This window comes from Pelecanus crispus, chromosome 2 (genome assembly GCF_030463565.1).
Source record: "Pelecanus crispus isolate bPelCri1 chromosome 2, bPelCri1.pri, whole genome shotgun sequence".
Classification (NCBI taxonomy): domain Eukaryota; kingdom Metazoa; phylum Chordata; class Aves; order Pelecaniformes; family Pelecanidae; genus Pelecanus; species Pelecanus crispus.
In genome coordinates this window covers 104,667,462-104,739,550 of record NC_134644.1, presented here as the reverse complement: position 1 = coordinate 104,739,550, position 72,089 = coordinate 104,667,462, and the positions used below count along the sequence as shown (strand labels likewise).

General features: G+C 42.2%; 1 protein-coding gene across 1 annotated transcript; it reads right to left on the bottom strand.

The window, feature by feature from the left end:
- Positions 1 to 47,998: 47,998 nt before the first annotated feature.
- On the bottom strand, positions 47,999 to 53,007 carry IRX1 (iroquois homeobox 1). Its single transcript, XM_075705971.1, has 4 exons — positions 52,744 to 53,007; positions 49,040 to 50,054; positions 48,438 to 48,510; positions 47,999 to 48,056 (listed from the first exon to the last, which is right to left on the bottom strand). Exons 1-4 carry the CDS (start codon positions 53,005 to 53,007, stop codon positions 47,999 to 48,001), a joined length of 1,410 nt encoding a protein of 469 aa, XP_075562086.1.
- Between the last annotated feature and the right edge of the window lie 19,082 nt (positions 53,008 to 72,089).

Genomic DNA, 72,089 nt, shown 5'->3' with positions numbered 1-72,089 from the left:
AAAAATCCCATTTTCCTCAGTTTTCTCTGTAGCTCCATTTACTTTCATTAAAGTTAAAATTCATATATTAATCTCTTTCAGATGGCTGCTTCATGTTTGGAGAGTTCAATTTGCAATGGGGTCTTATGTTTTTTCTGAACATTTTTGTCAACTATATTTCTCTTTCAAGAGCTTTCTTCACATTCTTTCACTTCTAGCATCAGGGAAGCTTTACAATTGGTGGTGAAGAATTGTTTCTCTGTCATAATTAAGTCCTTTGTACATTCAAAATAAGTTGCAAATATTTAGAAAATCTTAAAAAGGGAGAACAAGAGGTTTGTATGAATTGGTTCCTTAATGTCAGAATATCTCCAAGAACAAGCTAAACCAGAGCCAGTACTGTCATATTACAACACATACATACACATGGATATCCATATATCCAGCTTCCCCTGTGCACTTAATGGAGGTTGATGCCTTGGTGCTAGATACCAAGGCAGAGTTCAAATTCTAAAATACAAGGCCACCTCAGCTTTTTAGTTTTCTAACTGCCTTGTTAGTTCTGTGTCATAATGTATATGGATAGGAGCTGAACTAAGGTTGCTCAAGCAGCTCCAAATGTGGTAGTACCGGTAGTACCTAACTGTTCAGTGTTTGACTTCGCAACCTTGATAATCTTTTTCAGCGTAGTTTTGCCTGTACTTTTCTAGTTTTTCAAAATATGTAGTGACCTCCTCCTTCCCTGTTATTGCATGGTATTATTTTGATGCTTGAGTTGTCCCCATCCTGCTGATGAGCTGGCCTGGACTATGCATGGAACACTATCAAGGGAGCCCACAGGTATGCATGGAGACTCATGTCCCCCCATTCATAAATAAGAATGGGATGCTTTTCACAGATATTTGCCAGTAGCAGAGAATAGAAAATTTTAATTTTAAAGCAAGCTTAAAAGGATGGCCAAATCTGAGTAGATTTTAATGGGATTTGCAAAAGCATAATTCTGACACAATTATCTTCTTTTGCCAAACTTCAAGTCTTTGCTCCAAAGAAAGTGGACTCTAGATGAATAAATGGTCACAGAGAAGGTCATCACATTCATTTTTAACACCAAAAAAAAAAAAAAAAAAAAAAAAAGTCATTCATTTTTTAACAAGTGAAAAACATTGCTTCACTTTTAGGGGTGGCTAAATTCTCATTTCCATACCTGCCCTTGCTCCATCTTCCTATCTCACCTTTCCTTCCCCATACCAAACAATCAGACAAATTTGGACACTCAGAATGCAAAAATGTCAGACCAGGGGTTAAAGCTGTGGAGTCATAAGCACAGGAAACCAAGATCTTACTTAAAGTACAAAGAAATCTTTATAAGAAAACCTGTTACAGAACAATAACTTCTCCCTGTAATTTAACTTTGGCACTAAAACAGATAAGAAATTAAGACTATTAACACAGAGGGTTAATTGAAACCTATGAGCTGGATTCCTGTGTTTTTCATTAGGTCCTTTGCATTTCAATACTTTTTGTCATCTTTTCCAAATCTGAAACAACATTCTCTCCAGAGAGCAACATGCATAGTAATGTGTGAGTTTTCCTCAGAAAAGATATTATTTGGGAGTCTCAGTATAACTGGTTTCTAGTTTACTACTTTGGCCTAAGAATTTCCTTTCTGCACTATGGAGAAACATTGCATGGATGAGGGCCGAACACTTTTTTGATTGCCCTTTCATCTTGACAGATTCAATGCAGAGGCACGTAAGTGGCACCTACTGAGAACAGTAATGAACTTATTTCCTGGATTTTAAATCTTGACAGAGCATTTGGAATCTGGATTCAGATGAAGACCATGAAAAATGTACAAATCCAGACATCTCACTTGGTAAGGTAATAATAATAATAATAAAGAAATCACTTGCCAAGCATCTTTTGAATAGTTTACCTGCATTTCTCACTTCAAAGAATTAAGAGTCTTATTTTAATAATTCTAACTGACTGGAAAAAGGAAGCCTGCTGTTATTGCCAGGTGTAGTTGTTAGGCTAACATCTTGAAACTGGTTTTAGCCAGTATGTAATCATGAAATACATTTAAATTGGTCTATATATAATCACAAAGCCAATGATCTGAAGTCGTCCTGGTTTTGTATATCTGCAGTGTTAAACAGATGCCTATGATTTTGCAGTGCAAGTTTGTGCCTATATGGGTGGCTTTAATGAAAGAAAATTCACCTTCAAGTGATTGACTTCGTAGTGAAGTTCCCCATGAAAAGCATTCTCCTCAGTTCTGGAGAAAGATTGCCTGGATGAGGTAGTATCTGATGAGCTGAAGGCTGACAGGGAGAGGGAGCCCCTCATTCACAGACATTTCCACTCCGTATCCATCCCAAGCTTGAGAGGTTTTGTTTTGACACAAGATGATAATCACTATGAGAATGAGAGGTTCACAGGCAGAGCTGGGTAGTGTGGGAGAAATATGTGACATGAGGAGAGAGAGTGGAAGGATGATGTCTGGCATCAGAGTTGGTGGATAATTTGTTTAGAGATGGCACTATAGACAATCTTGGAGGCCCCTGTACTGAAGTTTTGATGTAACCCTTTGGTAGTCACCTCAGGATAGGTGATAGGAATGAAAGCAGCCTGTGTGCAGATGGGAGCAGATAATAGTGTTCAAGCCTTTGTCCTGAACACAGTCATGAACCATGGGCACACCTATATGTAGGGTCACATAGTAAATCCAGGTTTACAGCTGGGAAAAGACTTTTAGCTCACACATTACTCTTTTCTCCCATTCCTCCATGACTGGACCCACTATTCACATTTCTAAGCTAGCCCTCCATGGGCCTTAAATCTGGTGCATGAGTCAGTGAATCAGAAAAGCACTGTGGTACTGGGGTAGGAACACAGTCAATGATGGTGCCATGACAGAAAGTGAAGAGAAAGGGAACCAAAGGTCTCCTGAACCAACGGGAACAGGGAGGTCTCCCAGTAACCCTGTTCATGACCAAGACGGCAGAGCACAATGGTATTCCTGGAATATGTTGGCCTCGGTCCTGAAAGTGTCATCTATATAGTTCCTCAGTGCCCTGGTAGGGGCCAAGCAGAACTAAAAATTAGGTCCAGATAATTTCATTTCATTAAGTTGTTCCCACCTTTGATTATCTTTCAGCATAACAGATGTCATGATCTTTTTCCTACATTCTATGATTCAGTTTGACTGAGGAAGAAAATTTAGGTGTGCGCAGAGTCTACTCTTCTTAATTTAATTTATAATGTGTCCATAAGCAGGAATGCATAAATAAAGCCTGGGTTATGCAAAATTGTCAGGACTGTTTTGGTGCAGCCACTTAGTGAAATACTGGATGAAATTTTCCTTCTTCTGAGATAACAATGGTAGCACCTTGGCATGCTTAACATCCATGTAAATTACAGCTATTATTGTATCAACTTTCAAGATTTCCTTTATAACTATGAAATTTTCCTGTATCATTCTGCCTGAATTCAAGCAAATAAAGTAGCCTGGGTCTGGTGTGGGCAGAGACTAAAGGGAAAAGGAATTGGAGTTATGCTTTTGCGGTGGTCACAGCTGAAATTTAGCCAGCTGAACTTTTGAAAGATGGCAGACACACTGGTGCAAATTTCAGATGATATATCAGACTGAACAACCCTATGTTTTCCCACTTCTAACTTTAGTGATTTTGCTAAAACCAAACAACAAACAAACCAAAACAGCATATAAATAATGGATGCTCAGAGCACCAGTGACTCATGTAGAGTTCGGAGAATTATTCATAATAAATAAATTATAAGACAAATTTTTCCTTTTTTTTTTTGTTGGCAAATTGTCTATGAACAGTTCATAATTTTCTCAGATTTATTTATTTGAAATTAATAAATTAATTATTCATGTAAGTCATTCATGGCTGTATCTTATTCTGAAAGAATTAGTTGGAGATACGTAATAATAGGGAATTATGGGGTCATGATTGCCCAGATATTTTACTGAATTTATTTCTGCTCTAGGTCACTTGAGTGAAACTTCAGGTCCAGTTTCCAGATATTCATGCCTGTGAATTTTAAAATCATTTGACAGTAATATTCTTCAGTATTTGCTTGTAAATTCTATACATCAGTGAACATTCCTGTTAGTAAATCTCTCTATTAAACTATTTTTAGAAAACAAACAAAATAAGTAAAATAAAAAGACTAAGTATTGAAGGAATATTTTCCAGGAAATAATGCTGAGCTGGATTTTTAGTGACAGTGAATTTTTTAATAAGCTTTGTTCATTCCTGATACTCACATAAGCGTGCACTTACTAAATGGTATTAACATTTGGCAAGGCAGCAAATGTGCTGGTTATGTTGTGACTCCTGATGGGAAGAGGAATATTATGGAGCTAAGAGATCAACAGAATGAGGCTTCAATTCATTAGTGCATCGGTGATAATATCAGATGCTGAGTACCAGGACTCCCTGACTGACATTCAACATTCATTGAAAGGCAAGTTGAAGTCAAAAAAGGTACAAGAAAGGGCAACAAAAATGGCTACAAGAATAAAGCAGTTGCCTTGAGAGGGGGAAAAAAAAAAAAAAAAAGAGGTAAAAAAGGTGGAACCTCATTTTGGAGAGGAGAAGGTTCAGGGGAAATACAATTGAAGTTTATAAAAACATGACAATCACGGAGTAAGATCAGTGAGAATCATTATTTAGCAAATTCTTAAAAATCTAGAATTCCAGACCTCTCACTGAATCTCATAGGAGATAACCTAAAATGGAAGATTTTTTTTTTTTTTTTAACTGAACAGGTAGCAAAGTTTTGAAATTTGTTCTCACACGAGATTGTGCAGACAGTATCAGCATTTCAAAAAGAGATTAGACAAACTCAAAGACACGGTTCCATAAACAGACACTGGAGAGAATATGCAGGGTTGTATACTCTATCCCGTATCTATATGCATCACATATCCAATGGCTGTGAATCCCAGGAGAGCAAAAAGGCAGGTGGCCAAACTCACATGTTCTTGCTAAATATCTTCCCCCACTGCCAGTGTTAGAGGCAGGGTACAGTGTAGGCCACTGGTCTCACTCAGTAAGATGTTTATCATCTTCTTGTAGTATTTGAAGCTTTTCTAGTATGCCGACTTTCAGTTTGTACATTTCTGCTCAAAATTAACATTAGTTCCCTATGTAACATCAACCAGTTTCTTGTGATCAAGTAGCATGAGGCAGAGGTTATTAAAACCAGCACCTTCACAGAGCAGGGCAATCCCTTATATCTGCACACTTTCCTTACAGATCCTGTAGGGATTTACTGGGGCATATTCATTCCACATCCCCCTCCCCATACGAACTCTGTACAGTTTCACAGTCTCACAAGACTCTGGATCTCTAGTTGTTAAGCTTGCTGTTTGTGAAAGACGAAGTATTAATTTTGTTCAGTGAGCAATTTCTGTCTTCAGGAATTGTCTCATCCTGTGCTTTATTTGCTGGACATGGGAATTGCATATGAACAAGTCCTAACCAGTGTTCATGCACTGATGTAGCTCCACTTGAGGTAGCAATGAGAGCAGACTAGAACCACATTTTGCCAGAGAATATGGGTCTGTTGCTATTTAAATGTACCTTAAAAGCATGGTCAGCTCACTGGGAAGTTCCTTAGAAAAAAAACATGTGGATAAAAGCAATGGTACAAACTTTTTTTTAAGATCAAGGGTCAGAGCAAGCTTGGTTATACAAGCATGTTTAAGAAAAAAAGTCCTTCCAGACTCCATAGCTGTCATTCTCTCCCATGGCTGTCAGAAAGAGAGAAAAGAGACAGTTTTCCTTTCTTGCCCTATACTTTCTTCCTCATGACATAATCAGGAAAAATAGGGAATTCTAGACAATTTTCTGCCACCCATTTCTCTCATAGCAGAGGAGAATAAAAATGACTCTTGAAGTCTCACCCATCCCCAAATCTCTAACTTACCAAAGGAACACAAAATTCAAAAATTCACATACTTTTAAACAAAACAGTTAAAAAATATAATTTTCTACTTGTACATTTCAGTGTGGAGCTGACTACATTGTTCTGGTTTTTGCCTGTAAAAAGTACTAATGACTTTGCTACTCAAGCTGCAAGAAAAACAAAGTTCCTTTCCCTGCTTAGCCATGTGTAATACTATCAGGTCTCTGGTCATGAAGCCCTGAATGCAAGCCTGAAACAGTAACCCTTCAACACAATTCCTTCTATTACATAAATTTATTTTCTTGTCAGAGAGATGTTTTCAGTTTAAGGCATACATTTAAGCTATACAGCGACTGAGATGATCTCTATTTATATTTCTTCAGAGAGACACTGTAACAAACTTTCAATACAGAGGTCAAGCATCAAAGGCAGTTACAGGTTGGTGGTATTCATTTGTCTTCTGGGTACAAAAAAGAACACTTACTCACTTTGAACATGGAAGAGCTGAAGCAGAGGTTAAATCAGCATATGTTAGAGGTTAGTTCAAAGAGCATGGAGCACCACAGAACTGGTCTATAAATGGAGGGAAATACATAAGCACAGTGGAGAGAAAAAAAAAAGAACCCCAAAACACATAATGTCTGGAGAGATGCTGTTACGTGTGAGAAAAGAATAAATTTAAAAGGATGAAAATGTTTACTGAAACTGTAAGTAACAAAGTGCATATTAAATTGCTAGCTTGTGTCAAATATTAGCTGATTTAACACAAAACCCTTCTATAACCATGCTAACAGGAGAAGAAAAAGAATGATGAGAGACATACTTACTAGCAATGTCTTAGATTAGCAATTGAAAAATATAGAAATATACAGGGAGGAGGAGTGTTAATGATTTAAATAGCCTTTGAGAACACAGGATGAGATGTAGATCCCTTCTATGTGTCTTCCTCTCCAGGTACTTTGTTTACACATCACCATCAAGAGGGCTCCAAGCAGAGCAATAGAAGCAGGACTGTAGTTACCTGGGAAAGTAGTACGAAAATCCAAATGCCCTCTAGTATTTGGGTGCTTTTAGGGTTCAGTGAAAACTGAAGAGGCTTTTCAGCATGGCTGGACTTAATTTTAGAATTAGATTTCTAAATTCTGATTTAAGTCTTTCTAATTTGAGTCACCATCCCTGGAGGTATTTAAAAGATGTGTAGACATGGCGCTTAGGGGTATGGTTTAGTGGTTGGACTTGGTAGTATTAGGTTAATGGTTGAACTTGATGGTCTTAAGGGTCTTTTCCAACCTAAACGATTCTATGATTCTATGATTAGAATCCTAAATTCCATTTTGGGTATGGGACAAAAAGATTTCAGATGCTTCCTTTGTTTCTCTAGTGTTCTCTGTTCCTCACAAGTTGACATACAATGTACTTCTAGAACTAGAAGCTATGTACTTTGTTTGGAGGTTAACAAGGTGTTTGAATCTTTATTTCAAGGAAGTTTAGATAAATATTTTCTTCTGATCTTAAAGTCTAGTAATATCTATATATTTGTGGCTCTGCAGTTGTGCCTTGGAAATATCTATCTTTTTGAGGCCATAATCAAGTTCTTCTTTCAGAAATCTTGCAACTTGTTACAGAAAACTTAATGTCTAAGCTTTGCCAAGAAAATCTCAGTGTTAACAATTTATTCACTAATGATAGATTAAGCCTCATATAAAGAGTAAGGCCCTGTGTAGTACCTGCAGTTCATTTACACTTATTTTGAGAACTAAAGTGTTACTTTTAAGTGATACATCTTCTGTGAATACACCCTTTGCTCATGTTTGAATTCACTTTTGAAGAATATGAAAAGTTCTGTTATTAGACCAAATGTGACCATTCCTGTATGAATAGGCTCCGCTTTCACTTATCTCTCCCACAACACAGCACAGACAGTTGACTTATATGCAAACCTCATTTTTCCTAGTTTTCACTTTCAGCTAAGCAATGTATATAATTTTTTTGTGTCCTTACATGGGATTTTCATGCAATACCTCTTCCCATGCAGCAGGCATTCTTGTGTTAAAAAAAAAAACCAACCAAAAACCAACAAAACGACAAAACGACAAAACAACTTTTTATCCTGTAGACTCTACAACAGTAGAGCTTTAATTTAACCAGCTCAGGTACGATGAATGAAGTTTTGGTGACACTGAGACTAGCACTTTATTAAATAATTAAGTAAACCTTAAGCACCTCTCTCCTCTGCTGCCTATGCATAGCCACTTTCTCCAGATCTGAAGTTCATTGCCCCATTCTACCCAGCCAATGTAGCTAACCAACCTCACAGAAAAATTATGCAGGAGGGAAAAACCAGCTGGATACCATTTTCTGGGCTACAAAATACAACTACTTCACAAGCCAACAAATGCTACAGCCAGTTCAACATAGGAGGACTGTGACCATATGGCTAGAAGCAGGAGAGGTGTAAGGGAAGAATGAGAATTTGGAGGCCAAGAAGCAGAGGAAAGCTATGCAATTATCACCCTCTTCTGCCAGCAGCAAGGCTCAGCTACCTGTGAAACTACAACTTGGGTACAGGAATTGGACAGCCCCATGATGAATCCTGTGCTGCTGCAGTTTCACAGCTACCAGTCAAGTATGACAACATATGTTGCCATTACAGCTCCGATGGCCAATGTAGGTACTGTCTGAAATGGAACCTATAAGGTCTATTCTCAGTGAGTTAGCAGAGTGAATCTTTATTCACTGCAACCTTGTGATTTCATTAGTAATGGTCAGAACTTTTTCTAGGCATACAGCGTTCCTGTTTGTTGAACTAAAAACCATTTTCTCTGAGGAGTTAGCTAATATTTCCTGATTTTAGTAATGACTTTGGTTTGTTGCAATGCCTGCCACTGATATCAAGGTGATATGCATGACAACCAAGCACCTGCAGAGAGCAAGAAATCCTAGTTAACTGAAAATGCTGAAAATATTGGGTTTCACTCAATGTCAAGGATGAATGTGCCTCCATGATAAGAGGTAAGATGATGATTGGAGTCTTAGGTAAAACTTAAAGTGATTATCAGAAAACCAGCAATTGCCCCTCAGCCAAGCTACTGTACCTGAATTTGTTAAGTGGAGGAAATTCATCATCACAGTGTTCTTAGGTTATCCAATGGACCAAAATACCAAAAGGAAAGGTAATTGAGCCAGGAAGTTATCAAGACCTCAAAGCTGAAGGTCTGAAATCATAAAAGCAATTTCTTTTGTAAAGTTCAGCTCTGCAACTTTTGAAGTTTGGCACCCAGCTCTAGGAACGGAATTTAGAAGGTCAAATGAAGTACTTGAAATTCCTAAATACATAAATTAATTAGGCAAAGTGAAGTGAATGGATTGGGATTCACAGTAAACAGCTGTTGAGTACAAAGGTATTTAAACTAGCTAAGAAAGAACAAAGGAAGGATCTGTCTAAAACTCCACCTCTTTCATGGAAGCCTATATCACTGACATGTCACCCAGCCAATTTTTGCATAGCAGCTCACTGGCTCAAGGTCTTGCCTGTGAAATGGAAAACTTCCTCAGCCAAGTGAGAGGTTTTTACACATTTATCTACATTATGCATGTATATAGGTATAGCGTCACCACCAGCTAATCCAGTGTTATGGATAAAAATTTTCCCTAGTTAGTGAGATACCCCGCAATTCTTAATGCAAAATTCATAAGGGAAGAAAAACTGTGAGACAGAACAAGCATGACCTGGCTTAGCAAGCAGTAAGTTGGTTTGAAAAGCAAATTTTTAAGTATTATGAGATGTCTAACAAAATCAATTGCCTGCATTTAGAAACATTAAGCTCTGACATGCACCTGTACATTGGTTCACTCGGTCCTGTAGTCACATGAATAGTGACACAGTTTCTTCACAGGGCTATCATCTGCACTCAGCCTCAAAGCAAATGGAGTGCTTCTCACTGTTAAAGACGACAGTACAGCAGCCAACATAGTAGCAGAAACAACAATATAAACACTAAAAGAAAAGCCACAAGCAGGAGTATGTATGTATTTGAAACAAAGTGTCAATGGTGGAGAACTTATTTGCACAAAGAGAATATATAAAGTGTTTGGGTGAATAGAATTGAAACGGATTACAGTTTGCAAGGGTGCCAAGGGAAGAATATTAGATTGTGAAACATCTCAAGTCCTACAGGGCTAGGATCATAACAACAGAAGAGGATTTTAATGTCACGCTCCAGGGAATAAAGAAAGAGTAATTGCCACAAGATACATCCAGCTTATAGAGGAAACCATTCCATCCTATGATAGAGGATGGAAATGAAGTTTAAGAGGCTCACAGCTTTGGAAATTATAGCATAAGGAGAGAAACAAAGAGAATATGTCCATAAACTGGTCACCATAGGTGAAAAAACAGTTCTCGCATTAATACATAGACCTGAATTAAATAAAAGAAATATTTGTCATTGTCCTAAAGCAGGAAGGGAAAGGGAAACTGGTTGACATCACTTGTGTTTCTAAGCTTGATTAATCAGGGAGGTTCAACTGGAGTGGTTAAAAAATGGGACATCTGTTCAACACTGCTGTGAAAAACACCATTTCTTTAAATTCTTGATTGATCTATATACAGCACTTATGACATTTCACAGGAAAATATAGCAAACATTTGCCACTCTAGAACTTATGCTAAGGTCTACAGAAATGACATCTTGATTTGAGAAAAGTGGTAGAAGACTGTGACTGGTGGCTTAAGATAAGTTTGCAAAGAGCAAGAGCAGTTGAGTCAAGAAGTCTGAGTAAGCCTGAGAAGTAACATTTCAGGAAGAGAAGTGACCATAGTAACCTGTAAGGGCAGTTCACAACATAGTCTAAGCCAACCCCCAAATCTGTCCTCCAGAAATTATGAAAGGGTCTTGCAGGCTCATTGGAATCATGAACTACATACAAAAATGTATGTCCAACCTCCTCGACCCAGCAGCCAGAAAACTACAGTACAATGATGCTGGATAGCTTAAAATTCTTAATGATGTGTTAGATGAGCTGGAGGGATAATGAAATACCCTAATGCAGAGGTACTATGACAGTAAATGAAAATCAAGGCAGCCTATATGTAAGGAGAGTAGAGATATATCATAAATAAGTTTTCACTGTCTTACAATATGGTACCAGATCAAAAGAAGAAACCCATGGGCCCCTGGACTAGCTCAGGACACCTATAAACCTAATACTGAATTCCTTTGTTTAACAGTCTGGCTATACATATTTGAAACATTTGAGAATCCTAATGCAGCTTGTAAACTATTACTATTTTTGTACTTGATTAGGAATAGAAGATGTGAAAGACTGGACCTTTAAGAGGTTTTAGCAAGAAGTTGGAGCTGACTATTATCTCATGCTGAGACTCCTGGTATACAACATTGCTTGGTTAGAAAAAAAAAGAACCATCAGCCTCCTTGGCTAAGAATGATTTCTGAACAAACATAGCTTTCCCATATGAGGTGATGGTTTAAAAATAGGAATATATATTTACCACATGCAGTTTTCTACAAGTGAAACAGTGACATCAAACACAGTAGTTGCTGGCTTACTTAAAGTTGACTTCTTAACATGGACTCTCCACTCAGTATGACAAAAAACTGTTAAGAGCTGAGCAGTAAAATTCAAAAATTTTCCATGTATACAGAAAAAAAAAATAATGGCAGGTTGAACCATTCCCAAAATTAAACTCATAATAATTCTGAGCAAATGACTGCTTTTAACAGTTATTTACTATATTTTATAGCACAATGTTAACCTAAGCCATAAAACATAATGACTTGGACTGCAAAAGTGGCAGCACGTTTTAATTTTCATTCCAAAAATACTAATACTTACTGGTTTTAACTTTCGCTTTAATGCTCTGTATTTAATGTGTAGGAATTTGTTGTAAATTGCTATAAAAATTGGAATTAATTTCTAAAGCAAAATAAAAACAAATTATTTCCTTCTGACCCCCTCAACCATCTCCTGGCCCCATAACATAGTTTCTTTTATTGAACCACTCATGAAAAATGTAGTCTTTTTCCAAAGTAAAGTTCTCTGCAGTGATGTGCCAAGTGATCTGATCATAATGAGGGAACTGGGTAACCATGGAGTTTGTTTTCCATCTACTTCATAATTACATTGCTTATAGTTTATGTTTTTAGCCTGCAGCTACCATGAAACATTCTTCATTGTGTCTGACAGCCAAATCAGTTTTTCTGTCCTTGGTGTCCACAGCAGCAGTGGCTGGTTGTAGCCTTTCTGATGTGTATCTAAGTGGTCTCAGGCATAACACCTTGTGCGTAATTGAAGCTAAAGTATTGTACGAGGTGAAAATCAATGTGTGGAGGGGAGAGACAGCAGTAGAAGCTGTCAAATGCCATTTCTGACAAGCACTTTTGGCTGTAAAGGAAACACAGGCCTCTCATAAGATGGAAAATTGTGGTCCCAAGTCTTTGCTTATTAGGTGTTCTCATTCTCAACCCCTAGGAAAATTAAGTAATTGAGGCAGTTTGGGGTTTTTTAACAATGAGCAGAATCACCTGAAAGTTTGACAGTGACTGTGGCCTTTACTCAGAGAACTGCTGAGAAAAGGATAAAGCAAGAACTAAATGTCTCACAGCTTTTTGGAATACAAATAGTGAGGAGAACAAGAAGTAGGGAAGGAGGACTTTCTAGATTCACTTCTAACCAACAGGGAAGAACTAGATGAAAATCTGAAGATGAAAGGTAACTCTGATGAGACTGGCAACAAAACGACAAAATTTGTTATTTCTTAGGAAGAAAGAGAGGAAGAACAGAATATTAAGTGGAAAAAATGCGTGAAAGCAGACTCCAACAAACTCAGAGCCTTGTAAGTAAACTCTTACATAAAATAAATTAAATTAGGTAAAAACTGAGCTCTGAAAAGTTAGCTATTGTTTTAAAAATTATATCAAGGGCACAAGTGTAAATTACATTGTAGCAGATGAAGGACAGAGAGTGAATTAGTGATAATGAGTTTTTCAATCACTTAAAATTTAAGAATGAAGAATAGAGAAGTAGAAACTAGGTAATTTATGAAGGAGCTTAGAAGAATAGTTGGAGCATGAGGTAAAGAATGGAAGAGCCAGGGCTCAAAACAGACAACTGCTGGCAAGAGACTTAAGTAGTAAGAACACCAGCAAAAAGGCTGGTCACTTCTCAATGGAGCAGGAAGCTATCAAGACATGATATCAAGAAACTAAAAGTAAATTTATTGTCTTTTTTTGCTCCAGTCTTCACTAAAAAGGTCTTCAGTCAAACAGGCAATGCAGTTAATGGTCATGACAAAAGGATAAGAAGTAGGGCTACAGAAGGCTAGGAACAAGCCTGAGATTGCTAAAATTATTTACACGATTTTAAGTCAGCTGGACAAGCCCATTTTCACTCCAAGATATGTAAAGAAGTAATTTCACTAATGTCAGAGGCACTAGAAGTCATTGTGGAAAACTTGTGACAATAAGTGAAGTTCCAGAAGACTAATACAGAACAAATAATAGCCACCTTTAAAAGTGCAGGAGGAACATAGGAATTACAAGCAGTCAGTTTAACTTCACTCATACAAATTAATTACAAAATTTGTACAAAGAGGGAAGATAATACGGACAGAAACAAAAGCCAGCATAATAGCCAGATGTGTCTCATTTTCTTCTACAAGTTGAGGAGCCTTTGTGTCTGGATGAGATACAGTGTCTTGATGTCAATAAAATACAGAAAGTTCTAAGACAGCAAACCAGGGACCAAAGTGTGCTGAAATATTTTGGAAAATTGTATTTTCACTAGTGACTCAGAAGACAGATATCGTCAACTTCCAAAAGGCAACCAGCACACTGGGAGGGGTAAGTAGGTGTCCTTTCCCAGAACATGCAAGGCCTCAGCCAGAGTGGTCTCTCATCTCCAGTGTGGGGCATTGATCAAACAAGGCATATAAGGAGAAGGCAAAGAAGAACAGAAACAGGTCTGAGAGATGGTACTTACAAAGAACATTTGAAACATTGTGATTGTTCAGTTTGAAGAAGATATACAGAGTAATAAGTATCTGATGTGCAAATGTGACTAAGAGCAAATGAGTAAGTTGTTCTCCACACTGAGTGTGGGTAGGCAAGAAATAAAAGCTTTAAACTGGGAGAAGAAATTAAGCCCCACTAGGAATAAAACTTCCTCGTGGAAAGATCAGATAAGAGCAGGAATTGGTTTCCCAGAGAAACTAGAAATCTTAGTTTTTAAAAGCAGATTAGACAAACAATTTCAACACCATAAGTGAAGTTAACCCAACCTGAGATCAAGGAAATTGACTGGATAACTTCAATTTCCTTGTACATCTATCTGCCAGACTGCTGAGAGGAGGAAAAGACAAAAACAGTTCAAGGTGGAAGATCTTACAGAATAAGAAGATTGGGTACAATTCATCACTGTGAATTCACTGTGTGAATACCAGGTCTGTGTAACATGAAGATTTCACGGAAGTCTCACAGATTAAATGGTGCTTAAGTGCTCTACTGGAATTACACTGACCTTCAGAACAGGAGCTTTCCTGCCTCTTCCAAAACAAAGTGAACCAAAACCTCCAAATTGCTCTTGTTATTTTAATTTAATCTTGTTTACTATGGTATTGCCACAAACTAACCAAAACCAAAGCCCTGCTATGTTAGATATTATATAAAAACAGAAGAGTGGATAGTTCCTGCATCAGAGAGCTTACAGTTCAAAGGTGTATGCAATGTATTCTTCCCACTTTCCTAATGATAGAATCATAGAATCATAGAATCGTTTGGGTTGGAAAAGACCTTTAAGATCATCCAGTCCGACCATTAACCTACACTACCAAGTCTACTCTAAGCCAATCAAGGGTAGACTAGACTAAACCATGTCCTGAAGTGCCACATCTACCCATTTTTTGAACACTTCCAGGGATGGGGACTCCACCACCTCTCTGGGCAGCCTGTTCCAATGCTTGACCACCCTTTCTGTAAAGAAATTTTTCCTAATATCCAACCTAAACCTCCCCTGGCACAGCTTGAGCCCATTTCCTCTCGTCCTATCGCTAACAGCATGGGAGAAGAGACCAACACCCACCTCACTACAACCTCCTTTCAGGTAACTGTAGAGAGCGATAAGGTCTCCCCTCAGCCTCCTCTTCTCCAGACTGAAGAACCCCAGTTCCCTCAGCTGCTCCTCATGAGGTCTGTGCTCCAGACCCTTCACCAGCCTTGTTGCCCTTCTCTGAACACGCTCCAGCACCTCAATGTCTTTCTCGTATTGAGGGGCCCAAAACTGGACACAGTATTCCAGGTGCGGCCTCACCAGCGCCGAGTACAGGGGAACAATCACCTCCCTGCTCCTGCTGGCCACACTATTCCTGAAATTCCTGATAATTCTCATCTACATGAAGGTGGAATTTTTTATCTTTGAGATCTCTGAAGATTTGTAAATATGTGTTTCTATCATAAAGATACATTACGTTATATCTAAAATCTCAAGGAAAATATTTTTGTTATCACTCTAATTTTCAGTGTTTAGTGTTTTCTACAATAAGCATTCTAAAAGTTGACCTGTTTGAGGACAATTTTAAATAGGTCACCTTTTGAGTGTTTTCAGGTTTGGGGTATTATTATTTTAACCATTTTCTCTACTTAAGATGTCTTTGCACTTGGAAAAAGTTCTACCAATTTGCAATTACCACTACTTCAGAATAGAACGAAGTACAACAGCTGTATCACACTAGAAATTGTTGTCTGTCATTGCTGAATTACATAACCTGTATCTTCTCTTCCCAGTCTGAATCTGATTTTGTAAAACAATACGGTTTTAATCTGATCCAAATGTCATTCATGTCTATTGTCAAACATTCCATATGTTTAATTTGAGCTAAAGAAAACAACCATTCACATGAAGAACATATTGCATGAAATGACTGTATGGGTTTTGACTCTCTTAAACTTAATTGTTTTATCTTGATGTTTTTCAAAACTGTCCACATACTTTCAAATTACTGGAGTGGTTTTGCTAAATTGTTAGCATTTTAAAGTATATTCTTTCAACATAGTTTTGCTGGAGCATGGAGGAAATGAAAGCAACATTACAGCATTAGAGAAATGAGGCTCATGGGATAGAATGCATTTGCAATGTGCATGAAACAAATATGCAAATGTTGTGTGCCCTCTTCTAGAGAATCCATCACAAAACAGTATTATGTACATGACTTTTTTGTCTAGTAATATATGAGAAAATGTGTCTTTAAAAAAAAAAAAAGTAACTATTGCTAAATACAGGATTTCTGTTATAAATGCCATTGTATTAATCCCAAGGGGTTTTTCTCACTGTTCGTTCTCTGTTTCAGTAACTATGATAACTGATGTGATCTTCCTTTTCTTGTTTCTTCAAAGAAGTAATAATTTATGACATCTAAAAGCCATTGTTGATCTAACCTCCAAATTATATCGCTTGTTTTAAAATAACTCTTAGCATTTTCCCATTACAGACAATGAATAACTTAAGTTTATACTATTCAAAGAAGACCATAGGTTTTCCTGTTAAACTGACAATTTCATTCTTTTACAGTGTGCTGTAGCTGCATTTACTGTATTTAGTGATGTATGAACTTTAGGTTGTTTTTCTCCTGTGCTTTTTTCCATCCCCTGTAATCAGCAGTCTGAATTTCTGCAATGTTATAAATGGCTATTTTCTGTTTGTCAGGCTTTGTTTGTGATTCTTCTTCTCTCAGTCTTAACATTTCCCTTGATATATTTTCTTCTTATAATAGAGGTTAAATGATCAATATATTTATTCTGGGTCCAGTTGTTTAGCTTTATGCATATGCAACTCTCCTTAACTTTAGTGGGGCAGTTAATGAACCTAACCCACCACAATGCTCACCATTATGCTTCTTTTAACCTGCTTTGTTGAGTAAGAATGCACTGGACCATTTGTGTAAAGCTGGCTGTGTGCTTTAGTTATTTATTGAAAAAGGCTACATGTGCAAAATTAACTATATGTGTAACTGCTTGCAAGAAAAACTTAGTTTTCCATAGTGACATCTATGCAACTAAATCCATGATACCACTAAAAACACCACAATGAGAGATATCTGGATTCATACAGAGCTTGAATTAAACACAGTAATACCTCAAGGTCATGGAAGTTTCTCCTTGGCCTGCTCATAAGTATTAGTGATAACATGTACATAAAAATATGAAGTGTACATAACATTAATGTTATATATTTGATAGAGTATGAATATAGATGGTAACAAGGTAGTTGCAATAAAAATATATTCTGAGGTAAAGCTTAGTATTTTGGAAAAAATATTTCAAATGGAATTTAAAATGAAAATATTTTGTTTTTTTATTTCCACATTCAACACTGTAAAAACCAAAATATTTCAAAATTTTTCATTGAAATTTATTGTCAGCTTAATTTTAAGGCTTGTAACTTAACAGGTTCGTTACCTTCCAATGAACCCATTAACTCATGTAATTCATTTACAAAGCTAAAAATCTGACCAAGGCTTGTTCTTACAAAAAGAGGGTAGCAGTTTTCCCTCATTAGATTTAATAGTTTCATATATATACATAATATATATTTTAAAGTATATATTACATATTATATATAATTTTATAGTATGCAATAGTTACATGTTTAAATGTATATGTTATTTATTTGCAAGATTTATGTTTTATTTTGAAATTGGGAAAACATGTATTTGTGCACTGTTTCCCCTCAGTTTAGATATTCCTAAAAGATACTACAGTGATGTGACATGGCACAAAATCTGTTTGCACATTATAGCAATTAAAAATGATACAATATTGTTGCTTTCTTTATGCAAATGAGAAATGAAATAGCCTTGAGATGATTTAGATACACCCATAAATCAGACAAGCCAAACAAAGTAAGCTTTGCTTTGCACAGATGTGACAGCCAGATGTGGCTCTGCTTTTTATTTCATAGCTGTAATCTGTACTGGATTTAAGTTATTTCCTGAAAAACAAGGCACGCACTCAAAGCTGAAACACCACTAGTAGCTTCAGAGCAGTACTTGTTTTTAACAGGGATCATTTCTCTGTTTGGACTCCTTTTCTCTGGGGAAGAGGTGGAATAGAAATTGTTGTTTCAGGGCTTTTTCTTAAGAGTTCTTAAGAGAGGCCAGCAGATTTCATGGCATTCAGATAGTGGGATCATTCTTTAGAGTTCTGTTTGTTTAAAAGGTTCATTCAAATTATTAAATAGTTTTTGGCAATGGGCACAAAATGTTTTCACTGTAACAGGTTTGTTTCTATACCACATTAACTTATTGCTCTTTTAAGCCATAATTAATACATATTCCAGGATGATTATGGTTTACTGTTGAGAAAGTGTATTATTGACAGTCTCCTTTGGTGAAACAGAAAGCTTTCATGGATTTTACTTTTTATGTTTTTCACTCTATATAGTTGATAATGCCCTCTAGAATTAAGAGACCAATCTTTCTCCTTGGAATGTGCACTATTCCAATTGAAGGTAACAAGTCACATTTTCTCCTCAGTTCTGTGAGCATGATCTCCAACAACTTCATTCCAATTTTTATAGAAATGATGAACACAAAATCTAAAATCGCAGCTGTGATTGCCTGTATGAAGTGCAGGAAAAGTGCTATCATGTCCCTGTGCACTGTACAGTCCTTATTCCTGTTGCCTTGTTAATGAATACTCCATATATAATCACTTGTTAATAGATGCTCTAAATCTAAAATCCACCTGCTCTAAATGAGTAAAAAACATCTAGGTGCTTGACAGTGGGAACCCAAGACACTGATGCTTTCACAGTCAAAACAGTAGGCAACACCTTCCACTTGCAAATTGACAAGGCAGAAAGATGACCTTAAGATATACAGTGCATCAACTTTGTTTAGGCTTTCCTATCCAGCTGCTTTTTATGGGTTTTTCCTCTATCCAGATGCTGCTTTTCCTGGATTGCCTGGCAGCTACTAGGCAGTCCTCACCTCTGAACCTTCCAGCTCTGTCTTGCTGTGAAGTTGTGTGTTCTGAGACGATGGGTAAACAGTTGTATCAAACTGGGTCCTGTTCGTTAGGGGTTAGGCATTTTGGAGATCCTCTTTCTTCTGATAGCACACAACCAACTTTATGGAGTTGACTGTGAAAAATATTTGTTCTAGTCCTTTTTCTCATATATAGAATATTCTAAATAAAAGGTCTGCTTGGTACTATGTAGATTTTCAAGGCTTAGTTTAACTGTAGCCGATACAAGTTATATAGGCTTGTGAACATTGATTCCTTTTAGGGGTTTATGACTCCTAGTAATTCATATGGAAGCTTCTTGGTAGGGTAGGAATAGGATCAGTTCTCTTTGCCCCTTTATAAAGATATATTCTTGGAAGAAAACACAGTAATGCTACTAGACAGACCAAGGATACAAAGAGGTTTGGTGTCCTTCCATTAGAAAGTAACCTGGGCATGAAGAGTGATTGTCCAGTTGTCTTCGAGTCCTCAGTGCTCAGATTATCTGACAGTGATTTATGACATGGTCATGGACTAAAAACTGATCACTTTATTGAAGCTTCTTCATTTGAACGGCAGTACTTAGGATATTAAACTTACTTTAAAGGCCAAGGTATTTCCAGGGTAGACCTCTTTCCTGCTTTTTTGGGGTTTGGTTTTGTTTTGTTTTGTTTCATCATTTGATGAACCTTGAGGCTGGTCAGCTATTTATGTCATCTATACTTCATATTTAGTATTTTTTAGGTATTCTTATCTTGTATAGTGCGAGTAGTTCCTGCTAATCTGGAAAAGAGAATAAAAATAGGCAGACGTGATTCACTTATTCAGGCAGGCAGGAGGTTAGTGAGTAACGCAATGTTGGCGTGGTGTAATGACTCAGTGTTAACTTAAAACCAGACTTAGAGAGTGGTCAGATTACAATTTATAATGTGTCTAAATAGATCAGCCTGGAAGCCTTTACTACTTTTGCTGTGCTCTTCCAAAAAGCATTTCACCCTGGAACCTGGTAAAAGGGCAGTCTATGACTGTACCCCAGCTAGGATGGTACCCTGGTAAACAAGTGTCTGTTAGTTTGTCATGACAAAGACTACTTGCCTTTTTTTTTTTTTAAGTCTGCCTATTAAATTTATTATCCTACATTCATTTTCAAAAGTCTGTTTAGGTCTCACATAAACAAGTTAGCAAAAATACAGCTAAAGACTTCCCTTTACAATAGACCTGCATAGTATTACTGCTTTTTATTTCAGTCCATTACTTTTGCATTCACTTCCACTATGATGACCAACCCCCTTAGTTCATCATTTCATAAATAAAAAATTCAAAACTTTTTTATATATTTCAGCACCAAAAATTCAGGGTTTTTTTTACAAATTGCAATCCTAGATGCCACTGAATATTTTGATCTTGGGTTTATGCTCAAAATACAGAGTTTCAAAATACAGACTTCAGAGAAAGATCTGACTGGCTAGAAAAAGGTGTACTTTAAATACAGAATGTGGTTGTTTTAAGTCACAGTATTTTTGAGAAAGTCTACATGAGCCCTCTGTAGATGTCTTTATAATGAGCTTCCACATTAATTTTAAGAAATCAGTATGATGTGCTGCTTGCAGATTATAATGTAATTCTGTAATACAAATTAGATCAGCTTTGAATGTCTTTGAAATGTAGTGTGTTAAAAACGGTATGTACAGGTTAAAAGATACAGATTCAGAACACCGGGATTTACATGAAATTATCACACATGCTTTGATAGAGTCCTAGACTGATTCAAAAGAGCAAGTTTCATATGAAGCTGTCTCATTTTCTTTGATAGCCACCTTGATCTTTATGCAGTCATCTATTAATTATATTACAGATAAGGTAAATAAAAGTGTTGAAATATTGAGATCACAGCCTCCTTTTTTCTTGTGAAGACTAAAGGTATGCTTCTATGAAGTCAGTGAGCAACGGGGGATGATAAAGGTATTCTTTAGCTGTCAGACAATATTTATTTTGACACGTGACTGAAAGATCTAGAGTTCAATAGCTAAGAGCATAACTGAAAGGGTAAAACGTATATGTGATCTAGACCAACAGTGCTATAAGACAGTCTACGGATTTTCCAGGGCCAATGCACTGGATAACTCCATGAAGGTTTTCCTGGTGGAATTATATTTCATTTAGTTCTCAAAAGATTGGCCTGTGAGCCTGGTCCTGCAATGTGCTGATCACACTACACAACTGCCATTAACATCACTGTGCATCCAAGCTTGTTTCCTCTTAGGTTTGGCCTCTCTGATTTCCTCTCACAAGCAGCTTGGAGGCTTTAACCCTGTTAGTTCCAGAGGAGCCCATCATGGTTATTACAGACTAAACATAGGAAATTTGCTTATTTTATCAGCATTCAGGATTTAGCAGTATGGGTTTTGAATGTAGCAATTTTTCAACTTTTTTTTTTTAAATGCAGAAACATTTAGCTAATAGGCTACAGTGTCACAGAGTTGCAGCTGCAGAGTACTCTGTCTCAAGAAATTGGCTTATCTGCTTACTCTTTAATTCAGAACTTTCCCAAAGCAAAGTCCATTGCCTTTAGTAAGCCAAAATAGAAATGTCTAAACTATAAAAGGTATTTATCTCTGTAGTGATGGAATTTTCAGCTGAACTAAATGCGTTTACTCACTTTAATATTTAATTTCAGTGTTCTGCCCTCTATAGAGACAGATAGCAGAACCTGCCACCAAAAAAGCAATCAAGTCATGGGTATATCTGCCAAAACAATAGCTTTATTCAAACAAACATACAAGTCCCTATACAATGCCATCTTTCAGTGCAATAGGTTTAATTCAATTGATTGCCTATACAGACATATATGTTGTGAGATGACTCCAGAGGTCATCTTCCTTTTTTTTTTTTTCCTTTAGGAGATATTGACATGTATTTAAATTTGAATCTAATATTAGCATTGTATAGCTCATTGTGAGATTGTCAAAAGTTAACACCCGTGTCTTCACTGACGTGTTAAAAATGCAAACCAACAACCTGCTAATAAAAGACTCCAGATCCTCATGTTCACTAATGGTGTATTTCTCCTTTAAGGGATTCTTTTTCTAGTTCTGTATGTTTCAGTCATAGTCTTTAAAGGGTTTATTTTCCAAACATGCATATCATTCCCATCACCATTGATGATATTTATGCTACAAATGTATGAAGAGTGAAAACAGTCCTTATGCTTTTAAAAGTATTTTATATAAATATTGCAATAATAAAACTATTCAGAACCCTGTCCAGTATTTTTCTGTACTAAAGTTCTTTTGTAAACTCACTTTGTAGTCAAGACAGATGAGTTTTTTGTAAGTTTATTTTTCTCAAACCAAGGAATGCAATTAGGTGACTTTTATCTAAAACATAAATCTGCTGACTTGCTGTTAAAGTTTTGGAAAATGAGGAAGTAGGCAATGGTTACAACAAGAATTGCTTAGACTGCAATTGTATAGGTGCTTATTCCTAATTTTGTCTTTTGCTCTATGGAGTCATTATATGGGAAAACTGTGTAAAGTGTACAGTGGCTATATGCAAGCAGAAGAGAGTATGGAGAATGAAAGGGAAGAAAGATGGATCCAATCCCCTACAGGAAACTATATAAAAAGCTATAAAAACATTTTTCTTCTGATAGGATGACCAGGTAGTGTCCTCGGCTAGACAGGTTTCCATCAAAGCCAATGTGATAATTTGTACGTTAAGATCATCTTTGGTACAAGACAGAGTGGTAATAGCTGTGCTTGAAAAACAAGTATTATAATGTAGCAAGGTACTAATACAGGGACCAGGAGATGATTAGATAAGTATGTATGTTTTCCATAAAACAGGACTGGAGTATTGCCAACTAATGATGAGCAGTCTGGCCTGTAAGAAAGTAGCTTCAACAGGTTTCCTTTCATAAGCTCAATTTACTGTAAAATACATCTTCTAGTGGGTATGAATGTCCATTGCTGTTCCAGCCTTTGGATGATTTCTGTAAAATTGTCAAAACTTAAAAGTGGTGTAGGCTTATAAGTCGTGTGCATGCTTGACATTTTTGAAAACTACACCCTGAACTACATATCAGACCACACAAGATATGCTTATACGGACAGCTAAAAAATATCCAGGACCTGGCTATGCAGATTTACCCTTTTTGGTTGTTTATTTTTTTAAAACTTTTCTGAAGGAAAAAAGAAAAAACCCACACCAAAAAATAATTGTCACAAATCCAGGGTATGCCAATAGAAATACTTTCATTTTCAGACACTTAGATGTAGTAGGAAAGTAACACATTCCGTCTTTTTATTAAGTATGTCTAGCAAGCAATTCTTTAAATCATTAATTTATTTTCTCCTCCCCTCCAGATTAATTAATATATACATTATTTTCCAGAGGAACTTCTGATCTGTTGTTTGGAGGTTTGGGGGGTTGTTGTTTTTATGGTTTGATTTCTGTTTTTTTAGTTGGTTAAAAAAAGAAAAAGCATCTCTAAGTCATTCATTGAAGTATCAAATTCAGATGCAAAGACTTTCCAGATTATCTCCAAATAGTTCTGGATTGTCTGACATAGACCAACATCTCACACTACAATGGCCATGATATGGTCTAAGAAAAACATGATCCACAAACTAGCTAGGGACACCAGAGCTGTAGCCACAAATATCTTTTGATGTTCTAAATTGATCCTTGCCCTCCCTGCAGCTGTGAGAGCTGGCACCGGCATGCTACTTGTTGATGTGCACAGACTCGAAACTTGTGATAACACCATGAGAGTCATTAGAGCGGGGCTGACATCAGGTGACCTCTTCTAGGTGGGAAAACAATTTTCAAGTAGAACATGGGCCTTCAGGGGCAAGTAGCAGATGAGCAGGAGGGGGATTTTTTTCTTCTGGTTTGTAGTTTTTTACTTCAGTACTACTTTTCCATCTTTTCCAACCAGTTCTTTCATCTCCTACAGCCTATACTGAATAATAAACAAAATCCACTGATTTTGTTTGGATTCACTGTCTGAGCCCTTGGATGCAGAATACTAAAGCATTTGTTAGCTTTTATACAGATTTTTTTATCTTTAGTATAGTTTTCATTCAATATGCATCATTATTTCTATGTAAATGTACGTCTATCACACATTGATACATTACAGAACACATTTTTAAAGATAAGCTAAGAGTTATTTTTTTCCATTTGGTTAAAACCCGTGTGCCTTTGCTTGAAAATCAAAATAGGTGTTTCCTTGTAGGAAAGAGCTAGATTCACAAGATTAAAAGACACAGAAAGATACAATATCTAAGATCAGTTGGGGAATTCTGAGACGATGTTGTACTGATAAATTATTAGAAGACCTTGACTTATCACATGTTTTGAAAGGTCACTCACCTTATGATAACAAAGGCTGACAATTCAGACCCCAGCTTCCTCTTCCAGATACTAAGCATCTGACAAAACCCAGCAGCATAGCATGCTAGAGACTACTCAACAGATGTCTGTAACTGGTGTCCTCAGATCAAGCTTCATCTACTTCTTAGCACACCCTATTCCAAAGCTGTAGTGTTTGTATTTACGTATGGAGTGTACCATTTCTGTACATGCTTTTCAATATGAAAGTAAGCTTCAAAAGGAATTTAAATCTGTCTCGCAGTGCATATATATCAGTAGTGCACAAAAAAGACAGGAAATCATCAGTCATACCATCTTTTCTGCTAAATCTACAGAATACCCATCTAACACAAAACAAAGCATTTTTGCAGCAAGTATAGAGCTAATTAGAAGGCAGAAATGACACACAGAACCACCCATAATAATTATGCCATTTTTACAAGTATTTCATTCTTGTCCTAATTTTCCTGCAAGCTAGTCGTGGGATGCCCCTGCAACTCCCATTGATGTATTAACATAAGACATTCTGAAAGTTTGTCTTTCTCTAAAAATACACTTGAACTAGCTGAACTTCCTGATCTACTTCTCTCCCCAAAATAAACAAAGAGTGAGATCTGTTTATATTTGAGAAGAAGCTGCTGTGAATACCCTTTAAGTGCATTTGTAGAGGTGCGTTTAACTGCACATATTATTCTAAGTTTTGTATTATGCAATATTCCTAATATGAAAACTCCAGAGGATTTAATTGGAACATAAAAAGAGCAATATCCTTAATCTGATATGTTAGGGTTTAGTAATTGTATTTAATATTTTAAAATTTATTAAAATCATGAATTACAATAGATTATTTTGGAAAAGGTCCCATGTTATTTGTTCCCTAATAGTCCCAGGGACATTATATTTTTTCCAAAAGAAATATCAATCTTATTAAAAAAAACTTGAGAAAGTTGGTGTGTATATGTCTAGAGAGAGGTTACTTTCCTTTTCATCTTTTTTCATCAAATTCTGATTTCTTTGCCTTTGTCATCTTAAATTTGGCTTTTAATGTTATTTTAACGTTTTGTATTTAATATGTACTGAAAACGGTCCGGGCCTAATGTTAGCACAGCTGTGAAATTTGATTTTTATCCTCTTTGCTAAAAGACTCGCAGGAGTATAAAGATTTTTATAACAGTGCTTCCTAAGGAGGTAAAAATAATCAATATAATACCACTCTTTAAAAAGTAGATAATTTGCACAGTACTCCTGACCATAGCAGTGATTAAATAAACACTAGGTAGGGTCACCCGCTGCTTGTAAGCTGGTAAGTATAACTTAGCCATTACCATCCACTCCTGCTTTTTATGTATCAAATTCTGGCACTGTGACAACAGCTCCAATGCAGTTCATAGACTCATACAATAACTTAATAGAAAGAACCTCTGGAGATGATCTGGTCCAGCAAAGCCAATTGAAATTGGGTTGCTCAGGGATGTATCCAGCTGAATTTTGGATATCTCCACAAACAGAGAATTCAAAAAATCCCTGCACATGTTTGAAAACCCTTGTGGAGAAAAGATTATTCATAATATCTAAAAGTTGCACCTTCCATCCATTACCTCTTATCCTGTCACTGTGCAGCTCTGAGTAAAGCCTGGATCTCGTTTTCTGCATCCTCCAGAGTAGATGAAGACAGCAGTAAGATCTCCCTTTCACATTATCTTCTTACTGCTGAACAAAGAAAGATCTCAACCTCCCAGCGGGTGTCCTGTGCTCCAGCTCATGCTCAGCCTGGCAGCCCTGTGATGGGCTCTGCCTAGTGTGTTACTGCCTGGCTTATACTAACTAGGGACACAAAATGGACGGAGTACTCCAGATGCCTCCCCTCCTCAGTGCTGAGCAGAGGGGAACAAACACTTCCCTTGACCTGCACCTCCCCTAGTCATCTCACCAATGCCCTTAGTCTGGAAATTATTATCAGTTTTCTTTAGAAATGTTCTGGTTGCAGAAAAGAGTTGGCCACAGCTGGAAGTATGCTGCCTGCTCCTGAATGGGACAAAAATGAGCAAATGGATGCATGCAGAGGCTGTGTTACTGTTTGTCTAGGTTGATTTCTCTCCAGTTTCTCTTTCTCCTGCGTTCCTACCTGCAAAAGTGGCCTTGTTTGGCCTAGCCAAGACAGGCACTCTGAGCTCTCAGCTTCTCCAAAATGATGGCTACCTCTTGTTAGCCCCCTTTGGAAATGTAAGTCTTCAAGTTGGAAAGAAACCACCTGCTGTCTCATGGCAGAGACGAAGGAGAACCACAGAGTGCTCGCCCATGGCCTGTTTGCTTCTGGACCATCTGCACTGTTTGCAGCTTTCCATGGACCACCTGGAGCACAATCCATTTTCAGGGCACCCTTCTGCCTTTGCCTGTGTTGCCCCATTCTTCCAGAGCTTATATCCAAGCTTTTACATCCCACACTGCTTTCTTTGAGGGCCTCGTCACAGCCTGCTCTCTCCAGAACCAGCCTCTGGGCAGTCTGGGGAAGCACCTCAGCACTATATGTTACAGCACCTTTCACCCTCAGGTCTAGTTTTACTGGTACCATCTTATTTTGGTCAGAAGCTCCTCTGGCTCTATGTCACTCAATGGGGATAGGGACAGGCACTGAGGGGGCAGCAGACCCACATCTGCTGAAGCCAAAGGAATTTTGCAATATTGCAAAGCAAGCCAGGTCCTCTCCACCCAACTTCTTCCTCAGTTGGTATAGAAGAGACCCCTCTTCTTCACTCTACAGAGGAGGGCATAAACACTGGAGGTCACAAAAGAAGGTGTTACATGAGGCTTGAAACACCAGAATGGTATTTTTGATCACCGGGAGACAATGCCCAAGCATGGCTGATGCCTGTTTCCTGCCTTCAGGACAGCTCACAGTCCTCCATTCCACCTACTCACTGGCAGGTGTCTAAGCTGCCTTGCACTCCTTCAAGGCACTGGGCCCAGGCTAAGCAAGGTTATGGACTACAGATGCTTCCAGTGCCTGCAGGAGATCGGAAGCAATGAACTTGGCCCTTCTGCAGGAAGTTTGCTGCCTCTTTCTGGAGGGAATCTGAGCCAGGGCCATGTATATAGAGAGTGCCTGCATCTCCTGCTGGTCCCTAATGAACTCCTCTTCAGTGTCATCTCGATCTTCAGTGGGTCTGGGCCCCCAGTGACCTGGCAGAGCAAAACTGTTTTGTCCCACATGTTCTCTCTATGTGCTTATTTCTTGCCCTGCCTTTCCATATCCTTCCTCCTCTAGGCTTTCTCCTTCAGTTTATCCAGGCTTGACTGGCAGAGGAGCTGGAACCACATTTCCAGGAAGGAGTGGATGCCTACTCCTGCATCCCAGGGGTGTCTCTCCCAGTGCTGGTGCACTTAGTATGGCCACTTCTCATCAGGTCTCTGTTGGAAAGACTTGGTTGATGGGGCAGGCTTGTGCCAATCTTTCCCAAGCTGGACTAGGCTCTGGGGAAATGTTCTTTCTTTAAAAGGTCCATGTAAAGTCCTCCATGCTCCAATCAAAGAGCTGGCAACTCCCCTTTTCCTCCCTGCACCCCTGCCTGCTCCAAGACCCTTCAGTGATCACAGGGATGACACACTCAGCAACTTGAGGGGCCAGTCATGAGGGTGGACTTCTTTTAAGGGCTAGGGTACAATGGGTTACCCAGTATGGGCTGTCAGGTGGCTGGTGACAGCAGAAGGCTATTGGAAGATACTGTACCTCTGTTTCCTGCCTCCAGGATTGGAAGCCTTCCACTGAAGCCACCCACTGGGTGGCTTCTCCAGGAATGTCTGGAAACTGCTTAGTATGCCAAGATAACTCTCATCCCAGTTCAACTGGAAATCTTGCACGTACATTTCTTGTTCATCATTCTCTCACACTTGGTGAGTTTACAAAGAGAAAATAGGAAATGTCAGTAAAGATAAGTTTCTTATTAACATTTAGAATTAATCAGAAAGAGTACTTGTTCTATATGAATTCCAAGATCTCTGGGTGAGGGTGAAAATATGACACTGAAGTAAAATATGTTTTACAGTTACATTTTCAATTATTCTACTTTTAACTTCTATTGGCTTCATTTTTTTAATGTATTACTATCTATTTAGCATGTTTTTTCTCGATAAGACAAATATTGATCACTCATGATCAAGACTTCTGCCATTTTGGACAGGTAATTTATAAAACCCTCAACATAACACAAGATCAAAATTATAAGCCCTTTTTCTTATATTACAGTGTACTCTATTTAACTAGTAATATTACTTAAATCAATAATCTCCAGAATGTAATCTGGCATCTAAAATATTTTATATCAATGGCAGAAACTTCTTGAAAGTAATGTTGAATAATATTAGTCTGTTTCATGTACAATTAAAGGGAATAATAGAAGTTAATCCTAATGAATTGCAATAAATGAAAATATTTTCTAAATTGATATACCACACTGTTTACTTAACTGCTTAAAAGCAGTTGTCCACCAAGGCTTAGACTTCAAAAATGATAACTTCACAGAATTGTGTTCAAAATTGTGTAGAGGAGTGTAACACAGTAGTTTTCGTCATTACTAAGAAGCAGAAGCTTGAAAAACACTTTCACATAAACCCACAATGAAACTTTGATAATATATTTGTCACAATAGCAATAGAAGAAATATCTTAACACCTTAATTATTATAGTTGTACTTTTACTTATAGCCATAGAGGTTAAATAAGAGGATCTGAAGAGAGTTTAAATAAGAGGGTATTACTGTAACTTTTGGCAAGTAAAACTGTCATTCTATTATTTGAACTTTTAGTTAGTGTAACCAGGTGGTTGTCAGTAGCAGTCCAGCCTGGTTTTTAATATAATTAAGATATATTTTTTACTAAAATCACCTTGGCTAAGCTTATGTCAAGAAGTCGCTCTTCTATGCTACTAGAAAACCAAGGTATTACCTGTCTACATCAAATTAGTTACATGTCAGATATTCAACTAGTAACACTGTTGAATGTGTTGCAGCTAGCAACTAGCATTGTTTAGATATGATTTTTATATTCACTGGTTTTGTTTCTATAGAAAAAGAGATCTCTGTATGTGTGTGAACTGTCCACTGGTATGTAAAGCATATTTAAAAAATAACTGCAAAAACTTTGTACATGACGTATTTGGTGTGCTGGGGGGGGAAGGGGGGGGAATAAATTTTGAAAATATTTTGGTCCATTGTTTATAACAAATTTTATCTGAGGGACAAAAAATAACCATTATTGTGAGTGCTTGTCTTCTGTGAGCCATGGATTTTTATGACTCTCTGTGCCGATGCATGGAAAATGAAGTGAAGGGAAGGAAGAACAGGAGAGACAACAAAGTTGGCAAAAAGGACATGGTAAAAGACCTAACAATAAGACCAAATTTAATTCAAGAAGCAACAGGGACTCAATGAAAGTGTTATGGTGCATTTTTTACTCTCAAAGAATTCCCACAGCTCTTTATAATTATTCCAGCTGATATTACAGTGATTATGGAGGTAGACTTACCAAATGGTGTACCATTAACAAAACTAAAATATGCATAGCCTTTGTTCATTACAATCAGTTCTTACTCTTAAGAAAATGCTGACCCATATGCTAGGCTTCTTCCTTCTCTGCTTTGAAAAGCAGTACAGGGTTGTTAGATTCCACCTAAGGAAAGTCTCACAGGGCCAAAAGAGAGATACGCTTAATATCGCATTGGGATAACTGGAAGGATTTCTTTACTGTATAAAGAAATACAGTATTCCCTATTCTTCCACTTCATTAACAGCATTGAGTTGCTTCAGCTTTGAAATAAGAATTTATTACTTTTCAGCCTAAAGATGAGTGCTACGTTGGCATGTAAAGGAAAAAACTACCAACTATCAACACACACCTTTGTTTCATGTGCTCAGAAATCTCTGAATAGACCCACCACAATTTTAAAGCCAGAGAACTCCCTTCCTCCCTATTTAGGTAGCTGCTGTAAAGCCCCATTTTTAACGGCATTGAGAATACAGAAGGTCTTTGAAGGGATACTGAAATATGTCTGTGGAAACATTTTCTCTCCATTTAAACATCTTGAAGGTAAGGGGGAGAGGTCTGGAGTTTATCCCCTCAACAAAAGCAAGAAATCTTTAACATTAGGGACATAGCTAAAAAGTTACAAATTATCAAACACATTTATGTGATGTTGCCATCAACATATATTTAGCCAGATATATGTTGTCAAGATAAAACTTCAGGGAAGGTAAAACTTCAGGCTTTCATAGATTCGTGAATCAATGCTTGAAACCCTCTGGGTTAAAAATGTATAGAGTGTGAGTGAACCACTCGAGTTTTACACAGATGAAACTTAATTGATTTCTGGCAAGAAAGTATTGTACTGATAAATCAGACCTCTGCATTTCCTACAGGTCTAAAAATGTTTTCTAAGGCAACTTAAGGAAAAAAAAAAATCAAAAAAAGCCCCACACAAACAACCACCCCAGCACCCCCCGCCCCCCAACCCCCCCCCCCAAAACCAGAAAAGGCATCACAAAAAAAAAAAAAGTATTTATTTCATACTACGTAATGATTTTAAAATGCATCTCTTGAACACATCATGAAAGTGGAAAAGAAATAAAAGTTGTACTTGTTTTGTAGTGACCTGAATCTAGCATCAGATGTTAAAATCAAGACATGAAATTTTGGTAGAGAGATAAAAGTCAGAACAGAGACCTGACCACATGCCGGATGATATTAGTGGCAGATGTGATCGTCAGAAGTGTGATGGCATTTCCTCTGAATAGGCGAATGTACTCTTCAAACTTTGATGTTAACATGATTAGCAATGAAAGTATGCTTTGTTCCTTTGCCTTCACATGGTCTCAATATTGGCAGTTATCGTTTACTTGTATTTTTAAATCAAATATTATCCTGCCCTGTATTCATGTGCAGATGCTTTGCACAATGCTGCTTTTTCTGTTGGACCTAAAAGAAAACCGTGAACCAGTGCAGAACAGGGGCTAAATATATAATTTTTCTTCTCTTTTACTTGATCCAAGCACTTGTATTTCCTAGTTTTATACTGGAAGTCCCAGTACTATGGTTTCCACTTCACACCAATATCCGTACTACTTTGTCCATTGCCCCCAGACAGTCATTAATTGACTGCAAACTCAACTTTATTGCAAAATGACTACAGCTTTATTAAGCAACACAATTTACAGGCAATAACATAATCAATATAACATTAATATATCACATAATTAAGAAAGATTCTTACAAGCTCTGTCTGTAGCCTGAAATATATAGAACATCATTGTGACCAGTAATAGCAGTTGCGCAAAAAAGATACAAATCATGATTTCTAAAGTGGGAAAATACATATCCTCTCTGAATGGAAAGAAAGATGTCCTGTTTATCCCACCCACATACTCATCAGTCACCTAAAAATTCTCATTTGTCCATCTTAAAATATAACAGTTATGTAAGAACATTACTATAATGAAAGTTAGAATAGCAAGGTATGTTCTTGAGTACATACTAGGATTGACTCTTTTATCCAAACTCCTGTGACTGTTCCTGGGACTCAGTGATGCTGCCTGTATTTGACATCACTTGTGTGAGTAAAGATGGCACCCTTGAACTCAAAGTGACTGGGAGTGACTAATAAGTGAAATATAGAAAAGAACATCAAATGTTTCACTAGACTGCACCAAACAAAATAGATAAAATGTTAAGTCTTGCACATTAGAAGACCATTGAATGTCTTTCAGCTGCTGCAATAAATCTGGGTGTACTTAGAAAGTTCTGTGAACCTAAAATAGAGTTCACTATTTCCATGAACTCTTATCTGTACGTGAATGAATGACTCTTGAGATGATTGAATCTATTCAAATGGTATTGATGTTGAAATGCCCTTGAACACATAACTTTCCAAAAACTTGCACAAATAGTCTCTGATGTTCTTCTGTTTCTTCTTTTTTAGCCAAAATATTAATTATTTTTACTACAGTGGACCCATGCCAACCTGGAAAGCCATGTTTGCGCTGCCTTGTTGTAATTTGGTTCTGTTGGCAGCCCTGAGGTCAAATTCCCTGACCAAACTCCCTTACTGCTTCCATCTAGTTTTTAAATGTTCTCTGGAACATGGTAGGCAAGTTGAAGCTTGAACAGGGAAATAGATGGGAACGAACCACGGAAATGTCCAACACCTCCAGCATATACCCCCATACAGCCTCAATACCTGTGCTCTGTAGTGCTCCTCCTGAAAAACCTAAGCCTATCAACACCTCTCTCACAAAGAAAACCACAAAAAAACAGGAAAAAAAATGAAAACACACCAAAAAAATGCCCCAAAACAATTTTGCAGCATAAGACGATGAGATCTTCATGCCATGCCCCTATACCTCCTTTCTGCACACAGAACATATCTCTTCAAAAAGACATGGCACACATTGGCCTCTTATTTTTAAGTACGGCACCCAAGCAAATGACAGTATGCTGCCTCTGGGAAATCATCAAATCAGGACAAAATCTGGACAGACTTAGTTTAGAAGTATGGTGTAGGAATGTCAGTTGCAGCAATTCTAATTCTACAGAGAGCACTGACAGTTTGGACCAAGTCAACTTAATGTAGAGAGGAAAGCAGTGACACATTGAGGAAGAAAAGCTGATGGAGCTTTACAAGCCAAAGGCAGTAACTCTGTTTGGAAGGAGGCTACGTACAAGGAGGTCCATCATAAAAGACTGCTGCGCAACTCATTCTATTCTTGGAATGGAAGACAGGAAGACAAATCTCCAAACTAGTTAAAACATAATGGAGGAAAATTAGACAGAAGATGGTATCTCCTAAAGAAGCATATTTCCAGAGAGACAGACAGCAAAACATCTGCCACGCACATAAGCCTATGAGTGTCCTCTTCCTACCATTTGCTTTGTAGGGACTTCCAACCAAGCAAGGCAACCCCTTCAGCTTGTTTGGAATCACTGACTATGGGCAATGAGAACTATCCCAATGATATTCACTACCCAGCACCATACTTCCAGGCTGGCAACCTCTTCCCTCATGCACCTAGAAGTTATTCTTCCTCCACATATCAGTAAGTACTACTCACAAGCCAGAGATCAGTTATTCTCTCAGACTGTGTAGGATCCAGTTCTGCTACATCTACAGTCATCTGAAGAACCTATATTGGGATATTCAGACCATCCTTCTACACCAGATTAGGGGGAACAATTGTCTTGTGCTGATTCCCTACTCCACAAATTCCATTTCAGGACTTTCCAAGGAAATTCCTCAACATCTCTAGGAAGCAAGACAATCAAATCTTTAATGGAGATTTACAGTAGAAAATCCCAAGACAGTGTTCATTCTGTAGAAGAGGAGGCAGAGGGATGGATGGAGATCACTTTCAGACCAGACTTCACACAATTTTCCCATCACTCAGAGGAAATCTTGATTTACACACAACACGCTTACATAACTAGTCCTATCCCTGCTGCCTGAACATGACGATGAACATGGATGTAAGCCCAGAATTCCCTCTGGCAGAGAACTGTGTACTATCAAACACAACAAGAAATAACCAGATCAAGAGCTGTGTCCCAGGAGAATCTCACAATCTTATCCACTCTGGACACTTTCTTATGAATAACTGGGCAAACAGCCCAAAGCCTGATCTGGTTAGAATTGCACATCAGGTTTATACATTTGACAACAATAAAATATTTTTGTACTTTCCAACATGTGTTTGTTCTCTGGGCTTGAGGTCCTTTGGGAACGCCCTTAGCTTTACTGCTGTTTTCCCTTGTCTTTCCTCTGAGAACTGCATGCACATGCTCTGATCCCGGGAGATGAGAACCTCTGCACGTTCAGGTATGGACTAATGGTCTCATACAGAAGACCTGAGAGTCTCAAATCTCATTCCAATGAAAGGTTTGAGAGAGATGACTGTCAAGGGCAAAAGAAGTTCTCCCTGGCATCAGGGATATGAAAGATTGTGCTTCTTCTGACTAGGAGGTGCACAGCCAGCATTTTTCTGCCATCCTCTGAAACTGATGTAAGGAGCAGCTTCTGTCAGGCAAAACAGCAATATTCTTGTATTCTTCTGCTTGGATCAAGACTAGCAGAAGACTGGCCAGGATGACAGGCTGTGATGTTTGTAGTAACGATCTGGGAGCAGCATCCTGTTGCTCACCCTCTCCCAAAAGTTCAGTAAAATGACATCCGTATACCCTCAACAGCGAGTAGAGGAGTATGTTTGCTGACGTAAAGGGATAATGGAGGCTGGTACTCAGTGTGGAATGATTTTTTTTTTCCCTTGTAGTTTCACGGGAAGTTTAAAAATGTCATTTTTTCGAGTAAGGGGAGAGGAGAATGTTTTCAGTTTGGAGAAGGAAGGGAGAGTAGAGGCAGGCAGACATGGAGGTCTGGTGTAGAGGACAGAACGGTCAGGCTGTCTGGTGACAGCAGCCTGTTCTTAACACCAAGGGAAAGCCTCCTACCTGCTGAGAGGATACAGAGGAGGAAAAAAGAAGAGAATATTATTTGAAAGCGAGGACAAAGAAAGAACCAAGACAAAAGTCTTGAAGCCAGAAAAGGTCCTGAGAAAAGGTGATGAAGATGACCAATGAACACTTACACAAATGGCCTTCCGCCACAGCCCTTCCACTCCAGGAACAATAGGGTGAAGCCACATCCATGGTCAATGAGCTCAGAGCTATGAGTACTCACTGTCAGGAGAGACTGAGCAGATTGTGGCTCCAAAGACAAGAGCCACTTGCCAATGATGCAAGTGATAACCCTTGCATTTTATATTGGTGATTATACCCAAGACCCAAAAGACCTGCCCTGCAGGCATGGATATCACATACTATCAAAGGGTGCTTTCCACAGAGACGTAACAAAACTGAATCAGTTTTTCAAAGCTGGTAAGAGGCTATCAAACAAAGGTAGATAGGCTCAAGTACTATTATAAGCCAAATATTAATTTGGGGAAAAAAAAATGGAGGAAGGCAAAACCAATAGCCTAGTGAGACCAAGAACAGACACACACCAATTAAGATGGAAAAGCAATTGAGAGGGACAAGTTTGTTGGCAAGAACAGCACTTCTGTTATGCTTCTCTGATCCTCCATATACCTTGCATAAATTGGTAAGTGATGGCCTAGGCAGACTGTAGGACTTGTCCTGCCTAAGAAAGCCATGTGTTTGGGCATTTCAAGGAGCCCAACAACTTAGCTTTCACACTCCTTCTGAGAGCATCCTCATACCCAGATAGCAGCCACACAGAATGTAAGGCAAGATCAGACTTCGTTAGCTTCCTGGTGGATTTATCACAGATTACCAGAAGTATACAAATTTCCTGTGTTCACAGTAAATCATCTCCTCTTACCTCTTGTCCACATGTAATCACTTAGACTCACAGAGCAGGAATAATTTCTTCGCTCCCTAACATACACATGCACACACATATACAATAGTAGAAGGCCATATAAATTTAAAAAAAAGTAGTTCGTGACATGAACTGGTTTCCGCTTCCTCCTCCGTTCTACCGCTTTCATTTCTTGTAAAGTTAGTAAGAAGATCACTACAGAGAAAATGTGACTTGAGAAGGAATTTATATGTTCCCTCAAGTTATTCCTCTCCAAAGGGAGATGCTGAATTAAAGCATCACTTAAGGTTCTGGAAAGTAAGCCACAGGAGACACACAGCTTGTACACCTCCATATCCGATTCCCCTCAAAAGATATTAATCTCTTCCGTTAGCATGCTAGTCTGTATTTTAATGCTACCAGAGGCACCATCACCACTACTCTCTTCATTGTATCCCACTCTCTTTTTCAAAATGACACCCTGTTTTGTTCTCTTTTGTTCTTAAAAACTCCTGGTAAAAACTTTGTGCTCTGTGGCATTTATCAGTATTATTTAATTCATATTCTCAAACAGATTCTGAACTGCTGATGTTCAGATAAGTAATGAAATATCTTTGCTATATCCATCCTCATAATCTCCTGCTCCCTCAAACAACCTAAAACATCCCTGTCTTAGATGAAGAAAGTATCCATTTTCCCTTTGCCTCTCTGTGTATAGGAGAACCACATATATGGATATATTTACCACAATCTCACTTTGCAAAAAGAGTATTTTTCAAGGTTTACCATCTCTTTTAAAACTAATTTTCCAATTTTTTAAATTATCTTATTTTACATACAGGTTTGCATGTGAAGTTGCAAATTATTTATCCTTTTATACAAAAACTTGAAGGATTTGCCTGGCATTTTTAGAAATTTGTTCATAAAACCCCCCTGTTTATAAAGAAATTCTCCCAAATGTTGCATAATTTTGTAGGTTAGATTGTTTGTCTAAATATACAACACGTTTTTCAAACCAAACAGACCAAGAGTAGGTTACTCAATCAATTTTTAACCACTGAAGTACATGGAGTAATTTAAAATATTTTTGAAGTTAAAAAAAAAAAAACCCCACAAAAAAACCAACCTAGATTTTAAGGCCTTCCTTACAACTGTAACCCTTTCTAGGATGAGCCGCTCCGATGACTCCAGCGAGAGTAAGCATAATTTGTAAATATCAGATTGTTTTCACTCACATAATTAAGTATGGATTTCAGTGTGTAAATTCAGATATGAGAGTCAAAATGTTTCCAGTGACATCATGGGAGTTGATGACACTGTGGTGAATATATCATAAGGCTGTGGATGCACTTTAATGGTACCAGTTCTGACTCCACCACTCACCTGTAGTCACTGCAAATCTTTGAAATATCCCATCACAGCTGAGCCTCTGTCAAGTGAAAACCCTAATTCTCCCACTCAGGTTCTCATTTCTGCCATAAACAAAGTAGGTAACTTGGGGAAACCACTTCTGTACCCCTGTGCCTCCGTCCTCCACCGGTCTCACAGTGGCAGTGTTTCTTCGTTATGTTCTGTGCAAATCTCATCTAGTACAATTTCACCTGTTCTAGGACACGGGCTTTCTTCTATGTTATACAGAGACATTTTTAAGAGGATTCCAGATGCTGCTATTGCAAGGCACAGAAAAATAATAATCGCTTCCCCTGGGACTGTGAATCTGAGCTGTCTGCTCTTTGATAGCCTAAAAGAAAAGTAAAATGCATATATTTGAGCAAAGTGTTACTACCGTAGCAGAACCAGAAGCTGATGGATGAGAACAAAAAAAAAAAAAAAAAGAGAAAAAAACCCCAAACTTATTTTAAAAGCAAGACTTTGTGTAGTAGTCTATGCAGTTTATCTTGCCCTTTGCTCTGGAACAGCTGGTTAAAGAACCTATAAAGTGCAGTGTGGTAAAAGTGAACACTGATCTGATCTGTTTACATAATTTACACGTTCCCGCTGTTGCTTGCAGTTAACATATGGATTTTCTTGAAATCAAACTTATTGGATACATTTATTAAGGCCTGTGAAGTGTTTTCTGTATGTAAATTCCGTGGGCCTGAATATAGAAATTTCACTTGCCTGTAAATTTTTCGTGTTGCATATACTTAGAAAATCTAATCTGGGAGGTTCATTACTAGAACAGTTTTATTACTTCTGCTACTGTATCGCTATCAGACAGGCATCATCCTGAATTTCAGTAGAGGAGACACTTGTTGGTTTAGGTTTTTTTATTTTATTTATTTATTTTGCAGCACCTAGAATTAATAGATGGAGGAGTCTTCTTCACAATCAGACATGAAGAATGCAAATAGTTATTTCTAATACCACAGCTCCCACATTATATTATTCTAAATGGGTCTTCATTCCCATAACTCTTGTGCGGTGAATTGTTAATATTCGATTATCAATAGTGATGTCACTAGGCAAATGCAACTGTACCAGAGGGATCAGCCCAAAGTCAAAAGCAAAGGTTACAAGCACTGAGATGAAAGAAATCAATATAAGTAACGAGAGGGCAGTGCTACAAGGCTCTGCAGTGGTGGACTTGCTAACCCTAAACCCTTCCACCTGAATTCTAACAAGTAAATCAAAGCGCTGGTATCTGGATCAAGGCACTTTCCAGCTTTCCTTTAGTGACAGGGGAATGGGCATTACCCAGAAGCTGCAGGGCGATGTTCAGGCGCGGCTAACAAACCACCAGCTCAGCTTTTCTTTTCCACAGGGCAAGCACTCTAAATGCTCCTCCTCCCCTTAACTTGCTGAAACTTGCAGCTGTGATTCACAACCTGATCAACAGTGATAGATAACAAACCACTGACCTTGAGGGCGGCTTTGTGTGTCAGCCTTCTCATTGCGTTGAGTCACCGCACTCCTCGTGTGTGTTATTTTAAGTAGCACATTTATCAGGCAGTTCCAAACAGAATATGTGGCCATGTGTATTTTATTAGTGGGTTTGAGTATTTAAAAAAAAAAAAAAAATCAGAAAAAAAATCCACTTTATTTTAAAGAAGGCTTGAAGGCTCTGACACACTTTAAAAATCTCCTTGTTTTCAGTTACAACATAAGGAATCTATATGGATGCTAATATGTTTGCATTTGTAGTTTTTCCAGACTTTTTTTTCCTCCCAGCACACTGCAGTATAGCAATGTCAGAAATACACCATTCCCCATAACAGGACACATCTGCGGTGAATCTGCACAGAAGCAATTAATTTCCTTGTGGTATTTTTACACTGGGGGCTTAATGCAAGTCCCCATTATACAAACAAAAAGCTCTAGACAGCTCCTGCTGCCTGATAAAAAAAAAAAAAAAAAATCAGATTGAGAAGGGCTGTTTGGCCTAGGACTGCTACAGGCAATGACTTGTAATGAGGCATCCCAACACTAATTATGAAGCTTATTAAAGAGAATTGTCTAAGTTGTACTAAAGTGCATGCTATAATCACCTTAAGGGAGACATGCATACTGAATTGGGGTCCTCCAGTTTCTTCTCTTAGAGAAGTGGACCCAATACATAATGAAGCCAATTTGGGTCTCCGTTTATAGCAGCAATATTATTGTGCTTGGCAGACTGGTCAAGATGAATTTGATGGAGAGGCAGGTGAGAATCCCAGCAGCTTGGTGATAATTCACACATCATAGCCTTCACAACTGACTAACATCTGTAGGCGAGTGGGCCAAGAAACTGTCAAAACCAAATACTTTCAATCCAGGATTTTATTACTAAACTTCTCCCAAATCTTCACTAAGGTTGAAAAAGCAGTATTTCAGTGTACTGTTTCAGGAAAGGAAAAAAAAAAAAAAAAAGATTAATAAAGATGTTAGGAGGCTGAACTGCTGTGAGATTTGTTTAATTATTCCCCACAGTACTGCCCCAGCAATCTGCTGACATTTAGCCCCGACCTTGCAAATCCTCAGTAAATATTAATATATCAACTCAAACAGGGACCGTTGTTTTATTGGTTCACGGAGCTCAGAGAGATTCGCCACAGCAGTGAAAAATAATGTGCAGAACTGAGGAAGAACGGCTCCTTTGATATCACCTTCTGCTGCACACATGTGCTGGGAGCATCAACAAAATGGAAATTCTGTTACTTTGCCACAGCTGTAGAGTGACACTTCAGATGCCTTTGCTTCCCTTTGTACAGCCTGCTGGAATAATCCCAAAACCACAGTGGCAAGAGATTAGAAAACACACACACACGCACGCGCGCGCGCGTGCACATATACACACACAGAGGAAGAGAGAGAGAAAGAGAGGGAGAGAGAGATCTCATTTTATTATCTGACACAGTGAAAATTTTAATAATGGTAAGCTCCCATCTTAAAACCTAATAAGCTTTGCCCAGAACAATGAGCGCGCTAGTAAGAGCCAAGCAGAGCTAAGCGCAATCCACCGGAATATGTTTACTACGGTGACTTTGCTGTTTGCCTCCATGAGCGCCACATAAACTTTTTTCTCTGAACAGTTGCCCCTATTGACTGCTTCCTAATGTATTTTATGTGCCTACCAGTCCTCACAAATCCTGACAAAATACCCCCAATTTATTTTCTCCCTTTTATTTGCTTGCGTCAAATGTAAATGTACATTATTAAAATATCTTCTCATAACTACACTGCCATTACTAATAGATGAGCGTTTGATGTGGCTCAATACTGCATCCAAAATTCTTGGGTTTAGGGGAAAGGGCTGCTGTGCAACATTTGGCATTCAGATGTATTGAGCTGCAGAGTTAATGCGTGATTAATTTTATTCATAAAAATGTTAATCACTTCATTGTGAGATCTTTTTAACATTCTGTGCACCGAACACCTTTTAACTTCTTTTTCACACAAGCTCACAAATGTATTTAATATTTTCAAACATTCGGTTATTACCAATAACACTGGTAATTAAACATACATTTAAAACGCAATAAAAAGCTGGCAAGTAACGGCACAGCACCGAACACAAATGGAAGCCCGTTGCCCACTGCCTCTCCTGTGCCCCCTCCCCCTTGGCAGCAACTGACCAGTTTCTTTAATGTGCACTTGTTTGCAGAGTCCCGGAGGCATTTTTTTTTTTCTTCCCTCAACCACGCTTCAACTCATTGACACAGCCGAATATCGTGAAAATAATACAACCCTGTAGCACACTACAGATGGTGGTAAAAATACTTCTGTTCTCAGGGAGGGGAGGATCACACCATTGGGCACATTGCGGCAGGCTGGGGGCTCTGGGGGTTTTGTTTTGGGTTGGGATGGGATGGGGTTTTTTTTGAGACAAGCACTGAAGCCTCATCCGAGAGTGGTGTCAGGCATTGGTGGGTGTGCCGGCTGCACTCACTGACTTCTTGTTTCCAGCTGGGCAAGGCTATTGTGAGCGTATTCAGCCAATGCACTCATGAAACTGGATAAATGGATTAGTGGATCAGAGACACCATCGGCATCTTCAAAAGGAAAACAGCAGCCTGCAAAAAGACTGACATTTGTGTACTGGGGCAGAGGGTGTGTGAATGCTCTGCCTCCTCCAAAGGGACAAGACAGTGATAAACTTTCCACACTGACCACCTCACTTTGTGCTACAATTGACCAACAAAATAAATGGATTGCTTCATTGTTTTTGAACCGTAGGCAGCACAGGGAAAGTGCTACTTGTGCAGCAACAAAGGACAATGTATTGTGTGGGGCCAACAGCTCAAAATAAAACCTTTAATTATCTACGGGTCAGCCATAAATCTGGAATAAAAATAAATGTTACTTTTTAAACTCGCCTTTAATTCTGCACGGAGTTTACACTGGTGCTTTCTATTCTCTCAGAAGAGGCACTACCGGGACTTGGTGTGTGCCCCATGTTTGCATTTTTGCACTAGCTTGACTCCAGAGGAACATGTTGGGAAACAAGTTTGACTATCAGACGTGACGGATGTCTGTAATGCTAATTAAAGTCAGTAAAAACAGATAAAAGACGTATTTTTTTCCACTTTTTTTACAAACACCCATGCATGTATTCTCTTCACATACACAAAAGAGAAGCCAAAACTAATATTAATAATGGTGACGGGACTCGAGTAAATTAATTCCTCACAGAAGTGCATTGTTTAGTTTTAAGAGCTCATATTTTCGAAGTCTTAAATTTTGAATACCTATTTCTGTGGGGTTTTCAGTCTCCTGGTAGTTCCAGTGATTCCCATCCACATGGCTGCTTTTACAGGCAAGCTATGAACGGCACTGCATGGGGGCACCGCACAATGGGGAACACCAACCTCGCCAGGAGCCGTTTATGTAAGTTTTCACTAGAAAACACACCACGCAGGCCATGTTTATTACATGTTCCAGTGTTTTACTTGATTTGTTAGTCCCAGGTAAGATTTACTGCTGAAACGTAAAACTTGGCAGCTCAAAGCCTGGAACCAGGCCCCACGTCCCTCCTCGCCACAGCCCCCATGAAGCCGGTGGTGGGCTTAGGCCCTGCCGGTCACCTCTGCGGCCCTTCCCTGCATAGGGGGACCGGCGGTCCCGCATGGCACGTCTCCACATCTGCCTCCGGCTTGCCGCAGGCTGGCAGGGACCTTCCCCGGCCAGTTTAGGCCACAGCTGCCTGACCCATGGCGAGCAGCTGGGTTTTGGGGCCTGCGGGTGGCCCATGCGGGCCTGGGGCTCCCCTCCATCCTCCAGCAGGCTTGCGGGGAGGCAGGTAGTGCCAAACGCAGGACTTGGGCATGGGTGGGGCGGTCGGCGAGATGGCAGGGGGGCCTCACCCCCAAAACTGAGGCTGAGGCGGGCAGAAGGAGGACGTGTGCCAGGGCCCACGTTTTGAGGCTCCTTTTTGCAGAGCACTTAGTACTCATGGGCAGCTCCCCGGCGTCGCTTGGGTGCCGACAGCCTGCCCAGCGTGCCTCCGCCAGCCCCAGCCATTCTTTACACCTCGCCTTTTAAGGACATTTGGGAATTAAAAAAATAAAAATACAAAAGAAAAAAAAAAACGAAAAAAAAAACCCAGAAAACACCAACAACATCAGAACTGCCCAGGCGATGGAGACTCCCTGTAACACCTTCCCTCCCCAGGTGCAGTGCAGGAGCGCGGCCGGGCCTGCCGGCGGGATGGGCCCCATAGGCCGCAGAGGGCCCCGTAGGCCGGACAGGGCCCCATAGGCCGCAGAGGGCCCCGTAGGCCCCAGAGGGCCCCGTAGGCCGCACAGGGCCCCGTAGGCCGCACAGGGCACACCCCGGCTCAGCCTGAGCCCCTTCCCGGGCCCGGGGCGCCCACCCGACATGGCGGGCGCCAGGCAGCCCACCTCTCCCCTGGCCGAGGGGGACGCGGGGGGCGAGGCAGCGCCCCGGCAGCCCCTGCCCCGGGGCCGGGCCGGCGGGGAGATGGCGTGGGACGGCGGCGGGCGGGGGCCGGGGCCGGGGCCGGGGCGGGAGAGCCGCGGCTGCGGGCGTCCCGTCGGGCGGAACTCACGCCGGAGCCACTCGGCCCGCCGTCAGTCGCCGGGTTGTTGCAATAGGAGGCTGTTTAACACGGGGCCGGTGGCCGGCAGCGGCGAAGAGCCATCTTCTCCCGCCGGCCCCCGCCTCCCCGCCCCCGCCGCTCTGTGCTCTTTGTAATAGTCTCATCTACAAGGACGATTGAAACTTTATAGTGCATGATTCATAGAGCGGGGCTGCGCTCGGAGCCGCGGTGCATATTACATTAATCAGTGTCAGGCCACTAAAACAGAGATATGAATATGAATTCTCCATATTGCAGGGGAGATAAATGTGCTTGTGAATAATTGATCGGCGCCCATGAAAAAATAAAAAAAAAAAAGAGGCCGGGGCGGGGGGTGCGAGGAGAGGAAAACATGGTCACACAATGAAAGTTACCGGGAGATCATAAGGAGCCCGGCCATGAGGGCTGGTGCGGGGCTCCCGGCGGGTGCGTGCGGCCGCGCCCCGCAGCCCGCCCCCGCCGCCGTTCCTGCCCGTCGCTGCCGGCGGCGGCTGCGCGGCGTCGGGGCTCTTCGAGTTTCGGAGCGAGCGCCTCAAAAACTCAACCAAAGCAACAAAAAGGGATGACAGGAGCCGGGAATGATAGCGATCGTAGGAACAAGCCGGTTTAAGCACATGCAGCCTACTAATTCTCTCGTTCCCTTTCTCCAGGCTCCCCCCCCCCCCCGGTTAAAAATAGACTTCTTTTTCAGAATAGAATAGAAAAAGAATAAAAACTGAGGCATGCATACCAATGAGCACGTTTCATAACTACGTCTCTGTGACAAAGCTAAATCCCCGTAAAGCCGCCGTTTGCTTTTAGTGTGTTCTGGCAACTGCTAATTTTGGAGTTTGCCGAACTCGAGATTGTATCAACTTTTCAGTGTTCTTTCTTCACAGATTTCTGCCATTTTTCTGTTAATCTAAGTAAATAATAACAGAAACAATACAGGGAGCCAATTTTTACTGGGGGAGGATGGAGCATTATGCAAACATGTATGAAAAATCTTTTCTGCCACCCTTTCAAATAGCACGAAAATGTATCTTGGCGCTCGGTTGTTGTTCTAAGAGAAGCCTTACTCGATGTAGCTCCCATCCGATTCAATGCAAATTTCCTATTGACTTTATTTATCCGGTTCGGGTACCGTCAGCGCTTACAAAAAAAAAAAAAAACGGTAGGAAACTAGGACTTTCCAATTTACTCTTATCAGCTCGGCGCATTCCCAATTAAGGTAAATCGTTTAGCTTAAGCTTCTCCTTTATTATTCTCCCTACACTCTGGTATTTGCTGGTATGCATCTGCCAGGGTGGATCTCAATGAAAATAGCAAATACGACAGGAAAAACTACAAATTATTTTCCTGCCAGGGTGACGTAAACGATCATTCCTAGCACGGCTCACGTGACAAGCGAAACCTAGGAAATATGGAGCCTCCCGCTCCTTCCCCAAAGCGGCGCGGGCGGGGCGGTGTGTGGGCGTCCCGGCCCGCACCGCACCGCACCCCCCGGCGCACCGGCAGCCTCCGGGGGCTCTGTGCGATGCCCGCCGGCAGGCGCCCGCTCTCGCTGGAACTTCCTCCAGGAGAGATGGCCACCTCGGCGTGGCTAGCGGGCGAAACAAGCGAAATTGCCTCTCTCCTTCAGGTGGCGGCCAGGCTAAGGCAGCAGCCCTCGGGCACCGCGGGGCGCTTAGGCACGCACCCACCCGACAGCTTTTCCCGCTTGAACAACTCGACGCTTGTCAGCTCGGCGCTGCAGCTGGCCTTGTAACTTTTGGGCTTTTCTAAGGGGAAGCCACTTGCGCCGCTGTGCAAAAAGTTTGCAAGCGGCTCAAGCACCCTCCGTACGAGCAGGCAGCCCGCGGGCCCGGGCGCGCTGTTTCCGCCGCCGGCGGGCAGCAACCCGGGCCGCCCCCGCCTTCGCCAGCCGAGGGGGGGAGGCTGGAGCCGGGTGCTCCGTCCCGTCCCCGGCAAACGCTGCGGGCGCGGCGGGGAGAGGCGGTGGACGGTGCTGGCTCGGCGCTGACCCCGCGGGGCTTCATTCACCCCTGCCGTAACCCCTTCAGCTGGTCGGGGAGGGAAGCATCACAACTGTTGGCGTTACCGGTGGGAAGGCGGGGGGGGGCTGGGAAATTCAAACAAGCAGATGAAAAACAATAATCAAGTTCTGCGGCAGAGTCTGCTCTAGAGACGCTGAGGCTTCCGCAGGCGGAAAACTGCCAGCCAGATAACTAGTGGGAATTATCACTCTCCGGAGGATAATCAAAACTGGAAGCACACTCCGGAGGACGTTGCTGGCTTTCTGGCTGAATTAAAGGCGGGCAGCCTTCCCCTCCCCACCCCCGGCGGAGCGGAGCCGCGGGCCGGCACCTCCGGCTGCCGCCGCGCCGGGCGAGGGGACGGCGCCGCCCGCAGCCCACAGAGGGCGCTGCGAGCCTGCCCAAAGCCGGGCCCGCGCCCCGCCGCTCGGCCCCGCTCGGAACCGCTCGGAACCGCTCGGAACCGCTCGGAACCTCTCGGAACCGCTCGGCCATCTCCGCCCGGCGCTGCCCGCCGCCGGCGCTCAGGGATCGGGAATGCGCGCGTACAGGCGCAGACGCTCACACTCCTTTACCCTCCGCCGTTCGAGTCCCTCCCGACGTTCATGTGCGCAAAGTAATCCCCGCTGCTCCCCTCCCAAGGCAATCTGGCCCCGCCGCCTCGCAGAGCATCACTGCGCGCTTTTTCCGTGCCCTCGCCCGTTTCGGAGGGGCCGTGCCCATCTGCGGCAGCCAGCCGGGCGGCGGAGAGGGGCCGGGGCCGGGGCCGGCCCGCGGCGGTACCCCGGCCCGCGGCGGTACCCCGGCCCGCCGGGTTGCTCGGGGCCGGCTGCGCCGCCCGCGAGGAATTTGGGAACCGGGCCTAAGGGGGGGTGAGGGGCAGCCGGTGCGGGGCCGCAGCTATTTCTGTTGAGTTGATAGGAAAGAGACAGCAGTTCCATCGGGTTTACACCAGCGCTGGTCTGACGCGCCGTTTGGCTTTACAGGCGTGAAGTCTTTTTCCTTCCTTTGGGGTGGTTTTTTTTTTTTGGTTTTGGGTTTTTTGGGGTTGGTTTGGGGTTTTTTTGTTTTTTTTTTTTAAGACGTCTTCCCTCTCCCTTTTCCTCACTGAAAACTAAGTTATAATGGTTTGGTTAAAACTGTAATTATACTCTTTTGTTGGAACCGTTACCAACGCGGGACTGCCTGTGATTTCGGAAAAACAAACAAACAAACAAAAAAAAAACCCCTGAAACACAGAAAGCAAACTAATTGATGCTGTGCTGGGAACAGCAGAATGTCAAAATGAGTCTCTTTTCAGAGACAGCCCTTCAGATAGCCCGCACAAAATCTATTTTGTCTAATCTGTTTCTCTGATCCTCCTGGAAAAAAAAAAAAGGCAAGAAGTGGAAGCCTACCGCCTCCACTGCTTTGTCAACAGAACTCTAAGCGATAGTTTACAGAGATCCCTCTTTGCTTGTGATGATTCCGCAGCTAAATCAAGATCGATATTCTGATCTCTGGCAAGAATTTTATTAATATTTTATTTGAAAATCTCATCTTGTTTCCGACAAGTCCTGGTTTGAGGTTGGTTCAGTTTGGATAGGGCGTCACCACATTATTTCTTAATGACTTTCCCAGCTGCTTCTTTCCATTTTCCACCATCAACAACCATCTGGTATCTTATTAGCACCTCAATGCTCATTTAGTGTTCTCATTTAGGAGGAAAAAGAAGTAAACACTCAAAATATCACACCTTTTAACGGACAGTCTTTGGAAGATTAATGCCTTTATAAAACGATAGATTGCCTCTCAGTCTGTTTTTAACCAACAGATCGGGATCGCAGAACTTTCTTCTGGGAAGTGCAAGAGCTGCCATTTTTTTTTTTTTTTCTGTTAAGATTGTGCTTAATGTCACAGGGAAAAATCTGTCACGGTCATATTTCCTCTGTGTTTATTTAAAGCGTAAGTCGTTACAAATAATTCTATTTCCTAATCTATTAAATTTTTCGGCTTCGGTCGGAATGTATACCAAAGCACTAAAGCTCTTGACCCAATTTAGGAACGGGTTTGGACAGCAAAGTTATACACTAGGGAACTGTGAGAAAACTTGTCCTTTTCATTTTCAAGAATGTATTTTATAACGTAAGTGGAAGTCAGATCCATATATGTTCGGAAAATGGATGCTACAGAACACGTCTGATTCATCACAATTGAAAAAATAACTTTAATTTTACTAGTCAAGAACCAGCTTCACTCAGCTGCTTAAATTTACGTGTATGAAAAGGGAAGCTCCCAGCTTGCTTTCGACAAAATAGCTGCAAGAGTCATTAAAAGCTTGGATTTGGTATTTGAAGTTTCAGTTACCCAAAGGCAAAAAGACTTGACTTTTTAGAAAACAAATTATAAATGTTTGAATAGGTTTGTAATATATGTATAAGATCTGCAGCAACAGAATACATACCTGAAGAGAGCTCATAATTTCATTTAGTTTATTAGACAAAAATATATGATTTAGACAAGTTTTGCTGACGCGCTATTTACAATCTGAAATCACTCTATATACAGAAAAAACACAAACACATGGGAAACATTTACCAAACAAATAATCCAAGAATGGTTAGAATAACACGATCTGAAATGGTACAATGAAGAAGGGGATCCATCTACAGATTTGTGTAATCGCTTTTATGGATTTGCACCACCTTATTGCAAAAAGAGATTGATGGGAGTCGTTTATATCGTTTCCTTTTTTTTTTTTTTTTTTTTTTTTCTGTCCTTAATACCAGTCTCTGTAATATTTTTTCACCAAACCATTTAATCAAGCGGAAGGGAGAGCTGTTAAAATTCTCGGTGCTCCCTCTTGCTGAGCCAAAGAGCTGCATGGGGGAAGGGAGGAAGGAAAAAAAAAAAAAAAAAAGACGTAACAATCTTTCAGGAAAAAAAGAGAATCCGTTCCTATAATTGCCTGTCTATTGCTATAACATCCTAGTATTAGTTAATTGCACAGAAATAATTGTCACTGGTGTAATTAACACGAGATCTTTGAGGTCTCTTAAGTTTCAGAAAAGTTACAGGCTGGCTATATACAATTGCAATTTAGCCTAACTTTGAAAAGTTTACAGCAACTTCTGTGTTGTTCTTGTTGCCTGTATGTATTGTTATGGTGATGATTAGGTGTTATAATTAGTCTTTATTATTCAAACACTCTGTTTCACATAAGTAACATTCCTGCAGTGAAAACAAACAAACAAACTCACTTGTCACGGACAGGCTGGAAGGGCGATTTTAGCGGCTGAGGTGGGGATTCAGTTCTTGGTACATTTTCTCTTTCTAGAAGGAGACAGAAGAAGAAAAAAAAAAAAAACAACAAAAACAGGAGAACCATTTTAGAATAGTAACAATAAAAATCCGGACAGTGTGCAGAGAACACACCTCCCTCTCACCCTCTTGTTCAGACGTGTGTAGGTATGTGTGTGTGTTCCCTACTTTCAACATTTAAAGAGTATGCAAGCTTTTCTAGCCACATTTCTGACTGTCATTGAAATTATTGGGAGATGAGGGTCAGGAAGGAGGGAAGGAAAGCAAAACTCAAAGAATACGTTTCACAGCGCCATTCCTGCATTCTCATCTTTTTTGATGGGCGTATAGGGTGAGAATGTGATAGCCCACATGAAATGGGCTTAATGTATGCAATCAACATGCTCCAGGAAAAAAAAATCATCGCTAGGGTAAACTGTCTGTAACTCCGTTAAAAGCAGTCAGTTACACCAGGGCTGAATCTGGCAGCATTCCTCAAGGAGAAGTTCGTGTGCGTGTGTTGGAGGTGGAGGGAGAGGTGGATGCCTGATGCTTTCATTACCTATGTGTTTGGGACTGGTCCTCTCTGAAGGTTTTTCACTGCTTAGGGCTCCCAGGGTTGCTGTTAAAACAGAAGGTTGCTGCTGGGCCTGGAGGTGGTGATTGTGATGAGCAGCGTGGTGGTGATTTACTCCCAAAAAGGACCTCACATTTAGCAGGGAACTCTGAGTGAGGAAAGCCCCATTTGTCCAGTTGTGAAATTTGCCAATCTGGCACGTGTAGAGTCCATGGCTAGGGAGAAAAGCGGGGTGCTGGATCTGTGGAGAAGTGTGGTTAACCTGGGGAGGAGGGGGCGGAGGGGGAGAAGATTTCAGGGCACCATCAGGGCTGGTTGCCGTCTCCGCCAAAGACCAAATCTTGGGTTTGCTGTGAGATGGCATCTGTAAATTGTTCTGTCCCCCGGGACTGATGATGCGCGTGCTGTTGTCAGAGGCCTCCTTCACCATGGCCAGCGCGTCTCTGGGTTTCAGGCCTTCGGACCCTGACAGTGCCAAATCCTTCTCCTTTTCCAAGTGTTCCTCTTCACTGCTTTGTCTCAGGAGCTCGGGCTTCTCCTCCTCTTCCTCGTTGCTCTGCTCCCCATCGTTCTCATCGATTTTATCTATGTCTATGCTCTCCAGGTCGATTTCCTCATCGTCTTCGTTCTTCTCGGGGTCCCCCTCATTGTCACTCCCGAAGAGGTTTGCATCTTCTTGGTCCTTACTCCTGGAGCCCCAGGTCACCTTGTTCTCCTTCTTGAGCCGCCGGCGGGCGTTGGCGAACCAGGTGGAGACCTGGGTGAGGGTCATCTTGGTGATGATGGCCAGCATGATCTTCTCGCCCTTGGTGGGGTAGGGGTTCTTGCGGTGCTCGTTGAGCCAGGCCTTGAGGGTGCTGGTGCTCTCCCGGGTGGCGTTTTTGGGCCGCCCCGGGTCCCCGTACTGGAACTGTCCGTAGGGATAATAGCCGGGGGCAGTGTGGGCAGCAAAGGTAGCAGGGTGGACACCCGGATTGTCTTTCAGCTCGTACTGGGAGCCCTGCAACACATTCAGACAAGCGGAGAGGAAAAAGCACATCAATTATCTCGTTAGCGTCTCTAACAGACCTGAATAGGCTACTCCGGGAGCCGGAAAACGCCTTTGAGCGGTGCAAAGGGTCTTCACAGGCAAATTCGGCCCTCCCCGCTCCAGGCTCTTCACGTTTGGATCAGACAGAGGTATTCCCAAATGATCCCCCCTTCTTGCTGGGAGAGGGAAAGACAGGGGCTAAGCTGGGCTCTGCCAGACATTATGCGTATTTTCTCCGCAAACCAAATCAAATCAAACGATGGAAAAGCAGCAACTTCGCATTCGCCTCGGCGAGACAATTTATTGTGCCCTCGAAATAATCAGGCAGAGAAAGCAGGTACTACACCACAGTTACAAACTAATGCCTGCGCACAACGTCGCGTATATCTGCGAAATATCCAGGAGGATATTACAAATGCATGCAGAGCATTCTCCTTTGGCCCCAGATCTGCCTTTAAAAGGAGTTGGCGTGAGACGAGACTGGGGAGATGAATGCACAACTTCAGTACGAAGACACTTATAATGTACGAGATTTTCCACACACAAGCCAACTTCCCCCCCCCCCCCGCCCCCCCAAATCATACACTAAGATTCTGGTGTAAAACATTAACTTCTAACTGCTAGAAGAGCCTTTAAACTCTGCAATGAAAACTGATCCACGCATTGTAGAATATGGATATGCAGACACTTTATCTCATAAGTTTTACTTTGATCTGGGCAGAGCAAACACAAATTGTTTACAAGCGTTTAGAGACGGTGATTTATTTGCAATCAATATTCTTTTTATCATCAGTAGTAAAACACAGCAAGTCAAATTATCCCATCAGGTGTTTTGGTAAATAACATTTTATCTTTCTAGCAACCTCATTAGGCCTCATTATTACCGCAAATTGTCCAGATATTAACTTAATATTTTATCTCTTGATTTACAAATACTCAGAATTTTAGAATTTATTTCAGAACATCACCTCATGGTAAATCACTGTAGTAAAATACCAGCATACTTTGCGAATAGAAAAGGGAACTGTTCCTAAATAGCTAACATTTAAAGCCGTTTTCTTTTTTTCTTGCTTCTACTACAATCTCCCTTTTTTTCTAGTCCAGAAATACATTCTTCGTGTTACTCTTACGAAATCTGTCAGCCTTGAAAATTAACCTCTTCAAAAATGTCCGCGAAGAAACTAATCTAACTTTGTCAAACAGTTAAAAAGGAACACGTATTTTAATTTCAGAGACAAAGCTCATACACAAAGAGAAGACCGATGTAAATTTTGTGATGTGTTACAGAGTAGGCTTTCTGCACTCCCTTTATTCCGCTGTCTTTTGTTATTGTTGCTGAAATGATATTTTTTGTGTAATCTCTGTTGGGAATTCTTTTGAAGAAGCCACTTGTAAATCACTCATTGCTTCTGTCTCAACTTTTACTGCATTTCCAAAATCAAGGTTAAAAAAAGTAGGAAATGCATGCTGTTAAAAGTGCCTTCGCAGGAAATGTTTGCAGCACAAAATGCTGTTTTCAACGCTGTTGAACAAGGGTCAGCATCTATCTACCTACTTGCCTACATATATGTATTAAAACCCCTCACAAGTTACGCCTTGCATGCACCCAGTTATAAACCATTCGCACTTTTATGTTTCGGGGGGAGAGAAAAGAGGGGCGTTTGAGAAATTAAGCGGAAGCTATGCGTACCGCCGCCGAGAAATTTGGAGATATTAGCAACGAAAACGTTTCAACGACACCAAAGATAAAAACAGTTCGGGAAAAAAAAAAAAAAAAAAAAAAAAAAAAAGATGTTTCACTTTTTAACTGTTACATTCTAAAAAAAAAAAAGGCAAAAAGAGATCCGAGGACAATCTGGGTGACGGCAATTTGTTTGAGAGTTAACGCCAGTATGCCTTTCTGCTCCGATGCATATAATGGGATGTAGATGCCCTCCGTCGCTTGATGCAAATCCGATCTATGATACTCGCCATAAACAGAGTATGAAAAGTTCAGGGAACAGAACGGGCCATTTTTAAGGCTTAAGGGAAATGTCTCGGAATAAGCGGGCGTACCAGCTAGCGACACTGCACTTTGGCCTTTCGGACGGAACCTGTTTATAGCTCGGCGGCAAAGAAAAGGACCAGGCGGAAAGGGGAGCGCGCTGGAAAGCCAACCGCAACAACAGGACGGACAGTATCACCCGTCAACAACAACACCAGTAACAGCAAGGAGAGGAGAAAAGGAAAAAAAAAAAAAAAAAAAGCCGAGTTGCTAGGGAAAGGCGACAACACGCAGGCAGGAGCCCCGCTCGGCCCTTCCACCGCCAAGGAGAAAAACTCGGAGGAGTTTTGCCCGGCTGGAGCGGCGGGGCCGACGGGGGCTGCGCCTGCAGACGGAGCCCCCCGGCCGCCGCCGCCGCCGCCCCGGCCCCGGCCCCTCTCTCCCTCGCAGCCCCGCCGCCACACGCGCGCTCCCCGCTCCGCCGCGGACCCCGCCGCCGGGCGGGAGCCGCCACCGCCGCCGCCGCCGCCGCCGCCACCGCGGCCGCCCCGCCGCCCCCCGCGCTCGGCCCCGCGGCCTCCGCCCGCCCCTGCCGCCGGCTGCCCCTGCCGCCGCGCCTCGCTCCGCCGGCCCGGGGGGCGCGGGGGGCGCGGGGGCGGCGCGGGGCTCACTCACCATTTGGGAGAAGAGGCCGAGGTCGGCGGTGTAGGGCAGGAAGGCGCTGTAGTTGGGGGCGCTGTAGGGGCTGGCGTACATGCCCAGCACCGAGGTGACAGCGGCCGAGCCGCTGCCCAGCTCGGCGCCCGCGGGCCGGCCAGAGGCGGCGGCGGCGGCGGCGGCGGCGGCTGCGGCGGCGGCCAGCACCCCGGGCCGGTCGCTCCCGTACACCGCCTGGCTGGCGCTGAGATACTGCGGGTAGCCCAGCTGGGGGAAGGACATCTCCGGGGCGCGGGCACAGCGGCGGCGGAACTGGCGGCGGCGGCAGAAGCGGCAGAAATATAAAAAAAAAAAGGGGGGGGGTGGGGGGTGGGGGGGGGAAGGAATTATACAAAAAAGAAAAAAAAAAAAAAAAAAGAAGGGGGAGGAGGGAGCCTGAACAGCCGGGGAGGGGAGCGGAACAAACCCGGGCTTCTCTGGATCTCTCTCTGTCTCTCTCTTTTTTCCTTCCCCCCCACCCCTCCTCTTTACTGGAGTCAGGCAGGGCGAGAGAACAGAAATCGAGCCGATAATTTTCTTTTTTCGTTCTGATTTCTTTCTGTCAGAGATATATTGCAACCTAGGTATGGAGGAGGAGGAGTGTGGAAGGATTCAGTGGGGTGTCTTTCCTCAAATCTCGGCTCTTCTGTGCTCCTAAATCCCTTAGATGTGATCTGATCAACAATTGAGCTCCAACTGATGTGTCTGCCCTTAGGTCCTAGGCTGATCTTTCAGATACAATTTGAAGTTGATGTTTTGATTGGCACCCACTTGAGCTGCAAGCACCGCCCCGCGCCCCCCCCCCCCCCCCCGGCGCAGCACGTGGTGCACAGCCCAGCCTGGGCCACTTTCCTCGGTGCCTGCGTGTGCGTGTGTGTGTGTGTGTGTGTGTGTGCGCGCGTGTGCCTGTGTCCGCGCAGCTGCTGTGCTGTGCTGTGTGTGTATTTAATGTTTAGCAATGGGCTCCTTTCAGAAAAGCCCCCACTGCTGTATGACAACCTGTCTACACGATTTTACAGCTGTCCAACATTGGGGTTTTGCTGTTTCGCAGCCTTAGTGTGTCCCCTTTTAACAAAAACAACTGTGTTGCTGTTTTTTTCCACCTTTAACATTGAGTCCCCCTTGTCGTCGTTGGACTCAGGAACAAACGAGAGTGGCCGTGAGAGGAAAAGGGGGCTTTGCAGCCAGGCGACTTGTAACAATTTACCACTAAAAAAGAAAAAAAAAAAAGGCATATTAAATAAATAAATAAATAAATACATAAATGCGGTCTATCTATAGCAACCTACAAACGCCACACACACACAAGCAGATACACACACAACTTTGCTGAAAGTCAAAAGGCTACTAGCCGTTCTTCCCAGAAGAATCTTTAGTTAAAAAAAGAAAAAGAAGACCCGCAGCTGTCCCCCCCCCTCCCCCCCCCCGCACCCCCGCCCTTTCTCTTCCTCATGCCCTGCCGACCGATTGACACTCAGGAACAATTATCAGAGGCATTGCGACAGTCCTCGGAATATTAGCAATAAATAATCCCGCAAATCGACAGCGGCGACATGTATGCCGAGGGGCACAGAAGACCCCCAGCCCTCACCCCCGAGCGGGGGCGGGGGGGGGTGGTGCTGAGGAGCTTTCTGGATTGTCAAAACTTCCACCCGCCCGTTTCAGCGGGGACCAAAGGAAACGCACGGGGAGGGGGTGGTGGGGCGAAAGGACCGAAACGGGCTGTTGCCGCTATCGTCATTAACAGCAATGATGAGAGGAAGGGATGATTTTTTTTTTTTCCCTTCTTCTTCCCCTTTTCCCCTTGGAGCGGGGTGGAAGGTGCAGCGGGAGACAAAGGACCCCTCTGCGAGGGACCGAGGGACTCGGCCGCCTTGGAGGAGACGAGCTGTCACCGCTGTGACCCGCCCGCGATGTTGCCCGCTTCCTCGACGTGGCGGGGCTCTCCCGTACCCCGCCGGGGCTGGCAGAGCCTCGCACCGCCCGGCCGGCACCGCAAACTTTTCCTTTTCCTACCGCTGCCGGGGCCCTCCCAGCCCCTCTTTTGAGGGAAACGGGGAGCCGGGCGGGGGGGGGCGGCGGGCCGAGGGCTGGGCGTTTCTCGCCCCGACCCTCCCAGCCCCGGTGGGACTGCCCGGGGGCCGCTCCCGCTCCGCCGGGCGCGGGCAGGGCAGGGCAGGGCAGGCGCTGCTGCCCCCTCGGCCGGCCCCGGCGCAGCGGCCCCCGCGGAGGGGCACGGAGCGGCCGCCCCCAGCCCAGCCCAGCCTTCGCCGCCGCGATCCCCGCCGCCCGGGAGCTCCGTCTTTGTGCTGAAGGGGCGGACGGGGCCGCCGAGCTCTTCCTCAAGGGACGGCGCGGCGCGGCGCGGAGGGGGCCGCAGAGGCGAAGGGCCGCTGCTTTTCGGGATGCAAGGGTTTGGCGGGGGCGGGAGGCGGGAAGAAGGCGGGGGGGGGGGGGGGGGCACGGGTGTCTCGCTCCTTTTCCCGAGCCCGGGGCGAGAGCCAGCTCCTCAGGTCCGCGCCCCTCCGCGGGGCTTCGCGCCCCCTCTCCGAGCTTGCAGCCGCCGCTCCAGCCCGAAACCACGGGTCCCGCCGGGGACCGGCCGCCGCTGGAGCGGAGGGAGATGCCTCCCCTCCTGCAAACGCCCCTGCGGGGTGTCTCTAACCCCGGCCAGCCCTTCCCTCCCCGCGCTTCAGGGAACCGCTCCGTCTCAGAGAGTTGCTTAAACTTCCTTCCCCCATCAGCTGGAAATAGCGAGCTTTCCCCTTTCTATGTCCAACAGGGAGAGGAAGACCTCCCCCCCCCCTCCCCCCCACTCCGCCCCCCGCTCCAAAGTCTCACCCTCAAAGTAGGAGAGCGACCCTCAGACAAAACCGCACCGCCGTAACAAAGCTGAGCGGGGCTGGGGAACGGCAGCGGTGTTTTGCGAAGGGAAGTGTCACATTACAAGGGCTGCAGGTAAATAAAGGTGGGATAAGGCACCGGCGCTGCCGAAATCTTCTTAGCGCTTCAGATCTGGGTGGAATGTGTATCCAGAAAAGGTTTCCACTTGGAGGCTTAAGAAATCTGAGTCATCCCCTCCCCCCACCCGCCCCCATCCTGCTCAGATCGGTTCAGGGGGGAAGAAAAAAAAAAAAAAAAAAAAAGGAAAAAAAAAAGTCTCGCTTGCTTTTCTATCAGCCCAGCATCTTTTCGGGGCGAACTTTGCTATTCTTCACCTTGCGTGAAGATAGAGAAAAACAATTACAAAGAACAGGTTACCTGTAACGGTGCTTGGCGGGGAGGGGGGGGGGCGGTACGGGACGTGGAGGGGGGAGGAAGAAGAAACAGGACAAAAATTATGAAAGAAAAAAAAAGAAAAGAAAGAAAGGAAAGGAAGGAAGGAATCAAGAAACCCGCCGAGGACGGGGAAAGTTGCAAGACCGGGAGGAGAGCTTTGTTTCTCATCTGCAAAGTTCCCGGCGCAAAGATGAGCAGGGTCCTGCGAACGCCATTAATTATGCACAGTTCTGATCAGTAAATGCCAATCCCTCACCACGCGATTCCTGCTCCTGCATTGGACATTGCCCATTTTTCTGACGGTTTCTTAAGTCACTTCAGTAGGCAACCTTTCAAAGCCCTTTTTAATTTTTTTCCCCCTTGTGCAAGTAAGCTGGGACCAGAGCTGCTACACTAAGCTACTTAGCTTGAAAATCAGTTTAGTGAAGGTCTGGGAGATTCTGGGTTTATTTTCCCCCATACAAGACCTATAGCAGGAGCTTAATAACAAAAGTGCGAAAAGAACGAAACTGCACGGAAAATTACAAACATCAGCAGCAGCTGCCAGAAGCACCAGGAAAATCTTTTCCTAAACCCAAGACCTAAACAGTCAAAAAGGTTGGAGTGATCAACCCCTCTATCCATAAATTAGCTTGGAATTGTTAAGAGATGGAATAAAATACTGTTTTTAAAAAAAAATAAAAAAGTTATTTTCAACATAATTCGGGAAAAAAATCTCTTATTTTTACTTTTTTTTTTTTTTTTTTCCTGAGAGCTGTGTTTCAGTTGCTCGAATGTCTCCTTAACTTTCGGCAAAACCTAACAAAAAGGAGCGCGGTGCCAACTCATTAGCCGAACAGCGTTTTTAAAGACGATAAAGAGTCACGTAGCAAAAAAGGATTTGAGCTCAGAGTGAAAAGCAGAGTCACCTTCCCGTTGGAGAGCGGATGCACATCTGAAAACAGGCGGGAGAGAAATATATAGCACCGCTGGGTATAATGTGATTATACCTAAGGTAATCGCTTAAAATAAATTGTATACTGTTTAAAGTAAATCGACCTAAATGGCCACGCTCAAATAATTCAAAGATCATTGAGTTGGGCAGATAAACTTCTCCTTAAAGAGCCTTTCTTGAGAAAGAGTTTGCTAAGACAGTGTGATCCTTCCAGTTTCTTAAGGCGATGCATCCACTGCCAGGAGATTTTCTCTTTATTATTAACAAATCAGTTTAGATAGGGGTCCGATAAGAAATGCAAATCCAGACATAGGGGTCGCTGCTTGGCCGAATTTTAACTAAAGGCTGGTTCTGCAGGAGTTGACTAAAGGGTATGTTTGCGAAGAGGGTATGTGAAGCTTTAACACTGACTCTACTAAAAAATGAAGTCAGTGATATTGATCTGCTCCAGATGTCCTAAGAGTGGATATTGCAGTGCTGGGAATCCGCACCAAATATCTGAGGGCAGTGATGGTAATCAGCGCAACACATCAGCCAGGGGGGACTGGCAATTGTGATAACCTGCTGCAAATGTGCAGGGCTGGAGATGGCAGTGATAAACCGCTGAAAATATCTTCAAATGGAGATGACAGAGATGTTGAAAGGAGACACCTAACTATGGGCAGAATAGGATACTAAGCAGAGCACAATCTGAGAGTGGAGTTCAGATATTTACTAGTCTACGGTTCACCCGTGTAATTTCCACAGAGATACACTCGTTTATGCGCCGTCTCTGCATGCAGATACAGGCGCGTATGGACCTGTTAGTAAAATTCGGGGTTTATGCGGCGTTGCTAATAAGATCTACCAAAAGAAAGGGAGGCGTAATAGCCAAAGCGCCTTGTTTGTGGCTTGAGAAGAAAAGTTTTCATTTAATTCTGTGACTGCTTTGAAACATCCTGGTAACGATTTCTTTTGCAAATCCTCTCTTGACGTTCAGCTCGCACCGCTAATAAACGAAGAAATTTAAGGTGATTTATTCAGTTAATAGTCTGTTTCAATTTTCTTTCCTGTGGAAAGAACGTGCGGGGGGAGGAGGGGAAGTGCCCAAAAAAAAAAAAAAAAAGATTATCCGTATGTTGCTAATTTTCTGACTGTTCTCTGTAGGTAGTTTCACTGTCTTTTTTTTTTTTTTTTTTTTTTTTTCTCGCTGTCTTTTTTATGTGTAAGTTTGAAATAACTCTACCATGTTAAGTATCAATCCTATACATTTTAATGATACATCTGTGCAGGACCGAATCCATTAATTTAATATATCTCGCCTAGATTCCAATTATGCACCGACTGTCGACTATTTGGATCAGTTGAGTGAGTTTTCATTAACTGTATTATATCTGATTTAGCATGGGACCGGGTTTCGTGTGACGACGTCTCCTTTTTTGGGGTGTCGGCAGCAGGGCTGCGGCTCCGCAGGACCTTGGCGTTGGTTTCCTCCCGCTGGTCGCCCGCTGCCAGGCCCCGTCGCCTCCGTGCGTCCGTCCTGAGCGCTTCTCATCAGCCCTGATTTATGAGCCTTGTTAAACACTCATTATTACTTTGCACCTTTTTTTTTTCCAGCAGGGTCTGGGAAACAACCCCACTTTGTGACAACAGGGCATGTGTCAAACAATTATAGGCGGAGAGGTGATGTGGCTCTGGAGCGCCAGATTCCGCCCCCCCCCCTCCCCTCCCCGCCCTTCACGCCCAACCCGAGGAACATTTCTGTTAAAAAAAGGTAAAAGAACAAAAAAGGAAAAAAAAAAAAGAAAGAAAGAAAAATCTCACTCTCTTTTTTGTAAATTTAATTCACGACAACAGCAGCCTTCAGACCTCTGACCGTGCAAACGAATGGTTTGGTTTGTCCAAATAAACACAAAGTTGCAGTTAGGGGTACCTGGTCGATTCCCCAAATGCGCACACGTACATATCCATAGCACAGGTAGTACAAGAAGGAATCCAAGTCTGAGCAGCTACAGCATTTGACTGTATTCAAGGTAACAGCTAATAAGGTGCTTACAAATATTATGTTATTCAAAGAAAGAGCGTTAAAAAAAATGAAAGTATAGTAATATCTCTCTCTCTTTTTAAAGTAAATTAAGAGAAATTGATCCCCCCCCGCCCCCCCCCCCCCCCCCCCCCCCCCGCCCGACACCCTGGCGGTGACTTTTTACTAATCCTTTGTCAGTCCACCTCGGTCACAACTTACATTTCTTTCTATATAGCAATGAGAATACACAGATGCTCTCTTCCTTGGCGCTTTTGCAAATGAATTGTTAAAGCCATGCACACAGGCCTATATGAACAAGCACACAAATCTATAGAATGAATCATCTGCCTCTCTCTGCATCTATCTGTCCGTCTGTCTGCCTACCTATCTATGAATATTTTATGGGTCTGAACTTAATTAACAAAATAATTTCCATTTGGTCTCCAAAATGATCAACGGCAATTATGTGAGATTTTTAAGGTTTATAATTTTATGTCACCAGACTGTTGCTTGGGGGCAGAGGCACAACTGCCGTGCCAGCTGCAGTTGTATTTATTTGTTTTTCTGTCTTGTTCCTGTAGGGCTGCATTATGCAGTTTTTAATTAGTTTGTGTTTGTATTTCACCCGTCCCAAATCAATGCCATCCTGGAGCAATGTAATGTAAATTCCTGCAGTACAGGTGTAGCTGCTAGCTCTGGAACACTAGGAAACTCATGTCTTACAAATGAAAGCAGTGAATGCCATTCAGCCAAACTGTCAGCTTTAAACAGCCAAGAGGAAGGAGATCAAAGCAGAGAGCAGGAACTTCTACTCTCCAGATTAGTCTTTATGGTTCGAACGCCTAATGCTATTAGAGGGAACCAGGACATATAGCACATCGTTGGCTACGAAGTTACTTCTAATTTTGCTAAAGTCCTGCCTCATTTTGGCCAATGTAAGCCTTCAGAGCATTTCAGGATGCACTGTTTCCTTTGAGGCCTAGTAGCTACTCATCTGAAATTATGCAGAACTAATACCTTCAGAGACACATTTCTGTTTGTGCACATATTTATATAACTTATCGCCTTTTGAAAGATAATTTTGATTTCCTCCTAGGTTCCACAGGGTCTTTTAATAGAACTCGCAGCAATAAAACCTGAAATTCTAGTATCTCCAGACATGAAAAGTCCCTTTATGTTGTGTTTGGTGTCTCTTCTTTCTTGAAATGACCTCTGTACGGTGGTGTATAAATCTATTATTCCAGTCACTGGGGAATTTTTTTAAAGCTTTCCTTTTTTTTTTGTCAGGAATAAGAGATCGTTCATCTTTAACTAGGCCACATAGAAATTATGATTCAACAGCAGTGTATATTTAATTAGAGTAATCTCACTTGAATTTAATTACCTAATGAATTATTTGTTTAAAAGGTAAAAAGGCTTGTTTGCCAAGTACAGTGCAACCCACTGATAAGAACTTCCGTTATAAGCACATTAATATTTAAAAAAAACATTTTATGGTTTTATAATTTAACTCTTTGGTTCTGCCAGCCGTCGGTGGGCACGCCGAGCCCGCTGCGACCAGAGCTCCGACCCCGTCCCTCCGACTGCCCACAGCGAGCCCCGCCGCAGCCCGCCGCCGCCGCCCCGCGTAAGTACCGCGCCCCACCGCGCCGCGGCAGGCGGGGAGGGGGGTGCGGAGGGAGAGGCGGGCGGCTTTGCCGGGTGAATTTCGAGGCGAAACGCCGGCGCCGGCGCGACTCGTCAGGCGGCGGCGAGGCCGCCCGGCTGCCGTGCGGAGAGGGGCTGCGCGCCGCTCCGCGCCCTGCGCACCGCGGGCGCGGAGCTGCGCCCCAGGGCTGCTGTCCCCTCCCCGCAGCGCCGAGCCTGCAAGAGCTCCTGGCCGGGAAGGTGTCAGAGCGCGGAGCGCCAGGCTACGAAGCAGTTCATCTTCTTTTTTTCTTTCTTTTTTTTTTTTTTTTTTTTTAATTTCTCTTCTTTCTCCCTTTTCCCCGGTCTTGTGGACAGTGCAGCTAATGACGGTCCTTTGATTATCGTCAGCCAAGACAACAAAAACTGGCCAGCCTCTACCCTTGACCTTTCTCCTCCGTTCCCAAGTTTTCCAGCTACTGCATTGTTTGTTTCCAAGATACAACGCATACAGTGCTGAACTGCAACACTTGTCAGAGATTCGTCTGAAAGCACCACAGCACGGGGATTATCCGCCTCAAAAAAAAAAAAAAAAAAAAAAGAGCATTTTTTTTTTCTTACGCAATAGTGGGAAGCTCTGCTTGATGTATTCTACTGACCTGCTGCAGAAAAACTAGGTCCAAAAAATTCCCTTTTCTTCTTTTTGTTTGTTCGTTTGTTTTCTTCTGCGCTGGAAACTCTTCTGTACTGTTTGGCAATGGGACCTCTCGAAGGTACCACTGTGCGCCTGCCTGTCGCCCGGACAGAAAACTTTCTGTCTGTCCTCCCCTCTTGCCCCGAACACAAGGCGGCCATCGGCGAGGCCTGACCCGGGGGGGTGGGGAGCAGCGAGGGGTCGGACCGACCTCTCCTCCCCCCCTCGCAGTGATGCTCTGGCATCACGCAGGAAGCCCGATCGCTGTCAGAATAGAGGACAGGCGTTAAACCATGTCTCTGGAGGCGGCGAAGGCGATCAGGGGATGCCAAACATGAAGGGGCATTTCTCCCTTTTACCTACCAAACGTTTCTGCTTGCGAAGCACCAGCGAGAGGGAAAGGGGAGCGTGTGTATACTCAAGCCGTGGGCAGGGGGGGGGTGAAAGAAGCAGCAAGCTTAAAACTAGGCTTCAAAAATGTTGAGGCATCAGCTCGAGCCAAAGCCGTGTTTGGGGGTCCCTAATAGGTGGCACTGAAGTTCTGAAGCTCCCACTCGGGCGGTCCCGCAGCGAAGGACCGCACCGGTGCTGGGCCCGCGGGGGCACAGACGTACCGCGCCCGCAGAGGCAGAGCTGGAGATGTACCCGCAGTTCGGCAGGGAAGTCCCCCCGGCTCCCCCTTCGCCCCCCGCGGCCAGGCCGGCGGTACCCCGCCGGTGGCCCCGCGGAGGTGGCGGGGGCTGCGAGCCGCCGGGAGCCCCGCTGCCGCCGGGGGAGGCTGCGCCGCACCCCCCGGCCCCGCGCAGCGCCCTCGCCCCGCTCCTGCGGCCCTTTCGACGCCGCCGGCTGAAACGAAGGTGGGCTCGCTACGGTTTGCACAGCAGCTGGCCGCTTTGCTGCAGACGGGCCCGCTCAGGTCCTGAGGCCATCGCAGAGCAGGGGCTGGGCCCCGGCCGGAGCCGTGGTGGGGAGGCGCGGAGAGCCCCCCTCGGAGGGCAAAGGCAAGGCGCGGCGGGCTGGGGATGTGCTGGAGGTCAGGCAGGAAAGCGGTGGCGGAGGCAAGCCTCAGCCCTCGCCCTTCTCTGTCTTCTCCATTTCAGGGCGGGGGTCCTAATTTTTTTTTTTTTTTCCCCCTTGATTTTTGGAGGTCTGCTGAAGGGAAGCGGCTTTACGTGCAGGTTGCACAAGCTACTGGCATGGTGGCAGCAAGTGGAGCTTACCCGCTCGTCAGCGCCTCCTATTCCTTGGTGCCAGAAGTGTTTGGGTCTGATGTCTTATTTCGCACTTTCCGGTAAATATGCCAGGTCCTGAACCCGAGAGTAACCCCGGGTCCGTTACAGTGAGAATGGCTTGTTGACGTTCAGAAAACCTCAAACCTCACAATTACATTAAAAATGTTTAAGACATTCAAAGCTGAGACTGCGGTAATTTTCCGATCTTGGAGCAAAATTATCGCAATATCTCACTGCTTAGAGGCACATAAATGTGTTGGTCTTCTCTACTATACATCATTTGCACACACTATTATTAGAATCAGCTGGCAACTCCACTGAAATGTTTGTAATGACTTTAAGACATTAGGGGAGTTATAGATCTGTAGGCCTGGCATTTTAGTTCTTGAGGACCTTAAAATCTTAAAGTGATGTGTGCAGTTGTCACAGCACATCTACACGATGTAGTTTACTCCCTTAATTTTGATAACCAAATACATATATTAACAGATCATATTCGGCTGTGTGTTTTTATTCTTACCCCCTTTGGAAGATGTATGCATTTCCACTGTATTATTACTGATAAAGTACAGCTGCATCATTTCAATCATGTAGTTACAGTAGGACAAAGTATTAAATAAATCTTAGACTGGAACTTGTTGAATTAAAATTTCTTAGAAAAGCTCCTCAGATTCTTTTTAATATTCTATAAACAGCATAATTTACAATGTCTAACACTAACACTTCAGCATTAGTAGCAGTTGGTGTATTTTCTTTCTTTGCTTTCTTTTTTCTTAGATGTATAGTCACTCTTTTTGCTAATATAATTGACATATATATATCCATTGATGTGTGCTGCATTTTAATGATGACTCTTTGTTTTATCCAATAATACTTTTCCATAAGATTGTTTGGATCATATTTTAAGGATGGGTGTAAATTCTTGCTTTGGTTTTTAATGCCCAGTGTAGACCTGGGCAAGATTTTTGCCTGTGAACAGATTTGCACTCAAATCAGACTATACATTTTATGCATTTATACACTTACATACATTTTCAACTTTACTTTAAGCTTACTAAATTGTAACTAGCTTCCCCCTTCTGCTCCTTTCCTCTACATTAATATGCTAAAGTACATGAGGCCTGTATGTCTTTTGTATTTGTTCTTTCTAGTAACACAATAATATATTTGGCAACATAGTTTGAGCTTGGCCTGTATCAAACAGCACTAGTCCATCGAAAGCATTGCATCAGGATAACAGTGAGACCAGAAATAAAGTGGATTTAAAAAAATCATAGTAATTGAATGAAAATACCTCTACTGAAACATAATATTATGAGAAAATCCTTCATACGTGGTGTTTAGAACAAATATTGACTGGTGGACTAATAATATGGTTTTTCTTAACAAGAAAGTTAATCATGTCCTCCACTGAATTATTGGTCTAGATGCTGTAAGAAGCAGGAAGCTAGACTGTTCCATTTTTTTTTAGGACTGGGTCTTTGTGGTAGTTAAATCACTGTGGCAATGAGTAGAACTTAGTGTGCAATCATGAGTCATTGTACTCTACAAAGTAGGACTGAGTTTATTTTATTGATTCACTGCAGGCTTTTTTCCCCCAAAACTGCTGTTCCTCATCTCATATGTTTCACTTTACTTACACGTGGTACTTTCCTGCCAAAGATGGCAATTTTTAGGATTTTGCCTGGGGTTGAGAACACTCAAGTAATAATGATAATATCACATCCACTGTTAATTCTTCAGGCACAACTAAACTGCTTCAATTTACAAGACATTTTATACAATATGGATAGATATATTTTTCTTTTTTTTTTTAATGTGTATTCTACTGTTTCCTCATATGTTTTGCATTGTTCACAGACAAGATAAATTTTAGAAGTCTAAGTCATGATGTTCAGAGACTTACAGACATTATTAAGAACAGTAAGGAATTATGAGCATTTATAAACACAACAGGCCCAAATTAAGACCCTCAGTTCAGCAGCTGGAAGCTTTTTGGGGTTAATTACTACATGCAAAGAGAAAACATGCAAGGAACTACGTACTCAATATATTCCACATCCTCAAGTTAAAGAGTTTACCAATGGAGTAAAATATTGGTTAGCCTGAGTATAGATAGTGGAACCTGAATTGATGGTTTTTATTGTGTTCACCTATGTCCATAAGTTCAAATATTTAACACCTGGATGCTTTTTGAATGCCACGGGATACTCGAATAAAGTCAGATACAAAACAAATCTAAGCCGAGTGGATGTTTTGAAGGTAAGGAAAGTAAAAGGCCATATCCTGCCGAACTGGGCTAATAATGCACAGGGAAATATTTGCTTTTCTGTTTCACCTTTTATTTCTTTCCCCAGATTTTCCATGAGGGTCAGAGAGTTAGACAACAATATGGTAATTCAGTAGTTCACAGGTGTTTTTTCTCTCACCTTGTCTCAGACTAACAAGTGCAAGCATTTGCAGTAGTTCATACTGTTCTGGCATCACTGCTGTAATTGCAGTAAGCCAGAACACTGTTGCCATAAACATTTCTGTACTAACCTTAATAATTCTAATTCTTCCTGGAAGCAGTCGTGGTGCAGTTGCATTGATGTAGTAGATACTGCCAGCGTAACTCACAATAATCTTGCAATCCTTACAAAGCCTGCTCTGTGCAATTTCCTTCTACTTCGCATTATTTACTTGGTCTAAACTACTTGCTGTTTCATATAGTGATGAATACCAGTTCATTTAGTTCAAATAAAATAATCTCTTCAGATATTGATTGGTGCTCTGACTAATCCCCACTTCATGAGTCCATCTTGGGACCTGTTGGGAAGTTTCCCCATAATGCAGCGCTACTGCATGGCTGAACAAACTTCTGTGTTAATATAACAAATTTCTACCTGCACAGAGGTTTGCTGTGGATTTCTTACATTATGACAAGTTTATACACTCTTTAAACCCATGATAAGCCCTACGGGTATAAAAAGGACTTTTCTAGTAGAAACTGGAGAATTTAATGGAAAAGAATGGTCAAGAGACTTCGACATCTCAATTCCACTGTTGTTTTGTTTGCTTCTTTTCTTTTGTTGTGAGTTTCTGTGACCGCAGCACTGCCTTGAAGTCCTGGGAGCAGGGCGTCCAAATTATTCTCATTCATTAGGGCACAGAAGCAGGAAGCAGTACAATAGCCCTTCTATTGGGGGGGGGGGGGGAGGAACAACTCAGTACTGAGAAGACTGTTGGACTCCCATATCTCCACTGGCCAACAGAGCTGTTAATGGTGTCAGTATGCTGACATATAAAACTTGGATCCTAGTAGTTATTTTAGTTTGGGTGCCATTCTTTCTCTCCTAACTCAGTACACTTTATTTTTCATTATTATTTTTTAGATTTTCTCATCTTGCTTTCTTATCCTTTGCCCATTCATTGCCACTATTTTCCTTTTGTCTCCATCTCCCATCTTCCATGTTCCTATTTATCCACCTCCCCTGGCTTACTTTTGTTAGGTCTATGTTTGACCCTACATTAAAAACACTCTTGCTCTTTCAGTTGTTTTTATTAAAAGCAACACCTCTATATTCTTCATGTTTATCTGTACTTGGTACTTGATAAAGAGTTCAGAGAAGTGATTGTCTTTCTACATGTTTATATACTGCTTACTCCAGCTGAGACCCTAAAGCCTAAGCAACAATAAAAAAAATTCATCAGTTTTCCACTGATGTACCTACTCTGCTTAAAATGATAAGTTCAAGCAATTAGGGACTCAGGTGACTCCTCATGTAACTGCAGTTGTGTGACTAATTACACTACCCTTTTTGCTTCACTAAAACTTACACTTGAAAGAGCATGTATGTATGCAAGAGTGAAAAACATTTCTGGATTTGTTTGCTTTTGTGTTCTTAACAGTTACTTATTAATATGAACATGTTTTGGAGAAAAAATGGTGGCTTGTGGATGCAATGTGGCCTTCAGCCAGAGCTGATACCAAGTAACTTTACAGTTTGACATCTGACTGCTTACGGTGCTAGAAAAGTGTATTGGTGTATGTGCATTTAACTGCACGTCATGCTCTGTGCATGTAGTACTCGTACTATTTCCCCAATAGTAAGGGGATAAATTCATACACATGCAATTTTGAATACTTTTTTGTATGATTGCTACTATTTAGCTTTACTTGACATTTATTTATGGGCAAGAGTAGAAATGAAGGAATAAATGTAAGAAATGAAATTAAAAGCGTTTTAAATCACTCAAAGGATTACTTCACCTAGCTGGCAAGTCCATGGGACAAGTGAGGATGCAGCCAAGGACATGGAGAGGTAGATGAAGACACAACAAGGGCCACTCTCCTGTTCAGGACCTTCTCAGAAACTGAGAAGTGAACTTCAAGATGGATAGACCATTGGTTGGCCTGTGAGACTCCTAGGGTGATCATGGTACAAAGTCCTGCTGGGGGAGTTACTGGTGGGGGTCCTCAACAGTTCATGTAGGAACCCATTATCATGGTTTAGCCCCTGTCAGCAACCAAGCACCACACAGCTGCTGGCTCACCCTTCCCCCAGTGGGATGGGGGAAAGAATAGGAAGGGCAAAAGTCAGAAAATTCATGGGTTGAGATAAGAACAGTTTAATAATTGAAATAAAATAACAATAATAATAATTTTAATAAAAATTGTAATGAAAAGAACAATGAGAGAGAAAGAAACAAAACCCAGGGACACCCATACTGTTTCTTATTAACCTAGGAGCTAGGATAGAGTGTACCCTTAGCAAGTTTGCAGATCATACCTCATTGGGTCAGAGTGGCTCTTTCACTGGAGGGCAGGCTGTTATTCAGAAGGACATGGATAGGCTGGAGAAAGAGTCCGGCAGGAATCTCATGAGCTACAGCACAGGTGAATGCAGAGTCCTGGCCCTGGTCTGGAAAGGCATCCCGCTTCCATCCAGGCTTGGCACCAACTGGTTGAAAAGCAATTTTGTGAAAAAGGACCTGAGGGCCCCAGTGGACAACAGAGGGAACATGAGCGAGCAATGAGCAGCAGTTGCAGTGAAGACCAACTGCATACTAGGCATTAATAGTGTTTGTGTAGCCAGTATGAACAAAGTAATTATTGTCCTCTATTTAGCACTTGTGAGACTCCATATGAAGGAGTCTGTCCATTTTTGAGCTTTCCAGTGCAAGACAGGTATTAGTGTGCTACAGTGAGTGTAGTGGAGGGCTATCAAGGTGATTAGAAGCCTAGACTGCATAATGAGGAGAGGCTAGGAGAACTGTGTTTGTTCAGCCAAGAAGAACAGGGTAATGGGAGATCTTCTTGCTTCCTTCAGGTGCTTATTGGTGAAGGGTAAAAAAGACAGAAATGGGCTATTCTTAGAGGTGGCAGTATGAGAAGAAGAAGTCACAGGTTGTTATGTGGGAAATTATGATTAGACACCAAAAAAAAACCCCCAACCAGAAAGGGGGGGAAAAAAAAAGCAAGCCATAAATGCTCAGATTATCTCTGGACTCACCATCCTTGAAGATATTCAAAGCTGGACTGGACAAGGCCCAGAGGAATCTGACTTAGTTGGACCCACTTTGAGAGGAGGGTGGAACTACGTGACCTCCTTTCCAACCAAAACCATTTTATGGGCTCAAGCTGTGCCAGGGGAGGTTTAGGCTGGAAATTAGGAGAAATTTCTTCACAGAAAAGGTAGTCAAGCATTGGAAGAGGCTGCCCAGAGAGGTGGTGGAGTCACCATCCCTGGAAGCGTTCAAAAAACGGGTAGAAGTGGCACTTCGGGACATGGTTTAGTCTAGTCTACCCTTGATTGGTTTAGTGTGGATTTGGTAGTGTAGGTTAATGGTTGGACTGGATGATCTTAAAGGTCTTTTCCAACCTAAACGATTCTATGATTCTATGATTTTGTAGCAGTTGAACTCATAGCACTCTAAGAGTGGAGTTAACATCCCTGCCCATGTTACAGGGACATTTGGGGCAGTCTACAAAATATGTGGCAATAATACCTGTGGCTGTAATGCATCAGATGTATTGACTAGAGATACATTTATTTCACAGCTTTGAACTCCCATCAGAATGCACTGTGTATAGCACTGATGCTTCTGTCTCTTATGGGTGTATAGTACAGCTTATACATAGCCATGATAGCTAATAAGATGATGTCTAATACAGTGAACAAGCCATAATAACAAGCTAGAGAGGTCTGGCAAGCACTGTGCGATCTTTATCAGAAAGCCATTTCTGTGTCCGGGAAAGAGTGGAGAGGAGGGAGAAAAGAGTGAGCAAGACCTGAGGAATAGTCATCATCCACCTGATTAACTGACTTTCCGACCCAGCTGGTGCTTTAATGGCTTGCTCCAGGGGACATACAAGAAGTAGACTTGCATGTAGATGTGCAGGATAGCACTGTGAGAAAGCAGAGCAGTACACAAGTAAGGGTACTTGCTAGCTGAAGAGCTTTTGTCTATGGCCAGGCTAACATGATTTGGCTCTCTTGGCTTGTGACGTCCCAGGAGAGCCTCTTGGCCCATTCCAAGATTAAGATCTTTTGTCATTTGTTACAAAATAACAAAGAGCAAAGTCACTGAATATAAAGTGGGGGGGAGCAGGAATGGCTTTAAAGGGTTTTGTAGTGTTGAAATGAAAGTGTTCTCTGACTTTTCTTAATCCTAATTATTGTTTATGAAAGGCAAGTGCTGCTAAATAAAAGATATACTTTTAATTGTAGAATTAACCATAATTGCATGGCATTCTGAAATATTTCATAATTTTGTAGTTGCTTAAAGTGTTGGTATTTAGTGAACATAATTTACAGTAATTCCTTTATTCTTTCTTTGTCTAACCAATAATCATCTTTGTAATAGGTAATAGAATCATGAACTGAACAAAACTGTACACGTAAGTGTTCAAAACATTTCTATTTGTCTTTTGTTTCAGTAGGAATCCAAAACAAAGTTAATCTGATCAACGGGGATCAATAGAAAAGTAAGTGAAGATTCTGATTTCTTTGAAGCTAGTGAAGGCAATGAAATAATCCCCCTAAACAATGAAGGCCTTTAATTCAGAGTCTCGAACACTGAAAGGCATTGTGAAGTGGGATTTGCAGTGTTTCTGGTTTTAATTTAAACTGTACAAGCAGGTGCAGTAATGGGAGGTGAATTACTCTTATTACATTGTTACAGTACTATAAGACAAAAACCACAGAAAAGTCCCAGACCTGATTTATTAACGACTGGAATAGTAAAAAAGTCTTAGAAGAGCTTCCTTCTGTCTTATCCTCCATGTCCCCACCCCAATTTTAATGTATCCCTCTTCCTCCTTTCTTTGTGATTTCCTTAGGTCTACAAGCTGAAGGACAACTACGCACTTGGGACTCAGCTCTCATGTGAGCTGGCCACCTCTGGAGGCAACGGCAGCCAGTTCTTCAGCCTCCTGCTACTTGGTGCCTTTACCTGAAATTATGGTAGTGGAGTGGGCTGCAGAGGGCCCTTCTGTGAATTTTTGGGGCTGAGGAACGCATAAGGGAATGTGGGATGGATCCACCACTATCAGTCACAGGGGGCTGGTTCATTAGATGGGTAACACACAGCCAGTGGGTCAGGGACGTGCCAGCCAGGATCCCATCCCACTGTTCCCAAATGAGGGGAGCAGGGCTGGCCCAGGGGTGGCAACGGGAGTCAACTGAGAGTCCAGAACACTTGGCACCACTTGGTGATGAGGCAGGTCCAAGGAATGTAAGTTGACAAAACAGGATCGTATCTGGTGGCAGCAGCCAGGGTCCTACTCAGCCTAGTGACCACCAGACAGGTCCTGCAGTGAGGTGGCAGGTCTGAAGTCAAGCCGGGAAGTCAGCCCATGGGTCAGGGTCCAGTTCAGCAGAGTGCATGGCTGGGCATGTCTGTGATGGACTTGGAGACAGGTACACATACAGCATAGCTCAGGCAGGGAATGATGGCCCCAGGCTGAACTGAACTGAAACAGGCTCTGGGCCATGGGAAGGGTTGTAGGGGGCCACTCAACCAGGGCTATTAAAGCCTTTTGTTGCCCTTGGGGCCTTGATAAGCATACGGGATATTGGCTAATCAGTAATCTGAGACCAGGAGTAACAGGTGGATCTTTGCTGGAAGGTGCAGTATTGGGTAGAAGAGAGGATGCAAAGAGGGGCCCTCTGGCTCACACTAAAGCACCAACCAGGCTGGCCAAAGGAGAGCATGAAGGACTCCAGTTATGCTGAGGCTGATGGCAGTTCTTTTACGGACAGCAAGAGGTGGATAGTTTCACTCTCTACATTTCTGCCTACCGCACAGGCTTGTGAAAATGCAACGTGCAGTAGGACCCCTGTTGTTAGTCACCATTAACTCGTTTGGGGTGAAAAGAATGATTTCTTAGTAATCTTCTCCTGATTTCCTCTACCTCTTCTTCTGATTCCCTTACTTCATGTTCAATTAAAGTCTAGTTGGTAAAGAAATTATTAATATTAAATATTTGTATTCAATATTTTTGGTTCCATCTCTCTTACAGAAGGAGTTGAGGATTGATTGATTGTTCTCTGTGTCTTGATCTTTCACTTTTTTGTCTGTCTTTCCTTTTCTTGTAATGTGAGAGGAAGTTCAACTTTTGAACCTTGGGTTAAAATGTTTGTCTTGGCCCTAGGCTGAACTTGCTGATTTTGATACTTTATGCTTTTGTTTGTAGAATCTAGGAAGGTATAGATGGGCAAAATTAGGCTTACTGTGAGTTCACAACTTTAATCATGATGACTGCAATCATTGTGAGGATGATTTCAAACATATTTAGTTCACATGTTGTCTTTGGGGTTTTCTGTCTACCTGCAAAAAAAATACTGTCCTCCAACCCACCTACGTCCAGGAACTCAGGAACCCGCAACCATCAAAGCTGTCACATAAGATTGGTTTCATGGCACTGGGGGGAGAGGCATGATGCCAGAGTGCTGTTCTTATCTTCAAATAGCATCTCCTTGAATAAGGTCCTCTTTGTTTCAGGAGCCATGGGTGTGTTTTGTGTGCACAGTTCATTTATTTTTTCAGTTGCATGTTCAGAGATAACAAGGGTTGCACTAATTGCCTAAATAAGATTTGGAATTTAACAAATTATAATGTTCAATAACATAATTTTCTTTGACAAAAACAACACAGGTAGTGCTTTCCTAGTCTGACAGCACTGGGAACTAGAGCTGATTCAGAAGTGCAAGAATGAGATTCTAATAGCGTAGGAAAATAAAAAGTGTTATTTATCACTGTTGCAGTGTCACCAACTTGTTATTTTTATTGTTCTTCAGAATAATGGGATTTATTGAAGCAGTTTATCCTCAAGTCACATGATACATATTATGCATGAAGAATGAAGAGGATTTTAAATAGCAAAACATAAAAAAGCACCCTAAATTTAACAGAAATCCACAGCAAGGAGAGCTACACTTTAAAAACTATGCTGTTTGTGTCTGGAAGAAACAGAAAACAAGTACATATGGAAAAGAAAATGTTCTGTTATTAAAACCACACAAATCACGACATTTGCATAGTTACTGCTATCCTCAAATGAAAGAAGAT

What these genes read in the sequence shown, in the direction of transcription:
- IRX1 (XM_075705971.1), bottom strand. Translation starts at nt 53,007, where the DNA reads ATGTCCTTCCCCCAGCTGGGCTACCCGCAGTATCTCAGCGCCAGCCAG. An exon ending in TCGGCCTCTTCTCCCAAATG is followed by an intron (nt 50,055 to 52,743) that starts GTGAGTGAGCCC and finishes AATGTGTTGCAG; the next exon opens with GGCTCCCAGTACGAGCTGAA. An exon ending in TTCCAGCCTGTCCGTGACAA is followed by an intron (nt 48,057 to 48,437) that starts GTGAGTTTGTTT and finishes TCCCCCATGCAG; the next exon opens with CTCTTTGGCTCAGCAAGAGG.